Source organism: Misgurnus anguillicaudatus, chromosome 9 (assembly GCF_027580225.2).
Source record: "Misgurnus anguillicaudatus chromosome 9, ASM2758022v2, whole genome shotgun sequence".
Lineage (NCBI taxonomy): Eukaryota > Metazoa > Chordata > Actinopteri > Cypriniformes > Cobitidae > Misgurnus > Misgurnus anguillicaudatus.
Window position 1 is genome coordinate 35,075,924 of NC_073345.2, and position 70,591 is coordinate 35,146,514.

Here is a 70,591-nt window from a genome sequence, read left to right on the forward strand (position 1 = left end):
GTCATGATCAAACTATTACTTGTTTTTTTTATTCATATTTAGTGCCTTTTGTGTTGTTATTGTTTTGGTGCAAGGTAAAAGTTAATAAAACTATACTTGTATAACGTTACTATTGCTTTCTCATTTATTCTTAACGCGATACGAGCACTCGATTATTATTATTAGGGGCCAAGCACCGAAGGTGCTAAGGCACCTATTGGAATTGTCAGTATTATTATTCTTCATCTTCTTCCCCAATGGGAGTCTATGGCAGCCCTATGAACCGTACAGAGGAAAATGAAGAAATTTGGCACAGTTGTAGTGGTGGTCATAAATAGTCATGTGACCAAAAATGGGGTCTCTAGCACTAACTCTATAGCGCCACCAACAGCTCAAAAATTCAATGTTCAAATGGTTATAACTGCTGATCCGCTTGATCTATGAAAATTCTACTTAGTACACGTGATTGCTCTCCTCATGCGTATTGTTTTTAATGCCTTACAGTAAAACTCCACACATTACAGTAGCGGCCATTTTGAAATATACAGTATTTCGATTATTCGCTACTCCTCCTTCAAATTTGGTTCAATTGTTATGAAATTTGGCACAGGTGAACTTTGGAGTGAGCCGCACAGAAATGACCGAACAGAATTTGATATTTATCTTTGTTCAAAAGTAATAAATGCGCAAACTTAACAAGGATGACGCAAAAATGGTTCTGAAGCTGTAGCTCGGTCATTCTTTGATCAATTGAAATTAAATTTGGTACACTTCACGTGGACCATGAACTTGGGGTTCATGCCAAATTTGGTGACAGCGCCACCTATGGGTCATGAGATATGAAAATATGCTATTTTTGCTCATAACTTCTGAACTGTTTGTCAGAAAATTATGATCTTGATGTCTATGGATTGCTTACCTCATGCCGCATCTGTCGATGTGTATTATGCCGGGTTTGACCGAACCGTCTGTCCGCCATTTTGAAATTTTACATTAATTGTTATATTTTTTGAACTATTTGAGATATCTGCGCAAAAATTGGTAAGGAGGTTCAACATGATGTCCTGAAGTTACCTGGGAAGTCAGAGTACAGCGCCACCTAGGGGTTATAAACTATAACAGTTCTTATGGAACTGCTTATAACTTCTGAACACTTTGTCTGATATTAATTTCTTTGTGAAAGTGTATTCACTGGTTTATGCTGATCGCAACAATACCTTGTTTGTCATTTTCCATCATTCTGTTCATGTGTTATTGTAAGGCATATGGTAAATGATTTTTTTGCTACTCCTTTTACAAATTTTTTTTATTTTATGCCAGGTTCTGCTCGTATAATGTTTGGAGCAATACGCACAGACGTGACTGAACAGATTTTTCTGCTGCGTGTCAAATTTTTGAGAAATACCTCTGTAAAGCGGACCATGCCTGTCATGCTGTCCCTTTGTCATATTAAAAAGAATCTGACAAAATTTGCCCGTGTTGTTCATTATTGTACAAAATGTTCTTCACGAATTTAGTGCCATTTAAGTTATCTGATTGCCCTACACTTTCTATTTCTGTTTATTTTTGCTTTGTTGTGTTGTGTGCACTTTCAGTGATTGGCATGTCAATGTTTGCAGCTTTGAAGCCTCTTTTCCACAGCCTTTCAACCCATGATTGGTGCATGTTGCAAGTGCAATGCATTGGGAACCTGAGGTCATGGGTTCGAATCCCATGTGCAGTGGTATTTTGTTTTGTGAATCTCATACTATACATTGTATTTCAGTTATTTGTGCTCTCTGTTGTCATTTCTACACTTTTGGTAATTGCTGGATATGAATGTTTATAGCTGTAAAGCTGTATTATATAGCTTGGACACACCAACTCTGTAGCTTAATCGTTTACTCAGTGGCGCATGCGGTAAGTGCTGCTTTGGGAACCTGAGTTGATAGGGTTTGAATCCCATGTGCAGTGGTTTTTTGTCTTAACTTTTTTTCTCACTTAAGTTTTGTGATTTTCATACTATACATTGTATTTCAGTTATTTGTGCTCTCTGTTGTCATTTCTGCACTTTTGGTTTATAGCTCTAAAGCTCGTTTCTATAGCTTGGACACACCAACTCAGTGGTTTAATCGTTTACTCAGTGGTGCATACGGTTAGCTCCATGCTGTGGGAACCTGAGTTCATGTGTTCGAATCCCAGCTCTTACTTTCACTTATTGAGATTTCCTTTTGTGTTCCCTTTAACACGTTCTTCTCGACCTGTCTGGTTTTCCACACGTGTTATATTTTTTGCCATCTTTACTGTTGTTGCTCCGCACTGCAGTGGTTCTGCTCTGCATTTGCTTTGCCTCGGTTTCGGGCTCTGTATTGCGCGCTTTCTGCGTTTTGCGCATTTGCTGCGTCGTGTGGTTTTTGCTGTGCTTTGGATGCTCATTGCGCTGAGGGTGCTTGGCCCCGCAATTGCTGCTTGCAGCTATATTTAAACTTTGTTCTTGTTAGTACTATATCAAACGTTTTTTTATAAGTGTCAGAGAGATGTTTTTGCATGCTGCTTATAAATATATCAGTGGCGATATCTCATAACATGTTTTAATAGTCACGTCACGATAAAGTAAATGATCAATGTCCACATTTAAAAGCTCCGGTGCTTACCTGCAGTTCCACGGTGTTTTCGCGTTCTGATAAGAAATATAGCTCCAGAAAAAAACAAGTGTTTATATTCCTCTTTCCAAGTGTTAATCGTCCACACGATGTGACAAGACATTACTCCCATTAACTTTAATGTAACATCCAAGAGCGCTGATCTTTGACGGAATAATAACTTCCGATTGGGGATTCACAGACTGATTTATGAGCTAGTAAACTAATGAGACAAACGGAGAGTGTTTAAAAACAGGGCGTCTGTGTTTTTCCATTCAGAGATGAGCCTGTTTAGAACCTCCATTCACTTGGTGGCGGAATGATACGAAAGGTGAAGCGGTTACTGTGCCGTTATCAGTACAATATCGTATGGCTCTTAGCCAATCAGATTCGAGAACCAGAAAGAACTGTTGTATAAAGATAAATAATGTGAAATAATAATACAATATATAAACTACATATAAGCTCAGAAACACAAACACTATATTAGTATTGAAAAGTAAAAGATAAGAGCATGAATACTGAACACAAGAGGAATGAAGTTTACTGATAAAGTGAAATATTAAAATCAGTAACTGGAGTGATTGTACTTCATAAGTGTGACAGTGACGACCTCGTGTGGTGAACCTGAGAACTGACAAACCTGTATGTGACCCACATGACTGAACTGGTATCAGTTTCTTTCAGAGATAAACTTAAATGTTCCCTTTAAATGCTTTACACTCCTGTTTGAAATTAACTTATAGTTAACGTGATTAAATTTCACAAAGTCTGTCAAAATTTTTTTTTTATATAAATATAAGCATTATATGTTGTAAAAAGTTTACTTTTTGTGTGGTGGGGATTAGATGTCTTTAATTTTAAGATTTAACCCCTTTATTAAGATCTTATTAATTGTGGGGTGAAAAGTTGATCTGCATCTGCAAATGAATATAACTTTTATATATATATTTATATTATATTACGTTTAAATAGATGCTAAAACGTACAATGTAGACGTAAAGTTACCACATTTAAACGCAGCATTATTACGTTTTCACAGCTAAAAAACTTAAAACTTTTACGTATCTTTCATTCCATAAAGATTGCTGTATAATTTCCTTTTAACCATTTTAGCGATATGTTACCACCTTAACCCTACCCCAAACCTTACCCTAAACCCAAACCTTACCCTAAACCCAAACTCTTTTATACAAAATGTTTAAATACGCATGTATTCTTTTTATATTATGCAACGTAACCGACAGATATGTTTAGGAACATATTAGTAACAATATAGCATTCAAAAGATATTTTAAGGTGCTACAGTCATACGCAAAACAGTTTATTAAAATCATTTAACGTTACTGTTTAAAAAAATCATAAGAGACAGACAATTAAGTGTAATCACAACAACTTATTTATTGCGAATATTAAAATCAGTACCAAAAGTAGTTAAAATGACGATGTGCTGCAGCCAAGGTCCTCTCTGAAGTATATGAAGTAAAGTACAGAGAAGTATTAAAGTTATTAATCCAAGAGTTTGATCAGCGTTGATCCAGCTTCCCTCTGTCACGGCGCGCTTTTTTTTTATTTCAAACGTACACCAACGGAAATGGAAATGACGCAAATATGTCACGTGGTACTCAAAGAGCCAATGAGCTTTTGATATCACTGCCGTAAAGCAATGTGTCGTAAAGCTTCTTGTGGCGGGATATTTGAATTCACATTAACGAACGCGCGATCTGACGTTACGGTTGCTGATGAGAACGGGTATAAAGATCACTGGATAAAGGGCTGAATTTGGATCTGTTCCTCGCAATCGTATGAAATTTAAAGATGTCGATTACAGCAAATGAATAAAAGTAAAATCTTTTGTGAATGTATGTTGTATTTTGTTGTAATTATTGCTTAGTAGTAAGACAGCAGTAGATATCGCGTTTTTGTGTGTCATGGCAAACAAACTAAATATAAATACAGAAATGCTATTCATTTTAAAGTTTTAAAATGTTAAATATTGTAAAATTCTCTGAATACCATAATCATTTCATTAGGTAAATGGGTAAACTGTCTTAAATAAATAAGTCAGAAAATATGACTGAAAACATGTCATTGTTATGAGTAAGAAACGCCAATGCCCGCGATTTTAATATTTATGAATAGGAATAACTTACGTACAAATTTGTACGTTTGTGAAGCTGTAAATACGTATATTATTTACGTATTAGTCCTGTCAAAACATCGTTATTGTACGTTTCAGTGTGGATAAACTGGATAAACTCTTTCAGTAAATGTGTGTGTGAAAGTGTGTATGTGTGTGTTAGTGAGAGGATCAGAGAATGACAGTTTTCCTCTCTCATAATCCAACTCAACTCTGATTCTCTCCAGTTTCACTTTCACTGAGAGATTAAGAGATGTTTTCTCTGGTGTAATGACTGCAGCGTAATTATCAGAGATATACCCCACACACCAGACTCCACTCCTGGAGAAAATGTTGTTCTTCCTCTCTGCAGATTCTGTCATCACACCCAGACACCAATCTGTGTTGTCTCCAACCTGAACATCCCAGCAGTGAATCCCTGAGTTAAAGCTCTCTGAACCCAAAACACATACATACGAATCAAATCTCTCTGGATTATCAGGAAGCAGTGCTGTATCTTTACTGAATCTCACACTGGTCAGATCATCAGACAGAAAGAGTTTACAGTGAGCAGTGTTTGGGTCCAAAGTCACTGAAACTGAGAGAGAGAGAGAGAGAGAGAGAGAGAGAGAGAGAGAGAGAGAGAGAGAGAAAAAGAGATTTTTTTTTGATTTTTCAAGCTTCTTTATATAACAATATTACTCATCATCAACAGATCTTACAAAAGTATTTTAAAAAACATTAAACAAAAAGTGCAAAATTAAGTTCATTGTCAATAACTAAGCACAAAGCTCCTCTGTGACACCATATTCCTTCAAAAACATTTAAAGAGTTCATGATTTTATAAAAACGAAACTCAATCATAAGTCTTGATTTGATCATGGCTGAAAACACCCTTTCCACATTATACTCACTTTTTTGCTCAATTTTATCCCTTCTGCTATATAAATGGCCATTTTGGCTTTGCCCAGAATAAAATTTAACAAGTTACACTCGTACTTTCTTCTTTGGACATATTTACAACCCAAGATAAAAGTTTGCACAGAAAACTTCTCATTAAAACAATTAAAAAGATCTTGCAAACAATCAAACAAAGGCTTAAGCCTTGAACAATACAAAAAGGTGTGAAAAACAGTCTCCCTCTGAAAACAAAAAGGACATTCTTTGCCAACATCTGGATTTAAAACAGAAATAAAAGCATTAACAGCAACAATGCCATGTAAAATTCGCCATTGTAAATCTCCATCTCTTTTAGCTAACGGTGGCTTATACAGTGCTCTCCACTCTGGTTTGACATCATTACTCATTTTAAAAATAGTACGCCATGGTGTATCAATTCTTTCATGGAGTCCCTTTTTATTAAAAGATTTTACACAAGCATTGTACATATTTTTACCATTATTTTCATACATATCCATGTCTATCAACTTTTCAGAATCCAAAAACAATCCTGTATATTCACCTAAATTGGGTGAAAGAAGCAGGTTTGGAAATGTATCTTTCTTGTTGGGGACCAATTTCCCTTCACAATAATCCTGAAGCATTTTCACTTCTTCTGTTGTAAAAACAGATAGTAATTTTTGTAACACTTGTGCAACAATTCGAGTGGACTTCACTCCTAAAACATTAGCTACATCTTCAACTTTTCCCAGACTTGGGCCAGCCACTTTAATTAAACGTTTTACTGTTGTTATCTTGGATTTAATGAATACTGCCGTCATTGACCCACATGCACCAAGAATGTCCAAACGTGACCCATAAATCAGGGGTTCCTTCAGTAGCCAAAATATTGAGGATGTAAAATCAGTTCTTTTTACTTGAAAAAGGTCCCAAACTTTAAAAAGATTACTATAAAACTTCGGCAAACTGGATGTATTCATTCTTTTGGGATCTAACAAGAACAATGATTTATCTAAACATAGTCCTTCGGCAGTCCTTAAAATTGCACTGGCCACTGGCCTCCAACTTAAGTCCTCTGGGCCATTGAGAAATCGCTGTAGGAAATGTAATCGAAAATCTGCAGTCCTACTTTGCAAATGTACAAGTCCTTGTCCTCCTTCTTCCTTTGGCAAATACAATACATTATGTGGTATCCAATGCAATTTGTCCCAAAAAAAATCTACTAAAAGAGATTGGATTTTTCCTAATAACCATGCGGGTGGATCTATACAAGCTAGTCGGTGCCATAAAGAAGAAGCCACCAGATTATTAATAATCAAAGCTCGTCCTCTATATGAAATATTTTTTACAATCCATTTCCATTTCATAAGACGACCTTGTAGTTTCTCAATTGTTCCCTCCCAATTTTTTTGAACAATCGTGTCGTCTCCTAAAAACACTCCCAAATATTTTAAACCATCTTTTTTCCAACTTAACCCATTTGGTAGTATTGGTACCCCTCTTTCCCACTTCCCTACTAACACTGCTTCACTTTTATCCCAATTTATTCTTGCAGAAGAGATGGTTTCAAACTCCTTCAATGTTTTTAATAAAGTATTCACATCATTTTGCTTATTAAGTATTATGACAACATCATCAGCGTAAGCTGATAAACAAAAAGTACTTTTACCGGCTTGTAAAGATACCCCTTCTAAAACTCTTCTCAATTTATTTAAAAATGGTTCTATTGCCAACGTATAAAGTATTCCTGATAGAGAACAACCCTGTCTTACACCACGACATACTTTAAAAGGAGCACATATATTTTAACATAGCCTATAAAATCAGAACTAAAACCAAATGCTTGTAGAGTTTTCCACAAATAGTTATGTTCTACGCGATCAAACACTTTCTCCTGATCTAAGGAAATCAAACCCATATCTACTCCCAATATTCCAGAGACATCAAATAAATCTCTTATTAGATGGATGTTATCGAAAATTGATCTGCCAGGCACACAGTAAGACTGACCAGAATGGATTACCTCTTCCAAAACCCGTCCTAGTCTAGTAGCTAACACTTTTGAGAGCAATTTATAGTCGTAGCACAATAAAGATACGGGTCGCCATTGCTTTATATCTCTCACATCGCCTTTCTTTGGCAAAAGGGTAAGGACCGCTCTTCTGCAGCTCAGCGGCAGAAGTCCTTCGACTAGACTGTCGCTGAGAACTTCCAGCAGATCCTCCCCTAACACAGGCCAACAGGCTTTATAAAACTCAACCGGGATTCCATCGATCCCGGGAGCCTTGCCATTCTCCATACTTTGCAGAGCTTCATATAGTTCCCCCAGGCCGATGGCTCGCTTTAGTGCTGCATTAGAGTCTTCAGAGACCTTCGGCAGCTCCTCATAAAAACTCTGTTCAACAACCCGATCCTCTTTGTGTTCGCAACTATAAAGCTGTTCATAAAATTGATTCGCTCTTTCCCGAATCTGATAAAAGAGAACCAGTCTCAGAAAATAAAGAATGTATCAATCGTTTTTGACCATTCCTTTTCTCTAGACTAAAGAAGAACTTTGACGGCACATCCATCTGGTCTATATCTTTAAACCGTGATCGTATTAGCGCCCCTTGTGCCTTCATTCTTTGCATATCAGACAAAACAGATTTCTTTAAAAAAAGGGAATCAATATGCGCTTGATTTCCACTTAACTCCGCTACTTCTTGGAATTTTAAAATTTCATCTTCTAAAACTTTTATAGATTTAATTATATCTTTCGTGACATTGTGAGTATACTGTTGACATAGCTGTTTGATTTGTGTTTTTCCAAACTCCCACCATTTCTGTAAAGACTGATAATTAGCTTTTTCATTCCTAAAATTCTCCCCAAAAAATTTAAAAGTTTCAATAAAATGTGCATCACTTAATAAATTCGTATTAAAATGCCAACAAGCACTTTTTGGTTTGACAAAGTTTAAAGTTACCGTACATATAACTAAACTATGATCTGAAAACCCAACTGGAATTATAAAACAGGTCTTAAAAATACTAAGATGGTGTTTAAAACAATAGAATCTGTCCAGTCTAGGTAATGACAGCATGTTGTCACGGGCATGTGCCCATGTGTATTGCTTTAGATTCCCATTTAAACTCCTCCATACGTCACATAAGTCATTTGTTTCAATCATCTGAATTAGTCGTTTGCGAGAGAGTAAATGTGGTTCTACATGATTTCTATCTATGTTAGTTTCAACACAGTTAAAATCTCCACCTAGGAATAAATATTCTTCACCATTACATTTTTCTAAAGTTTCAGAAAGAGTATGTAAAAAAAACATTCTTTCTACTGGTAAGGTTGGAGCATATACACACATAAAAACAAAGGTATGGCTCTCAACCTGAACTCGAATCTTTAACAACCTTCCTTTCACAACCTCTTCCACCTCAGTAGAATGGGGAGTAAAATTTTTAGAAAATAAAATGGCAACGCCTCCACTAAGTGAGGATTTATGACTTAAAAAAAAAGACCTTTAAATTCTTTTGTCCAATCAGCAGCATTTGTTATATCACTGTGTGTTTCTTGTAACAGTAAAACATCAAGTTGTTTTTGACTCATAGTTTCGTATATCTCTGTACGTTTTATAGAATCCCTTGCTCCATTTACATTTAGGGATGCAATACGAATATCACCCATAACAAAAATAAAAGAATAAAAAAATAAACTTAAGCCATAAAAAAAACAGCCAATATGGGGTAAATAATTAAGCCAGTTCAATGTCATCAATTTATTCTGTCGGTTTGAGTTTTGTCACACATTTTTTCAACCTATAAACTTCTTTGTTTGTAAAATACCCCTCACTCATAAAAGTTCTAGTATTTTCCACAAAGCGTTTAATGTCTGGAAAATAATCAGCAACCTGTACCCCCCTCAGATTTTTTGTCAGTTTTAAAAACTTCTTGATTTCATCAGTACCATACTCGTGACATATCCACTCATTCTGAGAACAACTAGAAGCACTAGAATCAGAGAAATCACTATCATTGCCATCATCATCAGCATCAACCTCCTTTACATGTTCTGTTGTTTTAGCTTGCTTTGATTCTGAAGCCTTATCGTTATTTTTCCTCTTTAAAGGTGCTTTGAATTCAGCCTGATCTAAATCCCTCATTAAATCATCACTTAAGCTGACACTCCCCGAGGGGACTATTGTGTCAGATGCCGTGACATGTGTAATATCCATGCTCTCAACAGATTTATTCACCTTGGGCTCATCTAAGACAATCAAACGGGTAACTAAACCAGTCTCCCCATTATTCACCTTTTCTGCCTGTGACAGAGGCATTATATCAGTTAAGCCACTAATGTTACTAGATGTCCCAGGTTCAGCTTGGGTTGGTTCATGAACATTCTCTGTTTCTTCGTTCACAACTTTCACACTATTTTCTTCTGGAACATCTTGTTTGTTTGTACCGTTACTATCTGGGCAAGCACGTACTAAATGTCCAATTCTACCACAGCCAAAGCATTTCATCATATCAGTAGATACAAAGACTGTATAATCAAAGTCATCCACTCTAAACTTCAAAGTCAGGTTAAGTTCCTCTCTGTTATCTTTGAGGATCATGTAAGTAAATCTACGAAAAGATACTACATGCTTTAACAAATCCGATTTACTTCCGAAGGCGATCTTTTTCACCGGAGTGACTATCCTTCCAAAACGTGACAGTTCCTTTGTTAACATTTCGTCTTTAATAAACGGCGGAACGTTAGACAAAGTGACTTTCCTAGCGGGAGTAGAAAGAGGAAGCACTGGGATAAATAAACCACTGATTACAACTCCTTTCGCCACAACTTCATTTGCTTTCTCAACTGAATTTAAAAACAAGACCATAGCGTTATTCATTCTTGATGCCGCTAAAATACATTCATGTCCAACAAAATCTCCGACGGCGAGAATGCATTCCTCTACATTCACCGCGGACACCACCTTCACGCCGTGTCTTCGTGTAAGAGAGTTCAAACTAGTGTTTGTGTTTTGGGCTGCCATGCTTCCCAGTACTACACTGGTTGCTGACGCCGGGAAACCCCAAGGGAAAACCTTATTTCACTTTACTACGCCACAGATACCAAAAAACCCAAAAAGAAATAATACAAAAGACAAAAGATTTAAAGAGAGAAAGCAATAGTTTTTGCCACAGCGGGCATAAAAAACCACTTACACTCACCACACGCTCCTCACAACCGCTCGCTCAATCAGACGCATGCGCACACACACACACACAGAGAGAAAGAGAGAGAGAGAGAGAGAGAGAGACTGACTCATGAGATAAATGTTGATGATGAGAGTAAATCTGAAGTCATTGTTGTATTTTGTACTTACTGTATTCAACTTTCTCCTTCATCTTGTGTATGACAGTAAACTTCAGGTTGCTGAGATGTTTTGCTACATTGATCATCATTCCTGAGATGTCCTCTGGATCTGACGTTCTACACTGAACTCTGGAAGAACATTCAGGAGTCTGAGATTCTGCTGTGAGTTTAGATTCACAATCACTGAGAGAAACAGCAAACACAATACAAACCTCTCCATTGTGCTCTTAAAGTCCTGTTAAAAACACACACATGCAGATTATTCATTACATTTCACTTGAATGTTTGAAAATGACAATCATAGATTTGTAGAATGAAGATTGAAGTTCTTTCTTCTCACCTGTAGGAATGAAACATCTTCAGCTGTCATCTGCTTCTCTATGACTCTGATTGTGTGTGAAAGAGATGAAATCTCACTGCTCATCTTCTCAATCTTCTCCTTCATCATCTGACTCTTCTGCTCCTCTTCCTCTCTCAGTGCTGTTATTCTGACTGATTCTTCATCATGTAGAAGTTGGTGAAGTTTCTCAAACTCTCCATGAATCTCTGCTGCTGTGCGTCTACCCTGAATCTGATACAAAACACATTTCACACAGAAACATATAATGACTGAATCAGATCTGGATCAATAAATACATTTACAAAATACTTGTACAACCTTGATTTACATTATGTTTCATTCAAACCTTTATATGTTCTGCAGTTTGATCCAAATTCTGTTTATGCTTCTCAAATATTTCCAGTTTCTCCTGTAAAGGTTTTAATTTAGTTTTGAGTTTCTCCTGAAAGAAATCAACATTATTGTTATTTATTTGTCATTGTGAAGATGTCTATCAGTTCTTGATGTTATTAATGTGATGAAATGTTTTGAATATTATTGATCAGACCTTTTTATCAATGACAGCTTCATTGACAGGACAGAATTTGTGGTTGTTGTGAGTTCTGGAGTCTCGACACACCAAACACACCGGCTGTTGATCATCCAGACAGAAGAGTTTGAGTTTCTCATTGTGAAGATGACAAACTGATGAAGATCTCTGACTTCTCTCCTGTAAGAAAGTCTCACACAGGTTCTTCAAAACCAAACTTATTGGAGGATTATCCTTTGAAGATCTTCTTCTGCAAACTGGACAATCTTTAGATCCTTTACTTTCCCAGAATCTCTGAATACAGTCTTTACAGATACTGTGACTACAAGACAACACAACAGGATTTATAAAAATATCACAGCACACAGGACAAGAGAAATCCTCCTCAGAAAAAGATTTAGATGCCATTTTCTGAGCTTCACGTTAAAATCCTTCTTCAAGGTTTCACTTTCAGTTTAATAAAATAATAATCCAGTTTAAACTCTCAGCGTTCTGTTTAAAATAAAACTATCTTCAAATCCACAGAAAGGACTCCAAAAAACTCTTAATCAGAAAGATAATTCATCTTCACTAAATCATTAAGTTTCCTTTTGAGGAACTCGAGCTGCGTTGCCATAGCAATGCTTTGCTATGGCGACGCAGTGTCTTGTTCCCTTCTCAGGGAACCAGGGTTACCTATGTAACCCGAGACGTTTTCTTAGTTAACCGAGTAAGCAGGTAAACCTGAATCTCAGTTTTACACCAAAGCTCATATTTTACACCAAAGTCTGAAACATAACCTGAATATATCTTAGTGAGATTCACCAAGCGTGCGGCACAAGCCCTGAAAAGTGAGGCCAAAACGTCTCGATCGCCCCCCTCGTTTAAAGACACAGAAATGGAAACAGGCAACTTTTCATAGTACTCCTATTAGTAAAACTGCGTCCAATAGAGGGAAACATAGTCGGCGATCCACTTTGTTTTCCTTAAAAGCTGGGTTTTATGGCTCGACAGCTTATAAAAACTTATTTCTGGTTTCTTTGGCTTGTTAGCTGTACATGTTGTCACACAGCAGCTTTTAGGCATTATTCAGTTTTTTGTTATAAGCCAGAAATGACAAGGAGGCGGCTTCTCGCAATACAAAGTCAATGGAGACGGTTGGATTCCTTTCCCCCCCGGTGGGCGTGGTTTTCAGGTTATGACGCGCTGCGCTCTGTGTCTATGCGCATTCTGCGAGAGCGAGGGCGGGGTCTTGATTTCGCGGCTTTACTTCCTGCTCACTACTGCGCAGGACTGGTCCCGAAATCGCTACTGCGCAGACTCAAGACCCAAGATGTCAGCGTCATATCGGGACACTGGCGGCTTCACTTTTCACCAAATGGAAGAGAGCGAACGGGCGTCATCCATCTTTTTTACAGTCTATGAGATTCACTCATGGTCATTTGTGATGCTCCAGACAAACACTATAGGATTGTGTGTGAGTGTCTGTAAACATCACAGAACTATCTAATAATTCTGCACACACTGTATTTTATTGCAGTGTAATCACTGTCATTTTGCAAACAGCTATTGGTCTATCACTTGTGTTTTTGACTGCTTTTTATTAAGAGGATATCTAACAACAGTGTTTTAAGTTCTGCTTACAGAACGTCAACTCGGTTCTCAGTCGTCTCTTATTTTGACAGACCCACACTGACGCTGCATGCTTCATGAAATGCCCTAAAAGTTGTGATTGGGCTAGCCAAATGTCAAATAAAAAAGAACCAATGGGCTGCTGATTGTGTCTCCTGGGCAGGTCTGTCCGGAAAAAAAAAACATCTTATGCTAACTTTTTTGGAAAATGCAGTAGGCTATATTGCCACCGCGCCTTTTAGCACCATTAATGAATTACATTGAAACAAAGAAAGAAAGCAACAGGCTGTGTTGCGCTATGTACGAGTGTTATGGGCTTGTCAGACAAAAATAGTGTGAGATGTATGACGTCTGTATGATACTTGCTCTCTGTTTCTTGTGTCAGATCATCGCTCTCTGTTTCTTAGATAGACTGTCCATCTGACACAAGAAACAGGGGGGTATAGCTTGTTAAGAGATGATTGGGCCAGCCAGTGTTAGTCAGACATGGGGACTTGTGACTTGGTGACTTGGACTCGAGTTGACTCAAGTCGCTATTTTTATGACTTGTGACTTGACTTGACAAAATATAAAATACTTGAGACTTGACTCGGACTTGGAAGTTAAAGACTCGGGACTTGACTTGACTTGAGACACAATGACTTGATTGACTTGAGTGTTAATCACATCATGTTTTCAGTTTGAATATAAAATATATAAACTATTTAAAAAAATAAAGTTGACCCAAATGGTAAATGAACTGCATTTATATAGCGTTTTTAACAGACCTATGGCCATCCAACACGCTTTACAATTAGCCTCACATTCACCTATTCACTCGCACATTCATACACTGACGGTGGTGTCAGCCATGCAAGGCGCCAGCCAGCTCGTCGGGAGCAGCTGGGGTTAGGTGTCTTGCTCAAGGACACCTTTGCCACTTCGTCTGGTGGAGCCGGGGATTGAACCACCAACCTTCCGGTTTGTAGACAACCTACATGAACCACTAAGCCACTGCCGGCCCACCCAGCTGGAGCGCAGGCTGAGAATGCCGTTGTCATGACTGAATTATGACACTATCATCCGTCATGCCCTCTCATACCTTACGCACACCACGCCCACTTAGATCAGATGTCCACATGTCAGCCGGAGGGGTACCGAGGGTCATCGCTTTCGGTTTCAACAAGATGGCAAAAGACGAACAGTGCGTTGCAAGACATGCAACATTAAAATCACAGGCAGCCAGACAACAACCTCCAATTTTGTCTCTCATTTGAAGAGCCATTCTGCCCAGTAAGTGCTTGTCAATTTGTTAATATCTGGTTAGTTGGTAGTTAGCTAATGTAATAATAGCTAAAGTAGCCATCAACCCTCATCATAACGTGTTAAGGACAAATGTGGGCAAAATAATTTTGACTTATTTTTAAAAAATACTTTCCTTGATCTGAGCAGTACGAGACTTGGCTACTTTTTCTAAGTTTGCCACCTGAACACACACACACACACACACACACACACACACACACACACACACACGCACACACACACACACACACATTCTGGTTTCCATGTTTTGTGGGGACATTCCATAGACGTAATGCATTTTATACCATACAAACTGTATATTCTATTCCCCTAACCTAGCCCATTTCCTAACCCCAACCATCACAGAAACCCTTCTCCCACTTCACATTTTCAAGAAACATCATTTTGTTTGATTTATAAGCTTGTTTCCTCATGGGGACATCAAAATGTCCCCACAAGGTCACAAAAATACTGGTATTCCTATCTTTGTGGGGACAACGTGATAATTACCAGGTACACACACACACACACACACACACACAGACACACACACAGAGAAAAATGACTTGAATTTACAATGTTAGGGGCGGTTCACACGTCTTTTGCACGCTCAAGTTCGTTATTTCAAATGTAAGCGCGCAAACGGAAGAGACGTGCACGCAGTGCGACGCGCTCGTTTTTTCTGGGCGCGCGCGCATGTGTGTGTGTGTGTGTGTGTGTGCTTGTGAGAGAGAGAGAGAGAGAGAGAGAGAGAGAGAGAGAGAGAGAGAGAGAGAGAGGAGAAATGTAACAAAGTTTAATGTTGTACGTAAACTGTGTTTGAGAGAGAGAGAGGGAGGTGTTCAGAGAGGAGTCTGTTGGATGTTAAGCTGTTATTTGTTTTATGAACTCAGTGTTGAAAATTTCAAACATTTCAAACACGGTTGGCAAAAGTGAAAAATAAATAATTTATGAAGTTTTAATTTTGTTTGATTCCATGATGTATTTTACTGAACATGAGTATTTACAATGCAAATCCCAATTATTGTAATTTACTGATACTAACTTACTGTATATCTTGTCTTTTTACTTTATTAAGATCAGATTCTGCATGTAAAATTACAATAAAAAGGTGACTTCACTTGGACTTGACTTGACCTACTACAGGACTTGACTTGACTTGACATAGCCTGTGACTTGACTTGCCCAAGAAAAAAATACTTGGCACTTACTTGAGACTTGCACATGTGTGACTTGGTCCATCTCTGCAGTGTCAGTATGGAAAATCAACCAATGGGCCACTGTCCCTGCTTTATGGGCCAGTCGTTGGCTAATTAAAAAAAAAAATTATATTATATTCGCCCACCGGTCCACTTTAAAGATGGGGTCCATTGACCATACCAAAAAATACTATGGTAAGTCAATGGGCCCCATCTTTAAAGTGGACTACTCCTTTAATAACTACCATTAATTTTGTATAAATAAGGCATTTATAAGTTATACATTATTGTTTATGATGGCTGGCTGGAGAAAAAAAAGCACCTTATATTCAAGTGTGCAGAATTATTAGGCACATTTTCTTTTACATTTAAAATGGGCCAAAACATTTTTAACACACACACTGCAAATTCATAATTTGATGTCCATAAGAAAGATCCCATGCGTGGAAATTGCAAAATTGAGGTGTGACCATTATACAAGAAATCCTGATTCGGGCAGCAAGGGCATTCAATTTGATGAAAGGAAAAGAGATATACAAAATGAATGTTGGTTATTAAACTTACTGTGGTTTGGTAAAAGGTGTTCAGAAAAAAAGTTATACAAATATTTTCCACACACTGTAATGGGACTCGTGGCTCAACCACGAGACTGCGACTTCATTGTAACATTTATCAGGTCTCAGTGTTGTCATAATGTGTTCAAAATGGTTAATTTAAACATTGTGCACTCACTGGCATTTATAACGATTTTTACAACAAATGCTGCAAAAAATGGTTACACTACTGTGTGAAACGCGTCTTTTTGTGCTGATGTGTTTTGAATAACACATTGGATAAAGGGACACAACACATCATGAGCATTACTGTTCTGCCTAATATTTATGTGATTTATTACACTAAAGAGTACATGAGTACATCACACTGTACTAATACAGTGCCATAGTATCTTCATTCAAAATAAGGACACTAAGTAATTTCTTATACAGTATATGATATGGGTTGAGGGTGGTGGTGGGGGAGGGGAGCCACATATATATTTTTTCAAGAGGCCCAGAATTCTCTAGCTACGCCCCTGATCACCCTAAATCTGTGTAATGCTGATTCGTGCCACTAGGTGTCAGCACAAACTTAAGAAAGGATCTTTACTGTGTTTCTTCATTGTTACTCATTAATATGAGTGAAGTTTCTGAGTTTTGCTCAAGGTGGCGACATTTAGTTACATTTAATAGTCAGATAGATAAAAGCTCTTATTTTGTAACTCAAATGAAACAAACCGAAGAATTTACATTTATGCATTTGGCAGACACTTTATTCCAGAGTGACTTACAGTGTATTTACAGTAAACTATATTTTTACCCATTATGTGTGGTCTCTAAAACAAACCCACAACCTTTGCAATATTGCAATACTCAACTGAGCAACAGGAACAAACATAAGACAGACATAATGTTAGTAATGCATGACACAGATTTTCTCTTTTACAAAAATAAAACAAGTTTACATTTGCTGCAAACACAACCCGACCACTGAGCTGTACAGAAACACATATCTTATAAATGTACAAAAATAAAGTGCTTGGAAAAAGTTAAGTTAGTTTTTAGCATGTATACAGTATAAGCCTCTTTACTCACAGCAATTAAAATTAAGTTTAACATAATTTCACTGATTACATTGTTACCTCCATTATGTTAAATTTGTGTAAATTGTAACAGAAATAGCAAACACACACATGTAGTGTTCATCGATTTTGTTTCAGCAAAAACGTGTTTCATTCTTCATCATTCTTAATGCAAGAAACGGTGAAGACGATTACATTGTGATGGTGGTTTTCATAGTTTTAAAACTGTTACAGGTTTTAATCTCCTCTCATGTCTCATTTCGAAGAGCTTTAAATTAGAGAGAAATACTGAACATGCAGTTATTCCTTCAAAACATCAACACACCGCCAGTGTTTTCTCTTTATGCTTTAAATTCTTGTGAGGTTCAACAACAACATCAGTCAATGTTAATCCTCCATCATACTCCAGCATACATCAGCAGAAAGATGAGTCTGTCTATGAGGAGATCATAATGTACTGACTGATGAAGATCATCTAAAAACATCTATAGAGAAAACAGAGAATAATAATGAGAAACAAAACCCAACAGTTATATTTAGGATATATTTTGATTTGCTCATATCATCATAAAGTCAAAGTAAGTTCTGCTTCACGATATTAAAGACTCACCTCACAATCATCACACTGAAACTCTAAACATCTGTCTGCATTCAGTGGGACTGAAGTTAAAAAGATAAATATCACAAGAAGAAATAATAATTTAAATATTGCTTTAAAGATATAACATATATCCAGATTAAATGGGACCTTAAAGCCCATGATGATAAAACACTCACAGTAAATAATTGGCATCTTCATGCTTTCTCTTCGTACTTGACTTTTCAGCCATGAATAATCTAGTTCTGAGTCTTCATCTTGGTCGTACATCTTTTTTCCTCATTGATGCTTGATCTTGGACATCTGATGTTCACTGCAAGAGATATTGGATATCTTACACTGTTTTATTTAAGTTCTCCATGATCCTTAATGCTTTATTCTTAAAACACTATAAAGTACAAACAATGCTCCTATACAATAAAACTACTTGCTACTTGCATTTTAAATGTTGTATTAAAAGTTAACACAAACAGGATAAAGTGATAAAGATTTACACATTTACATTACTTCTCAGATTTACATTAGGCCTAAATCAATAACTTAACAATTTGGATCCATGTTTCTGTTAAAAGTGCTATTTTGATGAAACATTTTAAGTTTAGTCACCTTATAATCACTGTGCTGTGCGATGAATCGATGAGGTTTAGAAATATCCACATTAGCTGTCTGTGATCTCTGTGTTACGAATGCTGTGATATCACCACAATGATTGAGATATGAAGAGAGAGAGAGAGAGAGAGAGAGAGAGAGAGAGAGAGAGAGAGAGAGAGAGACTACACCCACTACTACGTCAATATATTTGAATGCGTTTCTTTAAATATGTTCTTCAGGCTAAACAGAATAAACAAACAGAAATTTCCTTATTGTGACGCAAGATAAACTATTAGAATAAATGTCAACATCAGTACTGATTAAAATAATACTTGCTTATGAATCTTTTAACATTTAAGTGCACTATATCATCTCTATATATCATCAACTTTACCATTTAATGAAATCAAAGCTAAAATCAAAGCTTTGTGGTAAAAAAATCAAAACTTATTTTAAAATGCCTTTAATAGTATTTTTTAGTGCTGTTTTGTTGTCAATAATAGTTTTCTTTAAAGTCACTCTTCAGATGAACCTTTAAACATGAACCCTGATCATTCAATTCTGTTCATCTCCAAAATAAAAAAGATGCAAAAATGCAGTGTTGTGTATAAAAGATCATTTAGTTACTCTAATTTAATATAAACTAAAATGTATTTACTCTTTGACTTAGACAAGCCTGTTGACAGTTTAGCAAAAGTTTAGAGTCCAGTTCAACCAGGAACTAAAGAGTTAATTAAATTCATTTCTATTCATTCACAACATTTGAATTGACGTCATATCTCACATTCATGCCCTGCTTCACATAACTGTACCCAATGTTGTCTTTGTTTCTGTTCAATGAAAACAGTTCACTAAAAGAATCACACACATTATAAAAGTTATGTGGTTATTTTAGTACTCACGGCACCATTAATAAACTTTAAAAAAGTCATCAAAGAACCTTATAAGGTCTGAAGAAGACTTAAATGTTAAAGACGAGTCAATGCAGGAAATTTTCCCTTAACTGTGTACAAGTTAAACCAGAATCACCACATGACACAACTAAACCAGCGTGTGATCTAAATCCTACAGGCTGTAACAAAGTATTACTATATGTTATAGTCAGCAGGATTTAGATCGCACGCTCGTTTATTTATTTTATGCATGACTACACACTAAAAATTGGTGCTAAATAAAACTAAAAGCTTGTTATCATAGAGAAACCATTTTTACACCTATATAACATCTATATAACACTTCTGTAGAAGCATGAGTTGTGTTAAAACATGACTATAGCATCACTTATAGTTCAATATAACACAATATGGTTCCACACACGTGATGTTTAGCACTAAAAATGATTATGAATCACTTTTACTGCTATTTAACACCATTATTAGAGTGAATTAAATCTAAACACGTATTCAAATGATGAAATTTGAGTCCTCTTTCTTTCTAGTGAATAATACAGTAGATTGTTTTTTAATGACATCACTTCCTGTATTTCTTAATCTTTACCAAACCCAAACACTCTCTCACCTTCACTTAACCCTTACAACCACAAATAAACAACATTCACATTAATGTCTACTGTGTTGATTTTGCTAGTGAAATATTTTATTGGAAGTAATAAAGAGTCTAAACTGTACAACAAAGCTTGTTAAGACATTTACATCATGTGTGATGATCAGATTTACACAACATTCACAGTTTCAGGTTTAACAGAAAGATTGTTAAGACATTTACATCATGTGTGATGATCAGATTTACACAACATTCACAGTTTCAGGTTTAACAGAATACAGTGTAATAGATTATTACTCCACATATGAAGCAGAAATAGACTTTGACACTTATATCAGCTTACACAACATCTTACTGTACTTTTCTTTTCATTGAAATGAATAATAGACACTGAGATTTCATCATTGTGCCCTTGAACACTATTAAGGGTTTGTCTCCTACAGTATATAACATCAGGATTAAAGGATTAATCATCTTCTCAATGACAAATATTTTGTAAAAGTATGTTTCATCTTTTTGCATATCATCTGTAAGTTCACAGTAAGAGTAAAATCACAGTAATAATATTAACATACTGTAATAAACTAAGTGTAAGTTTTTACATTGAAAGACTTTGACACTGAACACATTAACTTTAGCTTTAACTCTGCATGTAAGTATGAGTTTTACACTATATAAGCACTATATATGACATGTAGACAGTATATAGATGTAGCCATAAATCACTAAATCTGAGCGTTTTCAGAGGAAAATCTTGTTTAGAGATGAACATCTGTGGTTGAACTTTCATGATGAACTTTCTGACAGTTAGATGAGATGAAGCTCAGATTTCTAAGAGGAAACATTCAGAATAAAAACCAGATAGACACAAAACACATCATATATTATCTGTATATAATCTCACCTCATCTTTAACTTTCAGTCATCAGAATGATTCACAGATCTGTCTGCATTAAGAGAAACTAAAGAAACAAACATTTCATCAATAACTTCACAGCTAATGACAATAACAATATACTTTTTATTGTACAGTTAATATTTTTAAGTATCTGCACTGTTATCCAATGCTCTTAAGTCTCTGAAGAATAATTTGTTTAAATTTGTTAATTTCACTTTTGCAACTTACTGATGTGAAAATCACAAACAATTTCTATAAAGAAGACAATAATGTTGGCAATGTCACAATACTGAATTTTAAAAGTAAACCTAAATAATACATAACTGGAGCAGAAGTGTTATTGTACAACAGTCTCAATCTTTTCTATGTATTCTGTATTCAAGTAAAGTGTTGGTGATGGTCAAGGATAAGTTACTTGTGTTTAACTCTGTGAACAAATGACTTACAATTTGGTTGAAATTGATCAATGCTGTTCTTCTGGAGCACTTTTAAATGTTCACTGAAGTCACAGACATATTTAGCTCGGTCCTCCACCGCCTCTCCATCTTTCAATGGTTTCTTTTTCAGCTTCTCTTCTGTTAGATTTTCTCTCAGTTTCATCTCTTTAATGTGTCTCGTCATCTTCATGTCTTAACTTCACATCTCTCACTGAACAGCATTACACCAGAACTGTAAAACATGAATAATAAGAGAAATCAGTTACTGTATATAATCACAAACATCTTCTCCAAATCTTAAACTGTTTTTATATTAATGCACTCTTATGAACTGCATTTCCATTTTCATAAAAACTCACCTTAAAGTTGACAGAGATGTTAATATTTCTGCTCCTAAAACTACTTCAGTGCAAACAACAGCGACTGAAATCTCAAACCTGATTCCCTGTAATCCCAGAAGAGATTGTTTGCGTCATCCGGATAAAAGGAAAAATCAAACTTCTTGACAATGAAGTAATTGGAGAAAGAGATTCAACTGGTTTAGCTACTTTTCATTATTTCAAACATTAACTTCCCTTCACTAATTTTTACACCAATCTTCCTGATGCAGTTTACATTTCAGGTTTAGTACTCGCACTCCACCGCTGCTAAAATTAAAGCACATGTTTATATAGCACCACATTACACTGAGTCCAAAGCTTTAATGATTAATCCACATCTCAATCACAGACCGCCCAAATGACCATTTCAAGTCTAAAGTTTGTCATTTACACTGATTTACTGGAATTTATCTTGAACTTTATGACAAACCACAAAACTGTTCTGAGAACACATCAAAATCAATTCAGCATGTGTGAAATTATTATACAAAGTTTATAAAATAATTTTTACATCTATATTATTGCGTTCCAAACATAACTATGACCAAGTAAAAGATTAACAGAGAAAGCTCATCAGAAATAACTACAGTAGCTATACAGCTAAGATACAGATAAATAATGTGAAATAATAACACAATATATAAACTACATATAAGCTCAGAAACACAAACACTATATTAGTACTGAAAAGTAAAAGATAAGAGCATGAATACTGAACACAAGAGGAATGAAGTTTACTGATAAAGTGAAAGATTAAAATCAGTAACTGGAGTGATTGTACTTCATAAGTGTGACAGTGACGACCTCGTGTGGTGAACCTGAGAACTGACAAACCTGTATGTGACCCACGTGACTGAACTGGTATCAGTTTCTTTCAGAGGTAAACTTAAATTATTCCTTTAAATGCTTTACACTCCTGTTTGAAATTAACTTATAGTTAACGTGATAAAAAGTCTGCCAAGAAAATTAAAATAAATATAAACATTATATTTTGTAAAAAAAAGTTTACTTTTGATTTATGTGATGACTTTATAAACATAATAACATGCACAGAGCTCTTCTGAAGTAAATATCTGTGCTTGAATATTAATATCTGTCTGTCATTTGTTCATCTGATGACAGAAACACTGCAGATATAACAGTCAGATGATTTTCTACTTCAAATATGACACAGACATGAAAACATTGAGATATCTCACATCATGTTTATTTGTATAATGATAATACAGTGTTTTTATATCAGTCTGTGTAACTCCATGTGTTTCTTTAAACACGACTGCATTCAATATCAGCGGCGTCTTCTTTTAACAAAACAACAACAAACTCATCTGCACTGCTCATACTGCTAGAAGAGAAATACATTTGATTTCTTTCTTTTCTCCATCAGTTTTTCTCTCTGTGCTTCTATGAGGTTTGTTATTCAGTTCTCTATGATGAAAGTCAGAGATCTGATGATCAGTTGTGTTGTGTGAAGACTCAAATTCATCCTCAATCAATTACAACTCAACACAATCAATACACTCAACAAAAACAACAACTTCATGCACTTCATCTTAAAAGAAACATCAACAAAAAACCTTTAAAATAACTCAAACTGTTTTATAAACAAAATCAATCTCAAATTAAATCCCTGATTCAGAGTTTTTCAGAGGATTTTACCGGTAAGATCACCAGAGGAGAAATGTTACAGTCAACACAGAACCATGGATAAACTCTTTCAGTAAATGTGTGTGTGAAAGTGTGTATGTGTGTGTTAGTGAGAGGATCAGAGAATGACAGTTTTCCTCTCTCATAATCCAACTCAACTCTGATTCTCTCCAGTTTCACTTTCACTGAGAGATGAAGAGCTGTTTTCACTGGTGTAATGTATGCAGTGTATTTACCAGAGAAATACTTCACATACCAGACTCCACTTCTAAAGAATATGTTCTTCTTTCTCTCTGCAGATTCTGTCATCACACCCAGACCCCAGTGTGTGTTGTCTCCAACCTGAACATCCCAGCAGTGAATCCCTGAGTTAAAGCTCTCTGAACCCAAAACACATGGGGAGAAATCAAATCTCTCTGGATTATCAGGAAGCAGCGCTGCATCATCACTGAGTCTCACACTGGTCAGATCATCAGACAGAAAGAGATGACAGTCAGCAGTGTTTGGGTCCAAAGTCACTGGAACTGAGAGAGAGAGAGAGAGAGAGAGAGAGAGAGAGAGAGAGAGAGAGAGAGACTCTTCAGATAAATGTTGATGATGATGTAAATCTGAAGTTGTTGTTGTATTTTGTACTCACTGTATTCAACTTTCTCCTTCATCTTGTGTATGACAGTAAACTTCAGGTTGCTGAGATGTTTTGCTACATTGATCATCATTCCTGAGATGTCTTCTGGATCTGACGTTCTACACTGAACTCTGGAAGAACATTCAGGAGTCTGAGATTCTGCTGTGAGTTTAGATTCACAATCACTGAGAGAAACAGCAAACACAATACAAACCTCTCCATTGTGCTCTTAAAGTCCTGTTAAAAACACACACATGCAGATTATTCATTACATTTCACTTGAATGTGTGAAAATGACAATCATAGATTTGTAGAATGAAGATTGAAGTTCTTTCTTCTCACCTGTAGGAATGAAACATCTTCAGCTGTCATCTGCTTCTCTATGACTCTGATTGTGTGTGAAAGAGATGAAATCTCACTGCTCATCTTCTCAATCTTCTCCTTCATCATCTGACTCTTCTGCTCCTCTTCCTCTCTCAGTGCTGTTATTCTGACTGATTCTTCATCATGTAGAAGTTGGTGAAGTTTCTCAAACTCTTCATGAATCTGCTTCTCTGTGCGTTCAGCCTGAATCTGATACAAAACACATTTCACACAGAAACATATAATGACTGAATCAGATCTGGATCAATAAATACATTTACAAAATAATTGTGTTGTACAACCTTGATTCACATTATGTTTCATTCTAACCTTTATATGTTCTGCAGTTTCATCCAAATTCTGTTTATTCTTCTCAAATATTCTCAGTTTCTCCTGTAAGGGTTTTAATTCAGTTTTGAGTTTCTCCTGAAAAAAATCAACATTATTGTTATTTATTTGTCATTGTGAAGATGTCTATCAGTTCTTGATGTTATTAATGTGATGAAATGTTTTGAATATTATTGATCAGACCTTATTATCAATGACAGCTTCATTGACAGGACAGAATTTGTGGTTGTTGTGAGTTCTGGAGTCTCGACACACCAAACACACCGGCTGTTGATCATCCAGACAGAAGAGTTTGAGTTTCTCATTGTGAAGATGACAAACTGATGAAGATCTCTGACTTCTCTCCTGTAAGAAAGTCTCACACAGGTTTTTCAAAATCAGGTTTACTGGAGGATCCATTGTCGATTTTCTTCTGCAAACTGGACAATCTTTAGATCCTTTACTTTCCCAGAATCTCTGAATACAGTCTTTACAGATACTGTGACTACAAGACAACACAACAGGATTTGTAAAAATATCACAGCACACAGGACAAGACAAATCCTCCTCAGAAAAACTTTTAGATGCCATTTTCTGAGCTTCACGTTAAAATCCTTCTTCAAAGTTTCACTTTCAGTTTAGTAAAATAATAATCCAGTTTAAACTCTCAGCGTTCTGTTTAAAATAAAACTATCTTCACATCCACAGCAGGGACTCCAAAAACTCTTCATCAGAAATATAAATCATCATCATCTTCACTAAATCATTCAGTTTTCTTAGTTGACCGAGTAAGCAGGTAAACTTAAGTCTCAGTGTTCTGGATCCTTGTGAAAGTGGGAGGAGTTTATTCACAACCACACCTTAGACAAACAAATGAGATTAATTGTGTTAGATCAAAGGTTTTGAAAGTCCGGCCCCCCCCTTTTCCACAATCTACACAATGGCGCCTCCCCTCAATATAAAGTGCAGAAGTCAAGATATTTAATATGTAAACCATTAAGAAAAACTGAAAGAAACTATTTGGTTCAATATTAAAAGAGCAGAATATATTCCCTGAAATTCCAGTAACTCTCCATCAGAGTCAGAATAATCATAAGATTAGGGCGGCAGTGGTTGAGTGGTTCATGTAGGTTGTCTACAAATCGAAAGATTGGTGGTTCAATCCCCGGCTCCACCTGACCAAGTGTCGAGGTGTCCTTGAGCAAGACACCTAACCCCAGCTGCTCCCGACGAGCTGGATGGCGCCTTGCATGGCTGACACCGCCATCGGTGTATGAATGTGTGAGTGAATGTGAGGCAAATTGTTAAGAGCTTTGGATGGCCATTGGTCTATGAAAGCGCTATATAAATGCAGTCCATTTACCATTTACCATAAGATATAAAAATAGTGAAAGACATTTTCAACAAAGCTGTCATTTAAATGGCTGTTAATAATTATGCAAATATTATATAAACTGTTTAGTGATAGATATGAATCACATTGTTCATGTTTAGGATAGACGATCACATGTATTTATAAGTGTACATCTAGAAATGTGTCTAATTATAGTGACGGAGGCAAACATTGTTGTCAACATTCTTTTCCACAATGGACTTACAGCTGTAAAACACTAGGTCAGATTTTATTTTCAATAGTAGACAGTCAATGACACGTGTGGATCACCAGGATTTATTGATTTATAGAGCACATTTATAACAGCACACAGGCTGACCAAAGTGCTGTAAAGTAATGCATAAAAGATAGAGATAAGAAGGTTTTAAATGTAATAATAATGTTAATAATAATAAAATAAAATAAAAAGTTAAACAATAAGTCTAAAAAACATAAAAGCAGTAGACATCACACAATATTAAAAGCCAGAAAGAAAAAGTATTAATTTAACAAGGTTTTAAAAGCAGTTAATGATGGAGCGATTTTAATGTGGACCGGCAAGCTGTTCCATAATTTATGGCCTGCAATGTCAAAGGCTCTGCCCCCCATTTATTATCCGTTATCTGTAAACCAGAAGAAGATTCTGATCTCCAGATCTCAATATACATGATGGGCTATACGGGTGAAGAAGTTCAGACAGATAAAGAGGTGCTTGGTTATTTAAGGATTTATAGACAAATGAAGAACTTTAATGTAATTTCTTTGAAATGCCAATGTAGAGGGAATAAAAATAATGTAAGCTAGATGTGATAAAAGCATGGATGGCGATCTCCGGTGTTTTCTCAGATAGAAATGGCTTGATCTTAGCGAGGAGATGGAGCTGAGAGAAGCTAGCGCCTACCACAGCATTGATCTGTTTATCCATTTTTAGGGGACTATCAAAAAACACAGCCAAACAACATAAAACAAGGTTTTCACTAAGACACAACTTTAACTAGCCCTATATTTAACTGGAAAGCACACAACATGACACACAGGAACAATACAAAAAGATCCAGCACAGGACAAAAGACAAGATGGGATTAAATAAGAAAAACTAAACACGATAACAAGATTAACCCCCTGGGGTCCAAAAACGCGGGGCCGCGTTTTGACGTGTTTTTTCCTTATCATGGCAGAATCAACTTAAAATACTCCATCATTAATAGTCATACACTTACATGTTTGACATCATTTGAAACGGTAAAGGGTCTTCTTTAATATGTGTTCATTCACAATAACAACAGATCTTTGTGTTTTTGTCAAATAAAGAAAATAAACAGGTTGTCCATCCAGACATTTCTGTCTCCGCCAGCTGTCTCTCAAAACACGTTACAAAAATCAATTGAAAATCCGCGATTACTCGTCACACAAGCATGATACACACATCCAAAGAAAGCCTGAAATCTCTACTTTTAAACAAGCTAAATATAATCGAAAACAAATATTGCCAGTTTATGTAATCTGCATTGAAGTAAAGAGAGTACCGTTTTTCCTGGCTGACTTCATTATCTGTAATTTGGTCACGCCCACAGCTGTTGACATGGTAATGAAGACACACGAGCTGTTCAACCATAACAAGCAAAGCGTAAAGTTTGATCAGATTTAAAGACTTTACCGCATGTTTGGATTATAAACTTTATTCACACACGTGAGGAATATCTTCATTTATGTCTGGACATTGAGGAAGAGAAGCATTTATCTTTAACGTTACCTAAGAATAACAATCCCAGACAGCACGTTCAGTCTTACCGACGTCGGCAAATGGAGGGCACCAGCGGCAAAGTGTCGGTTGGGGTTTTTCCCCTGCACACAGAATAAAAGTAGGTGGGTAAACGATCGGCGCGATGAGTCTGCAGCCGGAGATCGGCAGAGGAACCGCGAGCAACCTTTATGCCGACCGCGCCTCTTTTTTTCTTCACTAGATCTACGCAGTTGTTGGTCCACATCAAGCCGGCAGTGTAAGCGCGAAGGTATGTTGATTAAATATGATTGTGGAAATGTTTTCGATAAACGGATGACAGAAATTGTCGTCGGAGGCAACGTTACTTGTTTTTAGACTTGGTTTGTTGTTATAACTGTTGACTTGGGGTGCGTTTCCCAAAACCATAGTTGCTAACCTGTTGTGTTAGCAACTAGTTGGTTGGCAATGGAAAATAAGCAACATGGTTTTGGGAAACGCACCCCTGGTTAGTTATTATTAATATGTTCGCGTCTTAAATATTTTTCAGTGAGTTGTTTTAGACAGTATTTTTGACGTGAGGGGATCGTTCGGTAAACAGTTAGGTAAACGGTAATAAATTGACGGACTGTCTTTTGTCTACACAAAAATGACATTTGTCATTTTATAATATGGACCCCTTACACTCTAAATGCATTTTTAATGATTTTGTCTAAGTAACATGCTTAAAATTAAAGGCAGCTCTTGTTGTGCGTTTTTATGGTAACGTTAAAAGTAGACCTGTCAATCAAAGAGCTAGTTTAGTACAAGTGCACAGCCACTGTAGACAGTCAGACAAAGTGGTTATTAAGTAATAAAGTGATAGGAAGTAAGTGTTTTTGGACACACACCTATTCATAAAATAGAGCCTTTATTTAACCTTTGTAATTTAGGCAAAATAAAATGTCTTTTCTGTTTTTTTCACTCAGGTAAATACGATGAAGGCATGGCTTGGTGGCCTCCAGAACCTTTTACAGCCAACGTGATCAAATAGCTTGCGCGCGCATTTCGGCCACGGAAGTGTTGTTGTTCCCCAGTGGTTCTCTAACCTGTTAGCAACTCAGAAAGTTTATTTAAACGGTTTCCCAGCATCAAAATGTCTGGTTGTTGCGTTTGGTTGCACTAATATAATATACTAATATACGTATATATGTATCTGGCCACTTTATATTTGGCCATCTGCTAATGTCTTCTATCCACTCCACTATAGTACACGGATCTGGTAGATGTGTTGAAAAAGTTGATAAGTCAACTTTTTAAAATAACTTTGTCTGTGTTACTTCACTGCTGATCTTACCATACTTCCGTTGCCAAACTGCGTGCACCTACGTTGCCACATCATCATTGTGTACAAAGAGTAAAAGGGTCTATAAAGACTCATACAAAATACTCCAAAGTTTTTTCAAGAGGACATCACCCAACCCATCTAAAGGATGAAAACAATACTCTTGTTGAATACTACATGAGACAAGTGAGAGTGGGGGGCTATGGTGTTCTGATGTTACTCATTGTACTTTCTATGTTCGATGTGATCAATATGAAAACTAATCTTTGTAAAAACTTTTCATTTACAGACCATCCTGACTTAGATCACCATCACCACCATCATCCCCTGCATCCTGCCCTTCATCAGACACCCAAAATGCACCACAAACATCACAGGCGAAAAAGAAGAAAACGCACAACAAACCTTCCAAAAAACCCTCCTCCCCCTTCCCTCCTACCTATGGCTGGAAACAACATAACAGTTGGCAAGTTGAATTAACTATTTTGACCTTAAAGGCTTATTTTTTTATCTTATTCACTGTATCCCCATAGTTAGATAAGTGCATACATACTCCTTTCATCTCTGTGCGTGCCGTAACTCTGTCTGATGCTTTGTTAGCTTTGCACAATGACTTGAAGTAAATGGCTCCAGCTAGCATGCTGCTCCCAATAAGTGACAAAATAATGCCAACTTTTTCCTATTTATATGTTGTGATTTGTATAGTTACAACATGTACAAATAACAAGGTCATGTGAGACACAGCCATCTATTAATCATATACATACAGGGAACTATATTCTCAGAAGGCAAAGCCCGGCTACTTGGGTGCAGTGATTTGCTGGCAGCACCTGAGAAACCCCCGGTGAGGAGCAGAGAGTTCGGTCAGAGTTCTGCGGTTACTCCCCCCAAGTAGCAAGTGCTTCACCTTCTGAGAATATAGTTCCCAGTATGTATACTGTTAAAAGATGGCTGTGTCATGACCTTGTTGTTTGTACACGGTGTGACTGAACAAATCACAACACATAAATAGGAAAATGTTGCTGTCACTTTGTCACTTATTGGGAGCAGCACGCCAGCTGGAGCCACCCACCCCAAGTCCCTATGCCCAGACAGGCCAGCGGTGGGTGCGCCAGACAGAGCCACGGCACGCACAGAGATGAAGGGGCATGCATGCACCCATCTAACTCTGGGGGTTACTGTGAATGAGCTAAAATCCCAAAAAGTCGGCGTGTTCCTTTAAGTTTCCATATGTCCATTAGAAAATTAAAGGGATAGTTCACCCAAAAATGAAAAATAATGTCATTAAGGACTCACCCTCATGTCGTTCCAAACTTGTAAGACCTCCGTTTATCTTCGGAACACAGTTTAAGATGTTTTATGTTTAGTCCGAGAGCTTTCTGACCCTACATTGAAAATCTATGCACAGTATACTGTCCATGTCCATAAAGATAATAAAAAACATCATCAAAGTTGCCATTTGACATCAATGGGTCAGTTAGAATGTGTTGAAGCATCCAAAATACATCTTGGTCCAAAAATGACAAATTTATTCAGCATTCTCTTCCATGTCTATTGTGTAGCGCATGTGTCTGACTAAAGTCTTGTGACGCAGATGGCGTGTTATCCTCAGATATGTTTGTGAATTTTTTCACATTTACAGCATTCGTCTCCCTCAGACTGTAAACGAAGCTCCGGCGCACAAAAAAAAGCGGGGACGCACCTAATAACACATCAGCCACGTTGTACGTCAGCTGCGTCACTGCAGTCATGTGACTTTAGTCTCGTGCGCGTTCAAAACAGAACCGGAAGAGAAGACAATGCTGAATGATGTCGTAATTTTTTTATTTTTGGACCAAAATGTATTTTCGATGCTTCAACACATTTTAACTGACCCACTGATGTCAAATGGCTACTTTGATGATGTTTTTTTATTACCTCTCTGTTCCTGGACAGTATACTGTGCATAGATTTTCAATGGAGGGTCAGAAAGCTCTCAGACTAAATCTAAAATATCTTAAACTGTGTTTCGAAGATGAACGGAGGTCTTACCCTCATGTCGTTCCAAACTCGTGAGTCATTAATTACATTATGTTCATTTTTGGGTGAACTCTCCCTTTAATTACATGCTCATACTTTAATTATGCCTGATAAGAATTTGTAATCTTTGTGTTTAAACATTTTTCGAATTTTAATCCTTGTTTTTAAATGGCCATGACAGTGACAAAAAGGAAGCAGCCTTCTCTAGCCCACCCAAGTTTCCATCAAAGGAGCAAGCCTAGTAAGACATTTTATGTGTATAATGCTGCACTTCTCATACAGCGAATATCAGATGTAGATATCTAAGGTGCAAATCTTATGGTTGGTGTGCCTTTTTGATCATCTTTCTGTTGTAACCTTTTTTAATCTTTTTGAAGTGTCAGTAAGAAGAAAGCTGGCTAACCCTCCCACCCCTTGTTTAACTCCTCCAGCCCATCCCACATCATTGTAGAGTGAATGTAAGTGTACCCTATATAGTAAAATGCATCAGGTCCCTAAATTCAAGCAGACACAATGTACTCCACAGGTCCACAGCACATACCATAGTTTGATGTTCCAGAGATATGATTTTTGAGTTTATATTAGTAGTGTGATCAGTAAACCAAGGTTTTCTGTCTTTCCAAGAGACTGCGGTTAATATTCAGAAAGAGGCGCTGAGAACTGAAGGCTTTCCTGGCTGTAAGCCATTTAAAACGCAGACAATGAAAACACTGACACGTGTGTGTGTGTGTAGAAATGTGTGGCAATTACTCAGCCCACTGACATTAGTTTATCTAATTGTGATAAACTTGACTTACTGTTCACTCCAATAATTTCGTTTTTCTGTATTTTCTAGTGACACCGAATAATAACGAAGGCCTGTGTGCTTTGCAGCAGCCTCCACGTCACCCTCTTCCAGTGCTCCGTCAGAGGACTAACGATAGTAAGATATTTTACATGTAATGTATGAATCTGCACTTTTTACTCAGAACATCATACTGAGGTAGTAAAACAATACATTTCAGAATAATTCAATAGCAAATGAATTAGGGCCAGATTTTAAAATCAAGCTGGATCTGGGCCATTTGTGTTTTTTCCATTTAAGTGATTACATCAGTGAATGAGGACCTTCTTCGTACTGAATGTAAGTTTCCGTTAAATATGTGATGCATACACCCTTTTACAGCCCACGTGATCAAATAGTTTGTGCGCGCATTTCGGCAACGGAAGTGTTGTTGTTCGCCAGTTGTTCTAACGTGTTAGCAACTCAGAAAGTTTATTAAAACGGTTTCCCAGCATCAAAATGTCTGCTTGTTGCGTTTGGTTGTACTAATATAATATACTAATATACGTATATATAAAGAGTTTGGTCCCAAATAAACGCCATTTTTGAAAAAAATGAGTTGCTGCCAGAATCAGTATTATATCAGGTCAATATTAAAAAGTAAATTCTTAATTTTAAGCAAAATCCAATATACGCCGTTTTATTCTGTCATCTTTTCTCCCTTTTTTCCCAAAATGCAATAAACGCCACTCCTCCTTTTCTACAGAATGCCATAAATCAGCTCCACAGTTTGCAGCGCACCATTGCAATGTAAACAAACAATGGCGGCGCGTTGAGTACACGGAATACTAGTTTTCCTCATCTACTTTGTACTTCGTGATCAACAAACAAACAAAAACAAAATAATACTTTAATAGCATTGATAAACCTGTGATGGTTTTCTGTGACGGGAAAGAAACGTAAGCCATCAACATCTAATGAAGTTTATTTAACTAAGTTCGGGAGGAGCATGGTCATGTGATCCAACCAATCAGTGCAAAGAGGTGCCTATAAATGGCAGTCCCTCACCTCTGTCCCGTGACAGATTTTTTGCAGCATTTGGCCCCGCCCATGTGTCGTCACATCCGGTTTCGAGCGTTGTTGTGCGACGACGTGCTTTCTCGGCCCGCCACTACTTACCAGCAAGGATTAATTTCTTTCTACCTGAAAATTTGGGGATATTAACCGACACTTTCCACTTCACACCAGGACGCCGAATCCTACTCTCGCCCCTGCCAGCGAGACGTCCGCCATTTTTTCGCCTCGGTTCCTATCCGGCCCAATCGAGCCGAATCATTAATCAGGGACTGATAAAAGCCTTGAAACGATCACTATTGAACTATATCTTTCGCGCAGGTTTAACGCTATGACTAAATGTCTCCTTCCAGACTACTAACCATTTCCCATTGAGCCTCTCGTACTCATCTAGCAAGCAAGGCCACCGGGCCCGAATTTCGCGCCCTCCACCTTTCACCGTACTCCGCCGAGTACCGGGTTTTTTCCTAATGCCTCTCACCACCGGTGGCAGTGAAGTGGTTTGTTTTAATCCGAATATGTGTATCAAATACTTTACCATTATGTTTATATGTTTTTCTATATGAAGTTCAGTTATAGGCATCACATAGTGTACCAGTGTGTGTGTGTGTAGAAAATTACCAGAGGGTAAGAACAAAGGACCCACAGTCCTAGAAAAGTGATGCCATATGTTCTCTATATGATATGAACCATATGTTAAACCCTTGGGAATAGGATAGCGTGCGAAGGCAGACTTAAATACTCTAGTGGAGGGGAAAGTTTTTCAGTGAGTCTTGGAGATTTTGCAAGACTGCTCGGCTTTTATTCTGTCTGGTTAATAAAAGTCTATCTTTTGAAAATGAAACCTACGGTTTGAGTATTTTATTCTTAAAGAACCCAAGAGGAAAACCACAACAATTGGCGCCCAACGTGGGGCTGGAAAAGAGCACAACAATTGGCAATCGAGATGGGACATGAAAAGAGCACAGAACCAGAGACCACAGCTGGCTTCTCGATGGGCAATACAATCAGGTGGCCACCTAAAAAAGAGGTAAGCGTTTTGCTTATTCAAAGATTGTATTGTTCACCTGAGATTGCTCGTGGTGGTAAGATTAATCACAATTGCTCTTCCAAATTTAAGAATAAAAAAGAAGAAATGAATGATTATTAGACTAAATTATAAGAATAAAGGGTTTCATTTTCAGAGGAAACATGTGCATGCACTCATCTGTTTTGTTACTAACAGGACTTGGTAGTAGTAGAACAGGTGATTATTTTTATTTTTGAAATGGCTTTGATGATCGAAGTAAATCGAAGCGAATTTTTTTATTTTAAGTGAAGAAAACGCGTAAGAGTTTATGCAGTGTTGGACAGGAAGTGGATCTGCATGTCTATTGTCTGTTGAGGAAGTGAATGATTATAGAGGTCTATTGTCTCTTGGGGACAATAGATGTCTATTTTCTGTTGGGGAGGTGAATGACAATAGAGGCCTATTGTCTGGTGAATGACAATAGAAGTCTGTGCCTGTGGTTGGAAGTGTTATGGCACAGAGGTCAATTTTGCGTATCAAAATTGACAGTATACCGCCTTAAAGTGGTATATTTTATTGTTTTAATTAAGATCCACGTTGAGGAAGTGTAGTGGGTCTGTTGTTCAAGGTACTTTAGGTAAAGTACAGTTTTGTTTTGTTTAATTGTATTTGTTTCTGTGTGTGTATGTGTCTGTGCTAGCTAGCCTGAGTCTGTGAGAGCAAGTCTGAAATGAGAAAAGGTGGGGGCTGAGTGAGCAGTGGATGTGTCTTTCTTCTGTGGCTCTGTAGAGAAGCACAGAGCGGTGTTGTGTTACACTAGTGTGGAGTGAATGATTGTTTAAAACTGTGGAGAGGGAATACGGTGTGAAAGTATGTGAATATGATTGAGAATATAAGTATGAATATGAATACGATATGAATAAGAGACAGTTATAAGTGCTGGGTATTAAATATGATATTTGAAGATATTGTGGAGTTATTGTAGCCAAAAATATAAATTATTATAGTAAAGTACACAGCTACTTCTAGAATCTGAATAATTCATTTAAATGATTGATTAAAATAAATAAGTGTGCTCAATGAGAAATAATTATAAAATATAAGGTTTGTTATAATGCAAGAAAAGATCATGGTAGTCACATTAATGGAAAAATTAGGATTGAGCAACTATTGTGTGGAGAATTGGAAGATAAGAAACTAAATATTCAATTGAGGAAACATTTGATGTGGCATTGTGTGAGAAAAATATAACTAAATAAAAATATAAACTAAAAGAATAAAAGAAGAGTTAATTAACAGACAAAGAAATGCTTGAGGAGAGAGAGAGAGAGAGAGAGAGAGAGAGAGAGAGAGAGAGAGAGAGAGAAAGTAGGTGAAGAGTAAAAGGGAGGGGGTACTGATGATCACCAGATGTGAGGCAAAGTCTAGTAGAAAGACGAGATGAGGCTTTGAAAGAGGAAAAGTATATTAGGAAAAAAAAAGTAAAGACCAAGTTATTAAAGGTGGAAATAAAGAGAAAAATTAAAAAGGTCAGAAAATTATTAAAAGGTGAATGACACAGATAAATTATACAAAGATAAATTATTACAAAATGAAGAGGAGTCTTCATCTGATGATGGAAGGTGGTCACAAAATAAATTTTATTTTAAATCAAAAGGCAATATTTTGCAAGGGTCAAACTGAAACCTTGTGGGGCTGATCATTCCTATCCTTTGACATTCAAGAAAATGAATAAACGCTGGCAAGAAACAGACAATGAAAAAACTGTGTGTGACAAACTGTTGGAGGAGCAAAGAGGAGGCAACAACTCTTCAGCTGGACATGTGAATGGACTATATGAAGCAGTGAAGGGGGCACTGCACAGACCATTACAAAAAAGACTGAGTGGAGTCCAGAAGGAGACCCACAAAGACAATAATGTTCTTGGAGACAAGAGAACAACTGGACTATACTTTTTCCTCTTCATACAAGCCTTTGAGTGAAAGAGGGGAAGAGTGAAAGCAGCCGTCCAATGTTTAGTTTGTAATTATAGGGACACAAACAATCTTTAGGGGAAAATCAGCTAGACAAATTTAAAGGCTGATCAAGAATTTATGATGTTAGGTGTGACTACCTTTTCTGAAATCAAACCAGACTCCTATAAATCTAATAAGAAGAGAGGTATGATGTAAAATTATGGTTTTAAAATGTTGTATACTACAGATGAAGGAAAGGAAAAGGAAAATAAAATAGATTAAATAAATAAATTAAATAACACCAAAGGATATTATAAAAGGTAAACAAAAAAATAGCTGTGAGAATAGAGAAAGAAATAACTAATTATTGTGACAAACTTAGCATGACCATAAGTTAAGCAAATAAATCTAAAGTGTATCTAGGCTACAGTTTGAGAGCAATTAATGACAAGAAGATTGAGGTTCCAAAAAACCACACAGTGCTGACAAATGTTTCTCCATTTGATAAACATTTTTACTGTGTTTTTGATTTGCATAGGAAATAGATACTTGTTTGCGTTTACGTATTTTCTTGTGAAGGACAACATTATACAGGTTAAGATTTGATGAAACACCATTCCAATATGCTGAAATGTTGGTCTGGTTGATTGCTGCTAAAATGTATAGTGATTTGTTTTCATTGAAGTAGGCTCACAGGAGAACAGTTGATTTGGCAGCATGGGCAAATACATAACAGATGTGGAAGCTAAAAGGGCCTCAGAGTGTAAGGAAAACCTATTAGATCATACAGAAGTGAAAATATCTCAGTCATAAATACTGTTATCAGAGATGCACATGGGACAAAGAATTGGAATAAAAATTTGAAAATTTGATTTGTAATAAGAATAAAAATTTGATTTGACTATCATAAGAATGAAGAATTGACTATCATCTACAATCACAAGAGATGGTAGACAAAATGGTATATAAAAGAACTCATCCTCAAAGCCATACTTAACAAAGTGTGTGAAAATACTAAACTTAACTGGATTGATGCTTTACCTCTTGCATTAACAAGCATGTAAACTAACAACAGCACACCTTTAACACTGCATGAAATGTTCGCCGATCGACATATGCGTATTGTAAAAACCATCTGGAATTAAGTGCTATATGAAGAAACTAATTGTCTATGTATTTGAGCTATTTGTGTACAGAAAATAAAAGGACGAGGAGGAGAGACAACATGCCTTGTTGTGAGAGATGATCTATCTTATCTGAGGGTCGAAAGGTCGAAGGGCCTGCAGGAGAATGCAGAAGGAGCAAACCTGCCAAAAGGGCCAAACACAGTCAAAGGGGGCTGCAGAGGGATGAGAGCAGCTCTATGCGGAAAGTCCAAGTGGGAGCAACAAATGCATCATAGCTCGTAGGATAGCAGTTGGAGAGGAGGAAATTACGCATATGATATGAAAGTTGAAACATCAAAACCAAATCAAATCAAAAGCAATTCAAGTATACAGACGGACGGATGAACAAAGTTTTAAGCATCGAGAGGAAAAGTGGAAAAGAGAAATTGTCAACAGAAATTGAAAAGAACGAAGCTGATTACTACAGAAGATTTGCATGGCCAATCAAACTTCTCGGCAATGACTGTTGCCTTCAACGAGGCCCAGTGAAAGATCTGTAACAATATCAAAGGAACTTAAACTGAAAGAAAGACTGAAAACATTAAAACTACACAGAGACATTGAACAGAGAACATAAGGTGGACATTTTATGGGAAACATCCCAAAGATAACAAATGATACAAATGGACAATATTTAAAATCAAAGAAATAGGTTTACAAAGTTGCTTTTTATGCTCTAAAATAAATAAGATTTTAATAAGGTAATAACATTTTCAAGTCCACATAAATATGATAGAGGTGATAAGTTCAACAAGAATTCCTATGGATTAGAGAAAAAGTTAAAGTCAACCTGTCTGGATAAATATTAAGGTCTTTTTGGGAAATTCTAAGTTGAAAGATATATTTTGTAGGCCACAATTTGGTAATTTTTGTCAATGTTAGTATGTTAACAAAAACATTAACATAGAAAAAGGAAAGATACAGATTTCAGAAGGATACAGTACAAGAAAATGTAAGCCTTAGACTTAGAAAAATTCAATAGGAAATGCTTTGTAACAGAAATTTTGAATAAATCAACTACAAAACTTTAGATTTATTACATCAAAGAGGCTAGCGTAAGGTGTACAAATGAGAAGAGAAATGGTATTAGAAGAAGACTATAATCAAATCATAGCAACATATACAATGAAGGTATATGAGGATGATACAATGCAGATGTTTGGAGAATTATTTTGGATTAGTAGAAAAAGAAAATGTCGTCATCATTAGGATGGAGAGAAAAAGTATTTAAATATGAGGGAGACATGTAAATCACTACACTAGAAGGGAATTTAGAATACTCATTAAAGGATAACAAAAACAATTAATCATAAAATTATACTGTATGTAGATTCTGTCGATCAACCAAATGGGTGCCAAATTAGATTAAGGTATGGGATTAAGCTAAATAAGGAATGTAATAAAGTTTGTCAGAATAAAAATACAAAATAAATAAACCATGTAAAGTACTACAATCAAAAGTAGATTATTCAGGTTACCAATAAGGCATTTATTTATCTTAGGATAACAACTAGATGCAGCCAGTAGAAATACATGACAACATATACTGAATCAATTTTAGTTAGAGGTTAGAGGGTAAATAAGTTGTAGGTGTCTTTTTAGAAAACCAAATGGAAGTTAAAATATCAGGATGATGGAGAAATTAACTTGAAATTAACAAGAATGTTATTAGGACTTACGTTACAAAACAGTATTGAATTTACAACTGGGAGATGGGTATTCAAGTACCTTTGAAGATGATGATGAGGAGGAGGAGGACTAAGATGTACTTGTATTGAAACAAATATTTCTTATTTGTCATGCTCTACTTTTTGTTTTTATTTTTAGTAATTTTTGTTTTATTTGCTTTTTGGGTTTTGCTTTATTTTGTTTACTTTTAACTTTACAATATATTCTACATAAATGGGACAACCAACAGCAGGTGCAGAACCAATTACATGCACATTTTTTAAACTGTTTATAAAAAGGGACCTTAAGTTCTTTTACTTTTACATTCAAAGACAAAACAAGAATGGAAAGATGTTTGCTCTTATTGTCCATAGTTCGAAGTGCAGTGGCATAATTTGGTAATTGGTAATGTGCAGTGGCTTTCTTTAGTCACAATATATAGTAATAACTGAGACACTGAGTTATGAAACGGCACTTCGGATTAAAATAAATAAACAGGAAACTGAGGCTAAGGAAGCCTCAGAGCGGGGAATGAAGTGGTTTGTTTTAATCCGAATATGTGTATCAAATACTTTACCATTATGTTTATATGTTTTTCTATATGAAGTTCAGTTATAGGCATCACATAGTGTACCAGTGTGTGTGTGTGTAGAAAATTACCAGAGGGTAAGAACAAAGGACCCACAGTCCTAGAAAAGTGATGCCATATGTTCTCTATATGATATGAACCATATGTTAAACCCTTGGGAATAGGATTGCGTGCGAAGGCAGACTTAAATACTCTAGTGGAGGGGAAAGTTTTTCAGTGAGTCTTGGAGATTTTGCAAGACTGCTCGGCTTTTATTCTGTCTGGTTAATAAAAGTCTATCTTTTGAAAATGAAACCTACGGTTTGAGTATTTTATTCTTAAAGAACCCAAGAGGAAAACCACAACAGCAGGCGCTCGGCAGGTCCGGGCCGCGTCCTAGAGCGCCGGTTTCAATCAGTTCCCTCGCCCGCATAACAGTGGCTGCCGCTTCCATTTCACCAAATATTTCTGTTATATCCGCCAGCGTCGCAATCCATTTTCCTCATCTGTATTTTTGTCCATAGGATGTTAACTTCAGGTGCTTCCTAGCGTGAGGCTGCCTCCGCTAGCGGCTCAAGCCCTGACGCTATTATCTCTCTTTCCTCTGTTTTTAGTTCAACCTGTTCTAAATATCACCAAATATAACGGGAGATTGCCTCCGCAGACCATCGATCCTTATTCATTCAGTACCTCCCCATGCAATCGTTTTGAAACGCACGGATTATTAACACAGGGACCCAAAATAGTCATTGGTTTTTAATCGATATAATATATATGCTTCCCCTTTTTATCGATATTTTCCTCCGCAACTCGGACTTCTCGATCTCAATGTAGACCGTGTTGATTTTTCTTTCCACGTTACTCTTAAAGTATTGTACTTACATCCTTCGTTTTGTATTGATTTAGCTACTGTACAGAAATAATTTGCTCTGCTTTTCCCTCTAGTTGCAAACCTAATAAGCAACCGCTCACGCTTTCATCACAACGGCAGACTTTTGCGCTATTGTCACCACTAGGGGCTGGCTGTGTTTGACTAAGCCACGCCCCTTTTTAACTCCCACCTCGAGGAGGTCCCCAAAGCCGACCCAATGACCAGACAAACACGGAAACAGGTGAGTAAAATTTAAAACAAGCTTTATTGAATTTAAATACTTAAAAGGACTGGGAAAAATGGGGAAAGGGGAATTTAAAACTAATAGGCTTCTTCTCCTCCCTCCAGGGAGACTACAGCCACGGGCAGACAGGGGCAAGAGCAACAGGGGTGCCAACCACCATCAACGGGGGAAAAGGGAAACGTCAGGCTCCCGCCTGGACCCTGCTAGCCGTGGCGCCCTCCTTCTTCTTTCCTGGAGGCAGACAATTTTTGTGTGACTGGTAGGGGTTTTTCCACTGTCCATGTCCAATTGTTCACCCTCGCCTTCCTCTCTCTCCACAGGCGGCCACTAGGACACAAAGACACTGTTACTGGACTTCGAATGTTTCTCACCGGCTCTGCGGTTTACGACTTTCTGGGTAGGTATCACGTTCACAGTCTGTTCCTCAATGATTCACTCTCGTTTTCCTCTCTCTCTCGCTATAGGTGGTCGCTAGGACACAAGACACCGTTACTGAACTCTGAATGTTTCTCACCGGCTCCGCTGCTTACAGCTTTCTGGGTAGGTATCACGTTCACAGTCTGTTCTTCAATGATTCACTCTCGTTTTCCTTTCTCTCTCCACAGGTGGTCGCTAGGACACAAGACACTGTTACTGAACTTCGAATGTTTCTCACCGGCTCCGCTGCTTACAGCTTTCTGGGTAGGTATCACGTTCACAGTCTGTTCTTCAATGATTCACTCTCGTTTTCCTCTCTCTCTCCACAGGTGATCGCTAGGGCACAGAAACACTGTTACTGAACTTTGAATGTTTCTCACCGGCTCCGCTGCTTACAGCTTTCTGGGTAAGTATCACGTTCACAGTCAGTTCTTCAATGATTCACTCTCGTTTTCCTTTCTCTCTCCACAGGTGGTCGCTAGGACACAAGACACTGTTACTGAACTTCGAATGTTTCTCACCGGCTCCGCTGCTTACAGCTTTCTGGGTAGGTATCACGTTCACAGTCTGTTCTTCAATGATTCACTCTCGTTTTCCTCTCTCTCTCCACAGGTGATCGCTAGGGCACAGAAACACTGTTACTGAACTTTGAATGTTTCTCACCGGCTCCGCTGCTTACAGCTTTCTGGGTAGGTATCACGTTCACAGTCTGTTCTTCAATGATTCACTCTCGTTTTCCTCTCTCTCTCTCCACAGGTGGTCGCTAGGGCACAGAAACACTGTTACTGAACTTTGAATGTTCCTCACCGGCTCCGCTGCTTACAGCTTTCTGGGTAGATATCCCGTTCACAGTCTGTTCTTCAATGATTCACTCTCGTTTTCCTCTTTCTCTCCACAGGTGATCGCTAGGGCACAGAAACACTGTTACTGAACTTTGAATGTTTCTCACCGGTTCCGCTGCTTACAGCTTTCTGGGTAGGTATCACGTTCACAGTCTGTTCTCCAATGATTCACTCTCGTTTTCCTCTCTCTCTCCACAGGTGGTCGCTAGGGCACAGAAACACTGTTACTGAACTTTGAATGTTTCTCACCGGCTCCGCTGCTTACAGCTTTCTGGGTAGATATCCCGTTCACAGTCTGTTCTTCAATGATTCACTCTCGTTTTCCTCTCTCTCTCCACAGGTGATCGCTAGGGCACAGAAACACTGATACTGAACTTTGAATGTTTCTAAACGGATCAGCTGCTTACAGCTTTCTGGGTAGGTATCACGTTCACAGTCTGTTCTTCAATGATTCACTCTCGTTTTCCTCTCTCTCTCCACAGGTGATCGCTAGGGCACAGAAACACTGTTACTGAACTTTGAATGTTTCTCACCGGCTCCGCTGCTTACAGCTTTCTGGGTAGGTATCACGTTCACAGTCTGTTCTTCAATGATTCACTCTCGTTTTCCTCTCTCTCTCTCCACAGGTGGTCGCTAGGGCACAGAAACACTGTTACTGAACTTTGAATGTTCCTCACCGGCTCCGCTGCTTACAGCTTTCTGGGTAGATATCCCGTTCACAGTCTGTTCTTCAATGATTCACTCTCGTTTTCCTCTTTCTCTCCACAGGTGATCGCTAGGGCACAGAAACACTGTTACTGAACTTTGAATGTTTCTCACCGGTTCCGCTGCTTACAGCTTTCTGGGTAGGTATCACGTTCACAGTCTGTTCTCCAATGATTCACTCTCGTTTTCCTCTCTCTCTCCACAGGTGGTCGCTAGGGCACAGAAACACTGTTACTGAACTTTGAATGGTTCTCACCGTCTCCGCTGATTTCAGCTTTCTGGGTAGATATCCCGTTCACAGTCTGTTCTTCAATGATTCACTCTCGTTTTCCTCTCTCTCTCTACAGGTGATCGCTAGGGCACAGAAACACTGTTACTGAACTTTGAATGTTTCTCACCGGCTCCGCTGCTTACAGCTTTCTGGGTAGGTATCACGTTCCCGGTTTCCTCTGTAGGTCAGCAGGGGGGCGAAGGTCACACACCACCTCGCCGGGTCGAGCGCTGCCCTATCCCCACTGCCCGTAGGCCGATCGAATCCCGGACAGGGGCGCCCTTTTGTAGAGACCACGGGGGCGGCGGACCCTTTCGCCTCCGACTCTGCGACAAATACAGACACAGGTAAGCTTACACCACGAATGCTTTCAATATTTTACTCACAGTCCTTGACAGCTCTTGGTCTGCGTCCCTTCGTACTCTGAAAACAGCGCACAGCGTATGGTGGCAATAAGGTCTGAGGTCGTTGGCCCCTCCGTCCTCTGCCCAGTGGAGAGAATGGATGGTGCGGGGCTTCTCTGACAAGACACACAGCAACCCACAGCAAATACACAGCACCACTCCAACGTGAAAAAGCTTATGATTTGTAAAGTCTCACTCACCACACTGTAAGTGCAACACCACAAGGGAAACGCCCGATGTCCTCCACTGCGCTTGGGGCTAACATAGAGGTGATGGCAAACACGACCAAACCAGAGTCTCGTTGCTGTGGCTGTTTGGACGTATGCTTCTAGCGGCTCGCCCACCGCGCTGATTATAGGGGTAGGGCCGCCTTCCTAGTCCTGGAGGGCTCCAACGATCACACAATTTAAATTTCTGCCCGTTATACTACACCAACGGGCATACTCACAGCGGATAGCCTTTGTTTACGTTGTGTAACGAGGTCAAATCCCTTCTCGCTTTAATCCTTCCAAAATACTAGTTGGACCAGGGTTCCTTCTCTACCCGTAGGGTTCTTCGTTAAATCCAGCCGGTCCACCGTAAACTGTAACAAGAGAGGGGGGGGAGAGAGAGAAATACAGACAGCCACCACGTCTAACAATGAGCACAGCTCCGTTCCTCAGCACACACTAAGCACCCCAACTGTCATCTAACTGTGCTTTTTATACTCCTCTTTGTACTCCAGTTATCCAATTACCCGGCGATCTCTTTAACTAGGCACAGCTGTGCCCAATCGGCTGATTACAGCCTTCGCGGAGCCGCCGGATGTCCGGTGTTTCTGTTTTTCCGGTCGGGGCGGAAACATCCGGGCGGAACCAAACTTCTTCAACTTTTGGTTCCGCCCTGAAAAATCGTCACCCCGTGACACTATCACCACCGGCCCGAATCATACTTTTAAATCAAATCTGTCAGTCAGTTCTGTAGTTTTTCGAGTCGTGCGATCTCACATTTGCCATTATGTAAGTTATCTAGAAGCAGCCTCTCCAGCTGCTGGTGATACGCTACCAGGCGTACCTAACTCGCTTATTACACACTATTTTAGAATATATTGCGTTTTCTCGTCACAGACCCCCCAATACGAACTTACTTTAATGGTTTTTCCCGCTATTAAGACGATCATTTACTGCCGAAACCATGCCTCTATCGTGCCCGGCGTTAAAGTGTCGGCTCGTAGGTCCTTCTACAGGACGGTGTTTTTGTTCCCTAAGAAGTGCACTAACTAGCTCCATCCTTGCCGCCGAGTCCGACGTTAAAAGCTGTTCCATGTTCGCGTCATACCCTGCTGGATATACAGCTTACCAGGGTTTTTCAGCACCCGCAGCAGCGCGCTCCGCATGTTAGGGGGTTATTTATTTCAAAATCTAACTCTATATTCGTCACCTGCCAGTCGATTCGTTCTTTTGTAGTCGATGGTGGAGCTATGACGCTGATTTTACCATTTAAATGATGTCTGACATTAATCATTGCTTAATTCTGTCCCAGGATCCCTGCATACTCGAAATATATTATTCCAATCTGCCTCTGCAGATCCCGAGCTGTTTAAATAATATGCCGCACAAGGTAATCTCTTAATCTTCCTTTAAGCGTTTTTTCCTATTTTTAACCAGCCCGTAAAATAAAAACCTGCAAGTATAGACCATGGGAAAGTTGACGTTAGAAAGTTGAATACCCTGATTGGCAGCATTCATTTAACGCCCGCTGGCATAGGCTACCGCATTCAATTCCGCATCACGGTTTATTTAACTTGTGGGGAAATCAGTCGCAAAAAAGTTGGGTTTTCGGTTTTATTTAATGTAACTATGCAATTCCCATATTCGCTGAAAAAACTCAATCTAACCACCCGATGCTTTTCCAGCAGATCTCCCTCACAGTTCAAAAAGTTTTAAAGATCCTGGCATTTTGGCATCGCTGAGTGCAAATCATGGGACCCATCCACCTCCTTCGGGTTTCTGGGTTTTAAGCTATATTTCGGTCATATAGCGTTGTCGTATTTAATCTCCTTAGCCAGTTTTGTTTTAAATGTAAACTCCGCTCATCTAAAATTTTGTTCTGTCCTACATGCTGCTCTGGTGGCATTCTAAATAAAATTGAAAACTCTCAAATTTTCTAAATTTGTCAACGAAACACTGCGCCCCCTCGCTATGCTTTTACGATGGTCTTCGGAATCAAATTTAACTGCCACGCATGTGCCAGGGAGCAAAATCGTATTAATTTTTTTTCCATCACCGGTAGTTAGCCTGCCGGCATCAGAACCGGATGCAAGTCCATCCCTAGTAAGTCATCATACAAAACCGTTTTTACAAAGTCACCAGGTAAAATCTTGATACCTCGATTTATATTCAGAGACATTTACCCTATCCTCCAAAGGTATTATTCAACGGTAAATCATTTAACCATGAACTCTTTTTTTCCTCTACACTGTAAAACTCAAATTGTTGGCCCAATTAATTATTTTTTAGTAACTAAGAAAATTGGTTTAACTTGTATATATATATATTTTTTTGCCCGTCCAACATTTCATTAATTGGATTTTTACAGTGTAAGGAAACCACACCTGGAACTAATTAATTTGCTCGTTTCCAACACCTGAGCATTCCCGCTGTTACCAATCACATTCGCATGTTCACATGCCAATTCAATCGTGTTTTTTCTAATTGCTCAGCGCTTGCATATCAGCTCTTATTTCACGTAAATTTCTATCAGCATTTGCTGCTTGTCTAAACCTCATTATATTGTCATTAAATAACAATAGTTTTCTTTTTAAGCTCTGCTATTTGCAGTACTGCACATTTCCCCCAATCAGAAACTATGCAAAGTTTCTTTCTTCTGTTTATTCGTCTTGCCCTTTCAAAGTGCTGGGTGAGCCCCATTCGACTGCAGGTGGGACCTACCCGTCTGGTGCTGTGAGCATTCCAGCTAAAGCTCCCGCAGACGCTGCGAGGGTCCTTCCTGTCAAACACTTAAATTCGATGCCCAGTTTTGCTCCAAAAAATTCACGCCTTTTAATATATGCACTCTTGTTTCGACTGCATATGGGGTCTACCTCTCCGATGCCATGGGCATTTCAGGTCCGTTTCCGGATTTTTCTTTGTTGGGCATCTCATTTATTCAACAGTTAAGTCATTCAGGCTAATTAAGTGGCATTAATTTTTATAATCTAATCTTTGGCAAACTTTCATCAGCTATAAACAACTCTAAAACTCTCACCCGTCATCAAAACTATATTTAGAAATAAGCCCATTCGCCCAAACTCCATGCCGCCCATTACAATTGACTTAATGTCTAGGTGCCTTTCCGCCTTTCGGCTCGGTCACCACTCCCTCTACCACTCCATCCATACTGCCCGCACACTGGACGCAGTGTTCATTTTGTGTTTTTGCTTTTTTGCTTTTTTCACTGTTCAGGATTTGCAGTCATCTAAAATTTCAGTCCAGTCATCTACCCTACAACTTCTGATTAAAAAGTTCTAAAACCTTGATACAATCTCGTTTTTCTTCAAACAAAGTAAGACTTTCAAATTTAAGAAGGGGCACTTTCTATTTTCAGTTTACCGAACCCCATCCAATTATATAATTCGCTAATAAATTACCTGCAGTACAGACGATCCTGGTCGAAACTTGTTTTGATCCTCTTTTCATCGACAACCGAATTTAATTGGCTACGAGATTTTGGTAAAATTTGTTTTAATTCAGTCTGATATCCAAGCAATTAAATTTTCATTCAGCTAATTCATTCAGCATCAGTGCCCCAACCACTCCCGCTCCAAACGGCCTCTCTAATCAACAAACTTAGGCCCTCAGTTGCCGGATGTCAGAATCATTTAAATTCTACATTAGATTCAACCACTTGCATATCAGAAAATCTCGTGTACGCCTAGTTTGTTTTGTTTGCTTCACCTGCACATTCATTAAAATGAATAAATAATTATATGTATATTTATCTGCGTGCGTTTATACTTGTGAGAATACACTGTATGTATACAGTATTCGTATATATTTTTTCCCAGCATTTTTTTTTTTCACACACAGTTGCACTCTACCGTGCACGTCGTTGTATGGGCTCCCCGTTTGTAGGCAGCGCGGGATTTTCTTTCACCAATTTGAGTTTCGCCCCTTCAAATCGCTTGTCGAGCCCCATCACTCATGATTTTCTTACCTTTATATTTTCATGTTGAATTTGCAACAGGACCTACCCATCCAATGCTGTGAGCATCTCCGCAAAAGCTCCCTCTGGATGCTGCGAGGGTCCTCCTGGTCGGACACCAAATTTTTGCCTTTTTAACCCTATTCTAGAGCCTTCCTGTTTGACTGCAGGCGGGACCTACCCGTTCGATGCTGTGAGTATCTCCGTTAAAGCTCCCTTCGGACGCTGCGAGGGTTCTCCCGGTCGAACACCAAAATTTTTGCTTTTTAAACCTTATATCAAGCATTTCCTTTTTAATACAGGCGGGACCTACCCATCCGATGCAGCGAGCATCTTCGCTCAAGCTCCCTTCGGATGCAGCGAGTGTCCTCCCGGTTGGACGCTTAATTTTGCTTATTTAAAAAAATGTATCGTAAAGCATCCCCGTTTGACTGCTGGCAGGAACTTCCCGTCTGATGCCGTGAGCACTTCAGCCAAAGCCCCCGTCAGATGCTGCGAGGGTCTTTCCGGTCAAACGCCTAATTTAAATTTTGCTTGTCTTGCTTATTAAATTTCTCACCGTCCTCACCAGCATTTCCCCTCTGCATGTGGAGACGTCTCGTTCGATGCTGCTAGCATCTCAACCAAAGCTCTCGTTGGACACTGCAGCGGCCTTCCAGTGAATTGGCCTTAACTCGTTTAATTCCGCATCTTGTTCTAGTTCGCAAATGCGCTCCCCGTTTGACTGCTGGAGGGGCTTTCCCGTCCGATGCTGCGAGCATCTCAGACAATGCCCCCGTCGGATGCTGCGAGAGCCCTCCCAGTCAAACCACTAGTTTTTCCCACCGCTTTCTATAGGTCTTTACGCTTACACTTTTTGGGGATGTTTTTTCTGGCTGCTGTCTGTCATTTATGTGGCATTTTTGGGGAGTACTCTGGGTTCGGGCTAAAATTCCGAGCTCGGAGCCCTCTCCTCGGACAGCACGCCAAATATGCTTTATCTCATTCCCTATCGATTACATGTTAATGCGAACTCGTGAAATGAAGTTTATTTAACTAAGTTCGGGAGGAGCATGGTCATGTGATCCAACCAATCAGTGCAAAGAGGTGCCTATAAATGGCAGTCCCTCACCTCTGTCCCGTGACAGATTTTTTGCAGCATCCCTCCTCCACCCCATCACCTCACTCTCATCTAGATTCATTCATCACAGTTAAAGAGAGGGGAGTACTCTGGGTTCGGGCTAAAATTCCGAGCTCGGAGCCCTCTCCTCGGACAGCACGCCAAATATGCTTTTGTCACGGGGTGACGATCTTTCGGGGCGGAACCAAAAGTTGAGGGAGTTTGGTTCCGCCCGGATGTTTCCGTCCAGACCGGAGAACGGAAACACCGGACATCCGGCGGCTTCGCGAAGGCTGTAATCAGCCGATTGGGCACAGCTGTGCCTAGTTAAAGAGATCGCCGGGCAATTGGATAACTGGAGCACAGAGAGGAGTATAAAGAGCACAGTTAAATCACAGTTGGGGGTAGTGTGTGTTGAGAAACGGAGCTGTGCTCGTTGCTAGACACGGTGGCTGTCTGTCTCTCTCTTTCTCTCTCGTTTCAGTTTATGGTGGACCTGCTGGAGTAAACGGAAGATCCTACGGGTAGAAGGAAACTTTGGTCTAGCTAGGACCGGTAAAGGAGTAAAGCAAGAAGCAAACTGTCCCTGTTGTACAACGTAAACAAAGGCTACCCGCTGTGAGTATACCGTTTGATGTGGGGTAACTTGCTGAAACTAACCTGTGCGATCGTTGGACTCCTCCAGGAGAGGAAGGGCGGCCCTACCCCTGTAATAGCGTGGTGGGTGAGCCGCTGGAAGCGTATCTCCAAATAAGCCGCAGCCACGAGACTTTGCTTTTGGTCGTGTTTTCCATCGCCCCTATTTCCGCCCAAGCGCAGTGGAGGACACCGGGCGCTTTCCTTTGTGGTGTTGCACCTATAGTGTGGTGAGTGAGACTTTGCAATTAATAATCTTTTCACGTTGAAGTGGTGCTGTGTATTGCTGTGGGCTGCTGTGTGTCTTGTAGACGAAGCCCCGTACCATCCATTTCCCCTACTGGGCAGAGGAAAGAGAGGCAACGACCTCAGAAATTACGACTACCATACGCTGTGTGCTGTTTTGGAGTACGAAAGGACGCAGACCAAGAGCTGTCCGGGACTGTGAGTAAAACATTGAAAGTATTCAGGTGCAAACTTACCTGTGTCTGTCTTTGTCGCAGAGTCAGAGGCGAAAGGGTCCGCCGCCCCCGCGGTCTCTACAAAGGGGCGCCCCTGTTCAGGATTCGATCGGCCTACGGGCAGTGGAGATAGGGCAGCGCTCGACCCGGTGAGGTGGTGTGTGACTTTCGCCCCTCTGCTGACCTACGGAGGAAAACCATACCTACCTAGAAAGCTGTAAGCAGCGGAGCCGGTGAGAAGCATTCAAAGTTCAGTAACAGTGTTTCTGTGCCCTAGCGATCACCTGTGGAGAGAGAGAGGAAAACGAAAGTGAACCACTGAAGAACAGACTGTGAATGTGATACCTACCCAGGAAGCTGTAAGCAGCGGAGCCGGTGAGAAACATTCAAAGTTCAGTAACAGTGTTCTGTGCCCTAGCGATCACCTGTGGAGAGAGAGAGGAAAACGAGAGTGAATCATTGAAGAACAGACTGTGAACGTGATATCTACCCAGAAAGCTGTAAGCAGCGGAGCCGGTGAGAAACATTCAAAGTTCAGTAGCAGTGTTTCTGTGCCCTATCGACTACCTGTGGAGAGAGAGAGGAAAACGAGAGTGAATCATTGCAGAACAGACTGTGAACGTGATACCTACCCAGAAAGCTGTAAGCAGCGGAGCCGGTGAGAAACATTCAAAGTTCAGTAGCAGTGTTTCTGTGCCCTATCGACTACCTGTGGAGAGAGAGAGGAAAACGAGAGTGAATCATTGCAGAACAGACTGTGAACGTGATACCTACCCAGACGGCTGTAAGCAGCGGAGCTGGTGAGAAACATTCAAAGTTCAGTAACAGTGTTTCTGTGCCCTAGCGATCACCTGTGGAGAGAGAGAGGAAAACGAAAGTGAACCACTGAAGAACAGACTGTGAACGTGATACCTACCCAGGAAGCTGTAAGCAGCGGAGCCGGCGAGAAACATTCAAAGTTCAGTAACAGTGTTCTGTGCCCTAGCGATCACCTGTGGAGAGAGAGAGGAAAACGAGAGTGAATCATTGAAGAACAGACTGTGAACGTGATACCTACCCAGAAAGCTGTAAGCAGCGGAGCCGGTGAGAAACATTCAAAGTTCAGTAGCAGTGTTTCTGTGCCCTAGCGACTACCTGTGGAGAGAGAGAGAGGAAAACGAGAGTGAATCATTGCAGAACAGACTGTGAACGTGATACCTACCCAGAAAGCTGTAAGCAGCGGAGCCGGTGAGAAACATTTAAAGTTCAGTAACAGTGTTTCTGTGCCCTAGCGATCACCTGTGGAGAGAGAGAGGAAAAACGAGAGTGAATCATTGAAGAACAGACTGTGAACGTGATACCTACCCAGAAAGCTGTAAGCAGCGGAGCCGGTGAGAAACATTAAAAGTTCAGTAACAGTGTTTCTGTGCCCTAGCGATCACCTGTGGAGAGAGAGAGGAAAAACGAGAGTGAATCATTGAAGAACAGACTGTGAACGTGATACCTACCCAGAAAGCTGTAAGCAGCGGAGCCGGTGAGAAACATTTGTAGTCCAGTAACAGTGTCTTTGTTGTCCTAGTGGCCGCCTGTGGAGAGAGAGGAAGGCGAGAGCGAACAATTGGGCACGGACAGTGGGAAAGACCTCTACCAGTCACACCAAAATTGTCTGCCTCCAGGAGAGAAGAAGGAGGGCGCCACGGTTAGCAGGGTCCAGGCCGGAGCCTGACGTTTCCCTCTTTCCCCCAGCTTATGGTGATTGACACCCCCGTTGCCTTTGCCCCTGTTTGCCCGTGGCTGCAGTCTCCCTGGAGGGAGGAGAAGAAGCCTATTAGTTTTAAAACCCCCTTTTCCCCAATTCCCCAGTTTTTTTAAGTATTTAAATTCAATAAAGCTTGTTTTAAATTTTACTTACCTGTTCCCGTGTTTGTCTGGTCATTGGGTTGGCTTTGGGGACCTCCTCGAGGTGGGAGTTAAAAAGGGGCGTGGCTTAGTCAAACACAGCCAGCCCCTAGTGGTGACAGATTTTGGCGTAGTCGGCAGGGTCCCACCTCGAGTTGAGTAACCAAGGTCACCCAATGACTGACAACGCGGGGCCTGCAGCCCCACCCCGTGCCACGTCTATTATCATGGGAAGTCCATGGATCCAGAAATATGGAGGAGCAGAGTCGGAGGTACGACTGACCGAATGGAAGGCCCAATTGGAGTACTTGGCCGACTTACAGGGCCTTAGCGCCGCCCAGCGGCTCCAGTTTGTGTCGAACTCCCTAGAGGGAGAGGCACGGCGAGAGGTACAAGCCGCCCCCGAAGCGATCAGAGCCACCGCCCAGACTGTGTTCCAGTTCCTTACTGAACAATATGGCGACCATACCCCCGTAGCTGTCCTCCGTGCACAATTTTTTAATTGTAAGCAAGGCCCCCGACAACCTATTAGAGCTTTTGCCCTTAGACTGCGAGAGCAGTTCACACGCCTGCAGGCCCGACGAGACCATGGGTTAGGAGACGGAGAGACTCTGTTACGCGACCAGTTCCTCCTGGGAATGAAAGAGGGCCCCGTGAGACAAAGTCTGAGGGTCCAGTTTCGGAGGGACCCCGGGCTTACCTTCGAAGATCTAAAGAAGGAGGCGCTGGCCCTGGAGGGCGATGAGGTCGAAGTAAGTGAAGCCCCTGTATGTGCAGTTGTAAGTGGAAACACAGCAGCGCTACCTGAACACGCAGATTGGAAGCAAACCCTGAGAGCAGAGTTGTTGAAGGACGTCCGAGAGCAGATGTCGGAACTATCTAAGACCCTCTTGGGAGAACTTCGCCAAGGCAGGGCGCGAGAGGAACCGAGGCCGGCACCCCGAGAGCGAGTCTACTCTGAGAGGGGCCGAGAGCCACCGGGACGCCCGAACCGTTTCAATCGGCCCCGCTTCGAGTGGGATGACCAAGGGCGGCCAATCTGCAATCGTTGCGGAGAACCAGGGCATTATAGCCGTCAGTGTGGGCCTCGCAGGGCATCGGAGGGGGGTTTTTAAGACGACCGGCCACAGTGGGTCGTGTGGCCGGGACCCCTCGAGAAGACCCTGGAAGACGTGATAATTCTAGAGACCAGATGGTCGGGCACAGCCCAATGGCGGAGGTGAAGGTATGTGGCAAGACAGTACAGTGCCTAGTAGATACGGGCTCTCAAGTGACATTGTTTGCGGAAAGTCTCTCGCAGGAAGTATTCGGGAAGCAGAGAACCCAAGGAGGGGAGGCCCCCTGGCTGACGTTGCGGGGCGCCAACGGCCTAGAGATCCCTTACATTGGCTACCGGCTGACGGACTTAGAAGTTCACGGAGTGTTAGTTCCCCAAAAAGGGGTGATCATCGTGGAAGACAGGTGTTTGGGTGCCCATCGAGCCCTATTAGGTATGAACGTCCTCTCCGAGTGTTGGGAGGAGTTGTTTCGGGCTAAGCCCGGCCCTAGGATTCCCCCTGTCGAGAGGCCCTTATGGGAGCAAGTAGTCGCTGACTGTCGTCGGGTTCAGATGGCACAGGTCCGTAGAGGCCGGGAAGAGGTAGGAAGAGTGATGTGTCGCTTTGCTTTATCCATCCCCCCTAGGAGTGAGGCCATGGTGTGGGTGAGAGTGGCCCCCCGAGGAGTTGGCCCCGAAGAATGGGTACTGGTTGAACCCCACGCCGATTGCCCCCAAGTGGAAGTAGCACGAGGCCTAGCGGTGGTCCACCGGGGAAGGGTCCCTGTAAAGGTTCGAAATGACCACCCCTATCCAGTCCACTTACACCGACATCAGCGGCTGGCCCGATTAACGGGGGTTGCACCCCATCAGGTGAGGGAGGAGAGAGATGTTAGTTTCCGTCAGGTGTGCCCCACTGTCATCGAGGTGGCCCTGACACAGATGGAAGCTCCCTCGAACAGCGGGGGGAGGGACGTGCCGAGGCACCTGGCAGGTGAGTCCCTGCAAGGGGAAAAGTTGGAACAGGCGCAGACACAGAGACTCCAAGCCCTCCTTCAGAAATGGCAACATGTGTTTGCAAGACACGAGGAGGATTACGGATGCACTAAGGTGGTGGAACATCATATTCCGACTGGAGATGCAGGACCCAGTAGAGAGAGGTACCGGCCGATCCCACCCACCTTGTATACAGAGGTACGCTCACTGTTGCAGGGCATGCTGGAGCGGGGCGTTGTCCGGGAAAGCAGTAGTCCATGGGCAGCCCCTATCGTGCTCGTGCAGAAGAAGTCGGGAGCTTGGAGGTTTTGTGTGGACTATCGTAAGCTTAACCTGGTGACAAAAAAAGACGCTTTTCCCCTACCCCGGATTGAAGACTCCCTTGCCGGTCTCACGCGGTCTGCTTGGTACTCCACTCTGGATCTGGCCAGTGGGTATTGGCAGGTGCCAGTGGCCGAGGCCGATAGGGAGAAGACCGCCTTCACGACCCCGTTTGGATTATTTGAGTGGGAACGGATGCCCTTCGGGCTCTGTAACGCCCCAGCCACGTTCCAACGCCTGATGCAGCGCTGTCTTGGAGGTCAGTTAATGGAATCAGTCTTGGTATATTTAGATGATGTAATTGTGTACTCCCCAGATTTCGATTCCCACCTCCGGCACCTCGAGGAGGTTTTCCAGGCGATGGAGAGATATGGGCTGAAGTTGCAACCCGATAAATGCCATCTGTTGAGGCGAGAAGTCCAGTTCCTGGGTCATGTGGTCAGCGCTGCTGGGGTGGCCGTAGACCCTGGGAAGGTCTCGGCGGTAAGAGATTGGAGTGCACCCAAGACTGTGAGGCAAGTGCGGTCTTTTCTGGGGTTTGTGGGATACTATAGACGGTTTATAAAAGATTTTTCGAAGATTGCTAAGCCGCTTAACCAGCTGCTGGTCGGTACGGGGCGGAACCGGGGACGGGGGTCACCCCCTATCGACTGGGATGAGGCCTGTGAGGAGGCATTTCAGAGATTGAAACAGGAATTGTTACAGGCGCCTATCTTGGCCTATGCAGACTTTACTCAGCCATTTCTCTTGTATACAGACGCCAGCAACCTGGGGTTGGGAGCGGTCTTAGCCCAACGACAAGCGGGAACAGAACGGGTGATCGCCTACGCAAGCCGAAGCCTCCATCCAGCGGAGAGGAACGATGCCAACTACAGCTCATTCAAACTGGAACTACTGGCCCTGAAGTGGGCCCTGAGCGAGAAGTTTAAGGACTACCTCTGGGGTGCTCAGGTAACGGTGATTACAGACAATAATCCTTTGGTGCATTTACAGACAGCGAAGTTGGGAGCTGTGGAGCAGCGCTGGGTGGCACAACTTGCCAACTTCGATTATCGACTGCAGTATCGGCCTGGGCGAGAGCACACGAACGCGGATGTCTTGTCCCGACTACCAGAGATGGACAACCCCGGTTGCCGGGAGGGCCAGGAAGAGGAGAGCCAGAGGGAGGGCTATCTAATAGGGGTCGTGGAGGCACCAGGAGGCCAGCAGGAGGCGGTACCAGGGAACTGGGGCTGGGACCCCTGTCGGTGGAAAGCGAGGCAGGCCCAGGATCAGGATGTGTGTCAGGTAAAGATGTGGGTGGAGCAGGGCCGACGGCCAACGTCGTCTGAAAGGCTGACCCAGACCGAGATGGGAAAAAGACTGCTGGGACAGTGGGACAAGCTGGAACTACAGGAAGGGGTGCTTTGCCGAAAGGTTAGTGACCCGAAGCTGGATGAGGAGGTGCGCCAGATCGTGGTGCCCGCCGATCAAGCAGCAGCCTTGGTGTCCGCCTACCATGATCAGCTGGGGCACCAGGGACAAGAACGGACGGTATCGCTGCTGCGCAGGTTCTTCTACTGGCCGGGGCTGGAAGCATCAGTACGCAGCTTGGTCCAAGCCTGCCCCAGGTGTATGTTGTTTAAATCTCGACGAGAGGCCCGAGCGCCGATGGTGCCCATACAGGCCAAAGCCCCCCTCCACATCATGGCGATGGATTTCCTGACACTGGGCCGGCCACAGGACCGCTATCCAAACATCTTAGTAATCACCGACCTGTTTACCAAGTACGCATGGGCAGTTCCCACCCTTGATCAGACGGCAAACACCACCGCAACGGCTCTGTGGCGGCACGTCTTCCAAACGTTTGGATGTCCAGAGTTCCTGCACTCAGATCAAGGGGCCAATTTCGAATCAAAGGTGATCCGAGAATTATGCCAGCTGTATGGGTGCACGAAGACCCATACGACGTCGTATCACCCTCAAGGAAACGGTTGCTGTGAGAGGTTTAACCAGACCCTGCTGGGGCTCCTAGGGACCCTGGATCAACGGAAGCAAAGTGATTGGGTGAGTGTTCTACCGAACCTTTTACAAGCTTATAATAATAGCGTTCATAGTACGACGGGGTATGCCCCCACTTATCTGATGTTCGGCAGACACGTGCGGATGCCCACGGACTTGGTCTTGGGAGTGGCCGCTGGCCAGGAGGAAGGGAACGTGACGGAATGGGTGGGGCGCCACCACCAACGGCTGCACTTTGCTTACGAACAGGTATCTCAGAAGATACGGGCCACAGGGGAAAAGAACAAGCGGTTGTACGACCGGACGGCCCGAGATGCCCCCTTGTTGCCAGGAGAGAGAGTCCTGGTACGAGACAATCGGCGGCAAGGCAAAGGAAAGCTGAGTGACCGTTGGGAGGCCACCCCGTACGTAGTCGTCAGGCAACAGAGACCGGGACAGCCGGTGTATACCATCCGGCCGGAAGGAAAGGCCGGCCCTGAACGTGTGATCCATCGGAACGTGATTCGCCCTTGCCCAAATTATCCCGAGGTCGCGAAAGAGGTGGTTGTGAAAACGGCACCGACGACCCCCTGGATGGAAGGATGGGCCGTGGTACCAGGCCTGCCCGTGGTGGCGCCACCCCTGGCTGCCCCAGGAGAGCCAGAGCTAGCACCTGAGCCAGTTGAACTTCCGGCCGCCCAGAGACAACCAGACCCAGTACCAGAGCCAGCCGAACCCCCGGCCGCCCAAAGACAACCTGAGGTTGTGCCCGGCCCCGCCGAACCAGACTCCCCTGTGAGGCGCTCCCAACAGGAGAATCGAGGCCGACCCCCTACCCGCTATGGTGAGTGGACTACTCGAAGGCATTCCAGGGACTAGAATGCATTGGCGGGGGAGGATGTCACGGGGTGACGATCTTTCGGGGCGGAACCAAAAGTTGAGGGAGTTTGGTTCCGCCCGGATGTTTCCGTCCAGACCGGAGAACGGAAACACCGGACATCCGGCGGCTTCGCGAAGGCTGTAATCAGCCGATTGGGCACAGCTGTGCCTAGTTAAAGAGATCGCCGGGCAATTGGATAACTGGAGCACAGAGAGGAGTATAAAGAGCACAGTTAAATCACAGTTGGGGGTAGTGTGTGTTGAGAAACGGAGCTGTGCTCGTTGCTAGACACGGTGGCTGTCTGTCTCTCTCTTTCTCTCTCGTTTCAGTTTATGGTGGACCTGCTGGAGTAAACGGAAGATCCTACGGGTAGAAGGAAACTTTGGTCTAGCTAGGACCGGTAAAGGAGTAAAGCAAGAAGCAAACTGTCCTTGTTGTACAACGTAAACAAAGGCTACCCGCTGTGAGTATACCGTTTGATGTGGAGTAACTTGCTGAAACTAACCTGTGTGATCGTTGGAGTCCTCCAGGAGAGGAAGGGCGGCCCTACCCCCGTAATAGCGTGGTGGGTGAGCCGCTGGAAGCGTATCTCCAAATAAGCCGCAGCCACGAGACTTTGCTTTTGGTCGTGTTTTCCATCGCCCCTATTTCCGCCCAAGCGCAGTGGAGGACACCGGGCGCTTTCCCTTGTGGTGGTGCACCTATAGTGTGGTGAGTGAGACTTTGCAATTAATAATCTTTTCACGTTGAAGTGGTGCTGTGTATTGCTGTGGGCTGCTGTGTGTCTTGTAGACGGAGCCCCGTACCATCCATTTCTCCTACTGGGCAGAGGAAAGAGAGGCAACGACCTCAGAAATTACGACTACCATATGCTGCGTGCTGTTTTGGAGTACGAAAGGACGCAAGAGCTGTCCGGGACTGTGAGTAAAACATTGAAAGTATTCGGGTGCAAACTTACCTGTGTCTATCTTCGTCGCAGAGCCAGAGGCGAAAGGGTCCGCCGCCCCCGCGGTCTCTACAAAGGGGCGCCCCTGTTCAGGACTCGATCGGCCTACGGGCAGTGGAGATAGGGCAGCGCTCGACCCGGTGAGGTGGTGTGTGACTTTCGCCCCTCTGCTGACCTACGGAGGAAAACCATACCTACCTAGAAAGCTGTAAGCAGCGGAGCCGGTGAGAAGCATTCAAAGTTCAGTAACAGTGTTTCTGTGCCCTAGCGATCACCTGTGGAGAGAGAGAGGAAAACGAAAGTGAACCACTGAAGAACAGACTGTGAACGTGATACCTACCCAGGAAGCTGTAAGCAGCGGAGCCGGTGAGAAACATTCAAAGTTCAGTAACAGTGTTCTGTGCCCTAGCGATCACCTGTGGAGAGAGAGAGGAAAACGAGAGTGAATCATTGAAGAACAGACTGTGAACGTGATATCTACCCAGAAAGCTGTAAGCAGCGGAGCCGGTGAGAAACATTCAAAGTTCAGTAGCAGTGTTTCTGTGCCCTATCGACTACCTGTGGAGAGAGAGAGGAAAACGAGAGTGAATCATTGCAGAACAGACTGTGAACGTGATACCTACCCAGAAAGCTGTAAGCAGCGGAGCCGGTGAGAAACATTTAAAGTTCAGTAACAGTGTTTCTGTGCCCTAGCGATCACCTGTGGAGAGAGAGAGGAAAAACGAGAGTGAATCATTGAAGAACAGACTGTGAACGTGATACCTACCCAGACGGCTGTAAGCAGCGGAGCTGGTGAGAAACATTCAAAGTTCAGTAACAGTGTTTCTGTGCCCTAGCGATCACCTGTGGAGAGAGAGAGGAAAACGAAAGTGAACCACTGAAGAACAGACTGTGAACGTGATACCTACCCAGGAAGCTGTAAGCAGCGGAGCCGGCGAGAAACATTCAAAGTTCAGTAACAGTGTTCTGTGCCCTAGCGATCACCTGTGGAGAGAGAGAGGAAAACGAGAGTGAATCATTGAAGAACAGACTGTGAACGTGATACCTACCCAGAAAGCTGTAAGCAGCGGAGCCGGTGAGAAACATTCAAAGTTCAGTAGCAGTGTTTCTGTGCCCTAGCGACTACCTGTGGAGAGAGAGAGAGGAAAACGAGAGTGAATCATTGCAGAACAGACTGTGAACGTGATACCTACCCAGAAAGCTGTAAGCAGCGGAGCCGGTGAGAAACATTTAAAGTTCAGTAACAGTGTTTCTGTGCCCTAGCGATCACCTGTGGAGAGAGAGAGGAAAAACGAGAGTGAATCATTGAAGAACAGACTGTGAACGTGATACCTACCCAGAAAGCTGTAAGCAGCGGAGCCGGTGAGAAACATTAAAAGTTCAGTAACAGTGTTTCTGTGCCCTAGCGATCACCTGTGGAGAGAGAGAGGAAAAACGAGAGTGAATCATTGAAGAACAGACTGTGAACGTGATACCTACCCAGACGGCTGTAAGCAGCGGAGCTGGTGAGAAACATTCAAAGTTCAGTAACAGTGTTTCTGTGCCCTAGCGATCACCTGTGGAGAGAGAGAGGAAAACGAAAGTGAACCACTGAAGAACAGACTGTGAACGTGATACCTACCCAGGAAGCTGTAAGCAGCGGAGCCGGCGAGAAACATTCAAAGTTCAGTAACAGTGTTCTGTGCCCTAGCGATCACCTGTGGAGAGAGAGAGGAAAACGAGAGTGAATCATTGAAGAACAGACTGTGAACGTGATACCTACCCAGAAAGCTGTAAGCAGCGGAGCCGGTGAGAAACATTCAAAGTTCAGTAGCAGTGTTTCTGTGCCCTAGCGACTACCTGTGGAGAGAGAGAGAGGAAAACGAGAGTGAATCATTGCAGAACAGACTGTGAACGTGATACCTACCCAGAAAGCTGTAAGCAGCGGAGCCGGTGAGAAACATTTAAAGTTCAGTAACAGTGTTTCTGTGCCCTAGCGATCACCTGTGGAGAGAGAGAGGAAAAACGAGAGTGAATCATTGAAGAACAGACTGTGAACGTGATACCTACCCAGAAAGCTGTAAGCAGCGGAGCCGGTGAGAAACATTAAAAGTTCAGTAACAGTGTTTCTGTGCCCTAGCGATCACCTGTGGAGAGAGAGAGGAAAAACGAGAGTGAATCATTGAAGAACAGACTGTGAACGTGATACCTACCCAGAAAGCTGTAAGCAGCGGAGCCGGTGAGAAACATTCGTAGTCCAGTAACAGTGTCTTTGTTGTCCTAGTGGCCGCCTGTGGAGAGAGAGGAAGGCGAGAGCGAACAATTGGGCACGGACAGTGGGAAAGACCTCTACCAGTCACACCAAAATTGTCTGCCTCCAGGAGAGAAGAAGGAGGGCGCCACGGTTAGCAGGGTCCAGGCCGGAGCCTGACGTTTCCCTCTTTCCCCCAGCTTATGGTGATTGACACCCCCGTTGCCTTTGCCCCTGTTTGCCCGTGGCTGCAGTCTCCCTGGAGGGAGGAGAAGAAGCCTATTAGTTTTAAAACCCCCTTTTCCCCAATTCCCCAGTTTTTAAGTATTTAAATTCAATAAAGCTTGTTTTAAATTTTACTCACCTGTTTCCGTGTTTGTCTGGTCATTGGGTCGGCTTTGGGGACCTCCTCGAGGTGGGAGTTAAAACGGGGCGTGGCTTAGTCAAACACAGCCAGCCCCTAGTGGTGACACTTTATCTCATTCCCTATCGATTACATGTTAATGCGAACTCGTGAAATAATTTACGCAAGAGACACTCGGGAGACGGGTGCTTGTTTGCCCGGGCCGACAACATCAAGTTTCTGTCATGCAAACACATTGACCCCAGGGGATCTTATGAAAAACTTTCCATAATTTTACTCAAAGTCAACGAAAATCGAGCAGGACCAAAACATTTTACAGCTGATCGCTGTGAAACACGTTAAGCGACAACGTCAAGTATAACCGCATCAATGACAGTGTTCTTAATATCACAAAGTAAGTGTTTTGATTAATGCCATTAATGTTTATATTTTTAATTGGTGTATACCACTAGTCAACTAAATGAATAACATGGCAAAGATGAATACTTATTTATAAAGGCTATTGATTCAATAGATTTATAGCATTTTAAATAAAAACTTGTCATGAATTTGTGGAAAAAATAATCTGTTTTTATAATAAATCTTTGAAAATCAAGTTATGGATTTGAAAATTTTTTATGTTTTTATAACCTAAAGATGCTATGTGAAAGTTTGTAACAGAAAATAGTGGTTTTCATCTTGTCACTTTCTTGGTATAGAAAACACGTTTTTAACAAAATTTGTCAAAATGGATTTATTGGGTTTTGGAACCAAACTCTTCATATGTATCTGGCCACTTTATATTTGGCCATCTGCTAACGTCTTCTATCCACTCCACTATAGTACACGGATCTGGTAGATGTGTTGAAAAAGTTGATAAGTCAACTTTTTAAAATAACTTTCTCTGTCTGTGTTACTTCACTGCTGATTCTTGCCATACTTCCGTTGCCAAACTGCTCGTGCATACGTTGCCACGTCACCATTGTGTACAAACAGTAAAAGGGTCCATTGGGTCTTTAAACTTGTGGCTGTAAGCGCACTTGAAAAGTTTGAGAGCAAAAAGCCTACATACTGTTTAGCAGTTTCACAATCTAATTTTATCATTTCATAGTGACAACCGTTAATTGGCAGCAGGAAGATGAATATGAAGGGCTGGGCTCTCCTGAACATAAGCTGTTTAGCATGCAGATCAAGAACACACTGAGACAGGCACACACACACAATACACAGCGCTCACACAGCACAGTCCTACATAAAATGGGGAATGACAAAAATGACAAAGTTTTAGAACCACTGCTGTGGGGTCACTTATTTAGCTCTGTTAGTTGGACCTGGGTGATGCTGTTTTTTGTGTAACGGGCCTTTTTCTGTATTTCCTAGTGCCACAAGATGATTGGCAGCAAGACACACCCAGTGATGAAGGGATGTGCTCTCCTTAAATCACAGCCTATTCATCAGGTACTCCTGAGTAAGTCCTACAATGTGTTGAAACAACATGATTTTATTTTTTGCAAAATGCTCTGACTTTTCTGAATTGTCTTTTTAGAAACCATCCACGAAGATATATAGACTTTTGTGCTGTCTTATTTTTTCTGTTGCTTATTACATTATTACATTTTTTTAGGTGCTGTGTTAAGAAATCCTGCCTACAAAGTTCCACTGAGGCTGATATAAAGATGACTGTGAGAAACTGGCTGCGGCTGTCTGAGCAGAGACAGGAATGGGGGCGGCAAAGGCGGGACAAGCAAGCATCTTAAGTGAAATAATTGATTGGACTGATTCTGGAGTATGACTTATTCTGGAGGGAATTTCTTATTTTTGTTGCAGTTTGCTATGGGACGGTTTCAAGGACAGGGATTAGACTAGTTCTAGACTAAAATAAATGTAAGAGCTGTCCAAACTGAAAACAACTTGCACTGACATATCATAAAATACATCAGTTTCTTTTGTGATGCTTCAAAATGCACACAAGTAATGTTTTTATTAAGACATGTTATTAAAACTAGTAATATTTCAGAATTAAACTAAGGCCTAGTCCCGGTTTAAGATAATCCCTGTCCGGGAAACCTCCCCAAAGTGTAATTTGTGGAGTGTTAAAATAAATGAAACTGCCTTTGCAAAAACAAAGTAAAAAAAAATGTCCAGATGCCCTTCTGTTTTGTTATTTCTCCTGGAAAACTCACTGATCCATTTTTTTCTGTTAGACTGACATTTACCAGGTTGTCATATTGTGTATGAAATACACCCTACACATAACAATCACTTACTTTCAATTTACGGTAAACTTTTTTTGTCATAAAACCTGGCAACTCAAAAGGAAGTGGCTGCAGACTGCGCAGCCACGGACGGAGTCTTGCATGCAAGTGGGCTAGTTGCCTACTTCTCCACTAGCTCTTGTCAAATTGTTAGGGAAGAAATTTTATGATTAACACAACATAAACTGTTATTGAGGGTTGATTGTTGTTGATACACAATATGAAATGAGTTAGCCTGCAGGGGCCTCCAACATTGCGAGCAAGGGCTACAACAACACGTTCAAAACTATCTGGAGGGCTACTTTTTTATTTATTCTACTCAAAACTTTTTTGTTTTACTTACTGATTTTATTTTATTTTACTTTTTGATATGTTTTAGTATTGTTTAATATGTTAACATACGTAAACCAAGCCAAGTTAATATAAAACATATGTATGTAATAAATAAATATTACAATTGAGACTAATAGAATGTGCTGGCACCATGGAGACCCCTGGCCTAAACAAATCAATTATATAACGGTGGGATCCTGACGCCTCGCTCCCTTTAACACTGGAACAGCTGCTTTATAAGCATGCCTTGACGTTTACAGCGATGCAGCCGAAAATCAGCTGTGTTCAATGGGAGAGCGAAGCGGATCGCGCCGCATATAGGTTATAATAATTAGGGCGGGTTTACGTTGGCTCACGGTCGGCGATCATTCTAATGCCACCATCTTCCCGATGTCTTGCCTATTAGCTACCGATCTCCATAAGACATCTCACCGAGGCACTTTATGTCGGGCAAGTACATGCGCCCCAACGTCGGTAAGAGCTAAATTGCTGTCTGGGATGGAGAACGCACTGCTGGATTAGAAGTAAGTAACGTTAACAGTTAATTTATACCATTTATATTTGCTATCATGTAACTTAGTATGCTCATGGCTTGTGCAGTTCAGCCAACATACAGTAACGTTAAGCAACCTTAGCAGACTACACGCTTCGGATTGAAAAACTTTCGCGTTGTTTACAAACGGACGCGATCTCACGTAATGGCGGATTTCACTGTTGCATGCTGTAACAGTGTTAAACACAGTTATTCACTTATATCCTTCATGGAAACTTTCAGTAAGCCTGAACTGCTGTATCTTTTAAGTATGTGCTGTAATATGATTCCATGTTTACATGCTTATTTACAAACAAATCCGCGTGACCTCCAATAATGGCGGATATCTGTTACATGTTGTACAGTGTTAAGACACACTTATTCACTTTCGTATCTGTCATGGCAACTTTGAGTAAATGCTGCACTGCGGGATTTGCTGTAAAATGATTCCATATTGTTTACATGCAAGGTAATTTCATACATTGCGCTTTACACGCGACACCGTTTATTATGAGCTCCGCGTTGTTTACACGGAGACGCGAGCTCGCGCACATCCATTTGCGATGTGTTTTTAAAGTTCATACTCGCTTACAGAAACGCGTTTAAAACAGGATCTTGACGATAAGTGGATTTGCATCTGAAATCATTCATCTGAAAACAGCTTTTTATATTAATTGCTGCATATGTTTATCTGAGATTAAGTTTATGTACAAGATAGTATATGAATGTAACTTAGTATCAGTGACATTTACCCATCAGTTATATAAGTAAGGGTATTTCTGTGGGCAATTTATGCTAACAGCTGTTTATAACTCTCTTAGAGGTATGCATCTCTCTCATCAGTACAAAACTATGAAGTGGAAAAACACTTTTTGGACAAAGTTATATGGTAACATGGGCCACATGAAGTTTACAGCTCTGTTGTGTATCAGTTTCTTAGTTTATACAAAGTTTTAGGAAGGGTATGTTTCCAAATAAACTTAAAATGTCCTACTAACCATCATTTCTATTTTAATTATATTGTTAACTTAATAAACCTCAAACAAACATGTATACATTTGTCCTCACATTCTTCACTGTAGTTCATTCTCACATTCCTGCCTCATTATTATGCAGCTCATTATGCAAGCCTTTGTTTGCTTGCTGTCAATCAATCCTTCTCGCATACAGCCCGTCTAAACAAAAAGTGTCTTACAATTTCTAAATGAATACATTGTTTTATGTGAATAAGTAGGCATGGTGATTGTCACATCATTTTAAAGAAAAAACTCTAGACTACTAGATTATGTTTAGGAAGGTCTTGTTAAAACATGTTTAGTATGGGTTTTGTGGACTTATATCAGTGACTTAAAAATTTTGCTTTTTTAAAAACCACGCATAAACATTTTTCTCTCAAAAATACAAACATGTACATACATGTAGCTCATATAATATTTTAGCCCAGTTTGTGCTGAACGCAGTGGTATGAGACACTTCCCATTATTATGTTTTAAAGCAACTGAAAAAAGACCAAATGTAAGAGCATGTCAGAACCTCTGAGAGTGTCCCAAAATGGTCGGACCCCAGAGGGTTAAACAGGTGAAGGGAATAAACTAATGATACAATGAACGGGGATAACAAGGGGGCGGAGACAAGAGATGAGACCCCCGAAAGCACATGATCCGATTTACATGGTCATGAGCCTTCACATAGCCCAGGGGTGGGCAATTCTGGTCCTGGAGGGCCACAGTCCTGCAGAGTTTAGCTCCAACCCTAATCAAGCACACCTGAACTTCATTTGCAAATGATACTAAAAACTTTGATTCGTTTTTTCAGGTGTGCTTGATTAGGGTTGGAGCTAAACTCTGCAGGACTGTGGCCCTCCAGGACCAGAATTGCCCACCCCTGACATAGACCATGATGCTGTCAGAACCCTGCCATAAGGAACTAGACAGACATAAAACCAGACTTTTGGCAGGATCCTGACACTTGTATTCTTTTTTCAAGAAAAAAAACTCAATACAGAAAACCCAAAATAATAAACAAGACTTATAACAATTAACCTCAGGTAAGTTGTTGACAGATCAATGGAGATTCCTTTTCAAAAAATTGTCTTTGGTAGGAATTCAGCCCATAAAATTATTAATTCAGTTCAGTGTCCTTTGTGCTCTTTTTCAATGTTCAATCAAATAAATGCAGATATGCAACTCCACAATGAAAAAATAAAAAATTGGGAAACTATATCCTGTTCATGACGTGGCAATGTCCAGGAGTAAAGGGAATGTGTGTAATCATACCATTTTGATGAACATAAAATGTGCAAAAGTAAATAAACCGGGTTGGCTCGCCAGTTTCCACCAATGGTAAACACTTTTCATTACTGGCAGAAACAGTTGTAACTCACAAATCCAAGAAAGTAGATCAAAGAACAAAGAGATATAAGAAACAAACAAGAAGGGAAAGAACAGAGGTGGGTAGTAACGAATTACATTTACTTCGTTACATTTACTTGAGTAATTTTTTTGGGTAACTAGTACTTTTAGAGTAAATTTAAGGATGGGTACTTTTTACTCTTACTTAAGTACATTTCTAGTGAAAAAACTGTACTTTTACTTCACTACATTTGGCGGCGTCACTGCGCTACTGTCAAATGGTAACAATTAATGAATATATATTTTTTTTAAAGTTTATAGGGCGTGTTCGAAAGTTTCGCGAAACAGGCTGCGTCACCCTTTAGCGCGCAACCGCACAGTCATTAGCGCACGCGACCGCGCGTAGATGATAGAGAAGCAGATGAGGGCGCGTGTGCATTGTGTGAGATATCGGAGGCAGATCATGCGTGGCTTCAAGTTCGGTCTATGTTTTCACTCCAAGAGATCAAAAAGAATAGTTTCATAATGCGATGCATGCTTTGTTCACTAAACGAGCTGACATCTCAGCGTACAGGAATTCAAGATCCAACCTGAAGTAAGTGTCACAGTATTGTCTATTTTAACAGTATTAATGGTCATTTCACACACTGTCCGAGTTTTTTTGCGATATGCACTCTTGTGCTAGTGTAAGTTAAACCATACAAACAGCACGTTCACATCTGCACATGTCCATATCATTTTCCCACAACTAAACAAACTGAACAGCATAATGTAATGACGTCTTGCATTTATACACAAATCCAGACACCTCACTAATATGTAGAAAATACATTCAAATAAAAACCGGATTGTATTTTATTTAAATCCTTCCTACAGAATGAATGAATAAAAATAAAAGAATAAACTTTGATTTTAAAGAAACATGTATTATATATTATAATAAATGTAGAGTTGATTTGCACAAACAGATAAGTTCCATATGAAATTCTAAAATGATCATTTAAAAAAAAATGATATTAAGCTCCTGTTTATGTTCATAATTGCACTTTAATGGCAATGAAAATAACCTATTCATATAAAAACATGATAACAAACAGACACACACACATTCTTTGTTGTTTACTGTTTGCATGTGTAAGAATTTATAGTCAGCCTTGACAAAGATTCCACTTCAATTTAGCTGTTGAATAAAGCTCATCCCTCCAAAAGGCTTGATAATCATAAATGGTAATCTCAGTTCAAGCAATACAATAATATAACCTGAAGTAATACTTTCCTAATAGTAGTATGGGAGCAAATGTGAGACTTCTTGAACCAACACAGATCAAAGAGGGTTCATGATAATAAAAGACATCTATCTAAACATTATCTGACCACTTGGTTGAGCACACAGTTGGATACTACAATGACGGATTTGGGCACAGTGGGAGATATAGAGGTCATTTGTAGTATTAGTCTTAATTTACATTTAAAGGGATACTTCATTAGCATTAGGGGTGGGAAAACATGTTTGAAACTATAAAGTGTTAAGACTGACTTTGCTCAGGGTTCAATCTGACTCCGCTGAACCCAAAGTACGACGTGCTTTGTAACTGTACCACAATAAACTACTTTCATCAAGATTTTCTACGTCCTCTTCATTTTTTCTTACACTGGCGAGCCAAGCAGCGAGGGATTTCCAAAAAAAAAAAAAGCGGGAAAAGGTAAGAAAGACTGAGTTTTCTTCTTTAATGCTGTTTTTTGATTTGGGAACCCCCTTGTTTAAAAAAATCTAGAAAAGAAAATTGCAAGGAGAGGAAGGAATTTAGTTTGTTTAATTTAGCAGGAGGAGTTCTTAAGCCTATTTTATACAATTCTGTTTGAGATTCTAACGAAACTGAATTAACCCGACGCAGTGTGGTGGCAGAGTTGTATTGGAATTTTTGTTTCTAACGTAATTGAAGTGTTTAAGTTTGTGTGTTTCTAAAGTAACTGAAACGTGGTGTTGTGTTGTTATAATTTCTGTTAAGATTCTAAAGTAACTGAATCAACCCAACGTAGTGTGGTGGCAGAATTATAACAAAAGAGTTTCTAAAGTAACTGAAACTTCTTGTAGTGAGAGCCCGACGCACGGTGGCTCTGTAAAGTTTAAAACTAAAAACCCGAAGCAGTGTGGTTTTGCTCGACGTACTGTAGCAGAGTTTTAAACGTGATATATAGTGTTGTAAGCCCGAAGTATACTGTGGCTAGATAGTTTTAAAATATAACACAGAAGCACCGATGTACTGTTACAGTGTTATATTTTAATCTATTTGTGAGTGTTGGCGTAGCAGAGGTTTAGGCCCGAAGAAGTGTTGCCTCCAAAGTAGTAAGACTTTCAAGTTAAAAGAAACTTGGTTTGGAATTCTAAAGTAATTGAATTAACCCAACGTAGTGTGGTTGCAGAATTATAACAAAAGAGTTCCTAAAGTAACTGAAATTGTTGTGTAGAGAGCCCAACGCAGTGTGGCTCTGTGAAGTTTAAAACAAAAACCTGAACCAGTTTGGGTTTGCTCGAGGTATTGCAGCTGTGTTTTAAACTTGATAACTGTTGTTACCCCTGAAGTGCTATACAGCTAGGTAGACTGTTGTAAAATATAATACAGTGTGGTGTGTCCGACGTATTGTGACAGTGTTATATTTTAAACTGTTTTGTGTAGATGAACTTAAGGCCTGACGGACTGTGGCCATGTCTGAAGCAGGAACTTTCAGGTTCAGAGGCCTGACATATTGTGTTGTTAATTCATAAGTGTCCGACGTACAGGAACTATGAACAAACAGACTAATGAATATCTTAAAGCAACTAGATAACGTGTAGTCATAGTAAGAGTAAGTTGTAAATACCTATTGAATTATTGCACATAATTCAGTAAGATGTTTGAAATGGAAAAGCTGATTGTTAAATACATTACCAAGCACGGTTCACAGGGATGATTTGATGGAAAAGAAGACGTTGTTGATAAGCTATATGAATGGGCTATTTCTAAGTTTGAAACTTATCCTAAAATGCCTAAAAATGAAAAAGGAAAGGTTGCCAATGCGCTTCAAGCGGTTTTGCATCATACAACGTAATTAGGAAGAGAGTAGATGAGTTAAAAGCTGAAAATGAGCGACTCAGTGTTGAGGTAATTTCTACAAAAAATTACCAGGCCATTGAAACTATTTGGAAAGAAGAAAAGGTCAAGATGCAGAATGAGATTGCACTGCTTAGAACTAACAAAGACATGCTCAAATCATCTGTGGAAATTTTGGCCAACAGTTTGGAGGAAGCACAGACAGCCTGTCAGTGTATGATAATGAATGGCACAACTGAGAAAAATGCTAGTAAGACATTGTTAGATGTTACAGTGTGTAGTCCAGTTTCGGAGATGCCAGATTTGCAGGAAGAAAGTGCTGAGGGTTGGGAAAGAGATTCTCAGTCATTCAGAAGTCAGTACTCTGACTCTACAGTGAGATTTCCAGTGGCACCAGTTCATGTGACTACAACGATGCGTGCTAGTGAAGGAAGGGAAGAGCCAATGACCTCTACCATGGTCAGAGCATTTAATCCATCTGAACTAGAAATTGTAATCAAGAACATTGGGAAATTTGACCCTGCCAAGCAGGATCCATTAGATTTTCTAAAGAATCTGGAACAATATGCAGATCTATATAATTTTACTGATGGTGATGCCTGTGTTGTGCTAAAAATGTGTTTGCCTGATACTTTGTCTGGAGCCTTAACTCAGAAAGTAAAGAACAGAACAGCAAATAAGTCAGAGAGAAAAGAGGCACTTCTTGAAGTTTTGGGTATGATGTCAGTTGATTGGGATAAAATATCTGAGGTGCACATGAGGACAGGAGAGCACCCAGCAGCGTTTTCAGAACGATTACTGGAGACATTTAAAACTTTCAGTGGCAATCCTGATATTTCTAAGAATGATGTCACTTTCAAGTCTGCCTTGATTAACAAATGTGATCCGCTCACCCATTCTGCTGTATCAATGTTTGTAACGCCTTTCTCTGAATATGATGACATTATTGCTAAAATGATACAGTTTTACAACAATAATAGTCAAATGAAAGTTGCCAATTCTAGAAATCCAGTTGCTGCTTTTGGCAGAACAGAATATTCTAGATTAACTGATGGCTTCCATCATAGACAAAGGAGATTTGCAGGAATAAATTCAGGTGTTATTCTTTGCTATGCATGTGGAAAGGCCGGTCACATTGCTAGGCATTGTCAAGACAAAGAGAGATACCGAAACTTTGTCTGTCATGCATGTGGAAAAGATGGTCACATTGCTAGGCATTGTTCAGAGAAAAGATGGAAAGATCAGGAAGTTGTTTGCTTTAGATGTGGAAAGACAGGACACAAGGCAAGACAGTGTCACTTTTCACACAAAAGACAGACGGGCATTCGTGATTTGCTTAAGAAAATAGACAATTTAGAAACCCAGTTAGCACTGTTGAATGGAAAGAAGGAAGAACCCTTGCCAGACACATCACCGTGTGAACGACATGACTGTAACTCAGTCACAAGCAGATGTTGATTTGAACTAGAGAATTGTTTTATGATAGTGTCACAGGAGTGACGATCTTTTGGGCGGAACCAAAAGTTGGGAAAGTTTGGTTCCGCCCGGATGTTTCCGCCCGGACCGGGAAGAGAAAACACCGGACATCCGGTAGCACCGCGAGGGCTGTAATCAGCCAAACTACGGACAGCTGTGAGTAATTAACAAGAGCGCCGGGTGATTGGACGAAGGCAACACCCAGGCGAATACTTAAGAGCAGTTTAAATCACAGTTTGTGTTGTTGTTATGA

At 40.6% G+C, this 70,591-nt stretch overlaps 1 protein-coding gene, 5 long non-coding RNA genes and 1 pseudogene across 8 annotated transcripts; 3 read left to right on the forward strand and 4 right to left on the reverse strand.

The window, feature by feature from the left end:
• Window positions 1-3,128: 3,128 nt before the first annotated feature.
• Window positions 3,129-12,362, reverse strand: LOC129423092 (E3 ubiquitin-protein ligase TRIM39-like; annotated as a pseudogene).
• LOC141366166 (uncharacterized) lies at window positions 10,995-11,617 on the forward strand. The gene is made up of 2 exons (XR_012371270.1): window positions 10,995-11,131; window positions 11,316-11,617. It is a non-coding gene; the product is annotated as an uncharacterized lncRNA (long non-coding RNA).
• A 4,848-nt stretch (window positions 12,363-17,210) lies between the features above and the next one.
• LOC141366167 (uncharacterized) lies at window positions 17,211-19,140 on the reverse strand. Of its 2 annotated transcripts, none has more exons than XR_012371272.1 (4): window positions 18,755-19,140; window positions 18,328-18,451; window positions 18,161-18,210; window positions 17,211-18,035 (listed from the first exon to the last, which is right to left on the reverse strand). It is a non-coding gene; the product is annotated as an uncharacterized lncRNA (long non-coding RNA). The 2 variants fall into 2 exon arrangements; XR_012371271.1 differs by having other exon boundaries at window positions 18,328-18,461; window positions 18,755-19,135.
• A 1,600-nt stretch (window positions 19,141-20,740) lies between these two features.
• On the reverse strand, window positions 20,741-22,247 carry LOC129424056 (uncharacterized). The gene is made up of 4 exons (XR_012371273.1): window positions 21,937-22,247; window positions 21,587-21,809; window positions 21,147-21,204; window positions 20,741-21,073 (listed from the first exon to the last, which is right to left on the reverse strand). It is a non-coding gene; the product is annotated as an uncharacterized lncRNA (long non-coding RNA).
• An 895-nt stretch (window positions 22,248-23,142) lies between these two features.
• On the reverse strand, window positions 23,143-25,739 carry LOC129424055 (E3 ubiquitin-protein ligase TRIM39-like). 2 transcript variants are annotated; one of them, XM_073871576.1, is made up of 6 exons: window positions 25,124-25,739; window positions 24,923-25,018; window positions 24,572-24,802; window positions 24,444-24,466; window positions 24,242-24,360; window positions 23,143-23,984 (listed from the first exon to the last, which is right to left on the reverse strand). In XM_073871576.1, exons 1-6 carry the CDS (start codon window positions 25,508-25,510, stop codon window positions 23,593-23,595), a joined length of 1,248 nt encoding a protein of 415 aa, XP_073727677.1. In that variant the 5' UTR covers window positions 25,511-25,739; the 3' UTR covers window positions 23,143-23,592. The 2 variants fall into 2 exon arrangements, with proteins under 2 accessions (XP_073727677.1, XP_073727676.1); XM_073871575.1 differs by having other exon boundaries at window positions 23,143-24,128.
• Window positions 24,260-24,880, forward strand: LOC141366171 (uncharacterized). The gene is made up of 2 exons (XR_012371283.1): window positions 24,260-24,393; window positions 24,578-24,880. It is a non-coding gene; the product is annotated as an uncharacterized lncRNA (long non-coding RNA).
• A 2,311-nt stretch (window positions 25,740-28,050) lies between the features above and the next one.
• On the forward strand, window positions 28,051-32,019 carry LOC141366168 (uncharacterized). The gene is made up of 5 exons (XR_012371274.1): window positions 28,051-28,303; window positions 28,980-29,521; window positions 29,625-29,801; window positions 31,536-31,595; window positions 31,732-32,019. It is a non-coding gene; the product is annotated as an uncharacterized lncRNA (long non-coding RNA).
• The last annotated feature ends 38,572 nt before the right edge of the window (window positions 32,020-70,591 follow it).

Bases quoted from the DNA above. Each gene is read 5' to 3' on its own strand.
- LOC129424055 (XM_073871575.1), bottom strand. From the start codon at position 25,510: ATGGCATCTAAAAGTTTTTCTGAGGAGGATTTGTCTTGTCCTGTGTGC. The intron at 25,019-25,123 runs GTCTGATCAATA...GATTTTTTTCAG, and splicing joins AAGCTGTCATTGATAATAAG to GAGAAACTCAAAACTGAATT. The intron at 24,803-24,922 runs GTTAGAATGAAA...GTTTTGTATCAG, and splicing joins AAACTGCAGAACATATAAAG to ATTCAGGCTGAACGCACAGA.